This window comes from Silurus meridionalis, chromosome 18, assembly GCF_014805685.1.
Source record: "Silurus meridionalis isolate SWU-2019-XX chromosome 18, ASM1480568v1, whole genome shotgun sequence".
In the NCBI taxonomy this organism is placed as follows: domain Eukaryota; kingdom Metazoa; phylum Chordata; class Actinopteri; order Siluriformes; family Siluridae; genus Silurus; species Silurus meridionalis.
In genome coordinates, this window is record NC_060901.1 from 23,076,534 (window position 1) to 23,137,481 (window position 60,948).

At 40.7% G+C, this 60,948-nt stretch overlaps 3 protein-coding genes across 9 annotated transcripts; all 3 read left to right on the forward strand.

Annotated features, from left to right (window-relative positions):
- Nucleotides 1–7,804: 7,804 nt before the first annotated feature.
- nrl (neural retina leucine zipper) lies at nucleotides 7,805–17,533 on the forward strand. 2 transcript variants are annotated; one of them, XM_046873847.1, is made up of 5 exons: nucleotides 7,805–7,924; nucleotides 11,107–11,932; nucleotides 12,184–12,471; nucleotides 14,838–15,053; nucleotides 16,672–17,533. In XM_046873847.1, the coding sequence occupies exons 2-5, from the start codon at nucleotides 11,330–11,332 to the stop codon at nucleotides 16,816–16,818; spliced, it is 1,254 nt and encodes a 417-aa protein (XP_046729803.1). In that variant the 5' UTR covers nucleotides 7,805–7,924; nucleotides 11,107–11,329; the 3' UTR covers nucleotides 16,819–17,533. The 2 variants fall into 2 exon arrangements, with proteins under 2 accessions (XP_046729803.1, XP_046729804.1); XM_046873848.1 differs by lacking the exon at nucleotides 7,805–7,924 and adding an exon at nucleotides 9,167–9,230.
- A 5,452-nt stretch (nucleotides 17,534–22,985) lies between these two features.
- On the forward strand, nucleotides 22,986–33,561 carry LOC124400794 (GTP-binding protein REM 2-like). The gene is made up of 5 exons (XM_046872555.1): nucleotides 22,986–23,110; nucleotides 25,601–25,911; nucleotides 26,601–26,674; nucleotides 27,820–27,997; nucleotides 32,702–33,561. Exons 2-5 carry the CDS (start codon nucleotides 25,602–25,604, stop codon nucleotides 32,998–33,000), a joined length of 861 nt encoding a protein of 286 aa, XP_046728511.1. The 5' UTR covers nucleotides 22,986–23,110; nucleotide 25,601; the 3' UTR covers nucleotides 33,001–33,561.
- A 5,168-nt stretch (nucleotides 33,562–38,729) lies between these two features.
- On the forward strand, nucleotides 38,730–58,817 carry senp6a (SUMO specific peptidase 6a). 6 transcript variants are annotated; one of them, XM_046873579.1, is made up of 24 exons: nucleotides 38,730–38,884; nucleotides 43,455–43,548; nucleotides 44,335–44,398; nucleotides 45,284–45,393; nucleotides 46,205–46,354; nucleotides 46,477–46,497; nucleotides 46,935–46,999; nucleotides 49,386–49,462; nucleotides 49,534–49,900; nucleotides 49,988–50,238; nucleotides 50,389–50,532; nucleotides 50,837–50,870; nucleotides 51,757–51,945; nucleotides 52,763–52,953; nucleotides 53,082–53,326; nucleotides 53,427–53,543; nucleotides 54,444–54,566; nucleotides 54,659–54,751; nucleotides 55,587–55,894; nucleotides 56,057–56,127; nucleotides 56,884–56,972; nucleotides 57,293–57,361; nucleotides 57,471–57,621; nucleotides 58,326–58,817. In XM_046873579.1, exons 1-24 carry the CDS (start codon nucleotides 38,854–38,856, stop codon nucleotides 58,554–58,556), a joined length of 3,285 nt encoding a protein of 1,094 aa, XP_046729535.1. In that variant the 5' UTR covers nucleotides 38,730–38,853; the 3' UTR covers nucleotides 58,557–58,817. The 6 variants fall into 6 exon arrangements, with proteins under 6 accessions (XP_046729535.1, XP_046729536.1, XP_046729537.1 ...); XM_046873580.1 differs by having other exon boundaries at nucleotides 50,392–50,532; XM_046873581.1 differs by having other exon boundaries at nucleotides 38,731–38,884; nucleotides 50,000–50,238.
- The last annotated feature ends 2,131 nt before the right edge of the window (nucleotides 58,818–60,948 follow it).

Genomic DNA, 60,948 nt, shown 5'->3' on the forward strand with positions numbered 1-60,948 from the left:
TGTGTGTGTGTGTGTGTCTGTGTGTGTGTGTGTGTGTGTTTTGTGTGTGGGTATGTGTCCTTGTCACAGAAAGTGTGCATGATCATCCTCAGACAAAAGAAAGAAAAAACAAGAGTGGTGACCCATTTAGAGGAGGAAAAAAAACCATTCAGAAACCTTCATGCTAGTAATTATATAGCGGTTACTTAGCAACATGATTTGAAATTCTAAAGACGGACAGGAAAAAATGCGGGATGAACGCGAGTGGGTACGGTGATGGTGTGAGGGATGAAACGTGGACGTCGTGGACGACCGGTGTGTCTTCCTGAAGTTATGAAATGCTGTCGGTACAGACTATTCTGGAGGGAACGTTTTCCTGTTCCTGGGGATGTCTCCGGAAAACGTCAAAAAAAACAAAAAAATCTACACACAGGGGCACCTAGTGATTCATCTGACGAGCTAATAAGATACCCGGGCCTGTCGAAGCCATGAGTCGTGAGTCATACTCTGATGAGGCTGCGAAAAGGAGGAATCGGACATGAACACAGGAGCCCTGCTGCGTGTCAAAGCAATGTGAGACAATCTGTAGGTCCATATTTCCCCCGTAATCACGATGTATCCATAAGGACATGACGTACTAAAAAAGCTACAATAGACGCAATGCAAATCGACAGCAACGTGAGCGTGTTGGACGCACCATGATTTTACATGTCGTTTGAATATTTTCCAGCTTTTGGGAAATTGAGAAGTCATGTAAAGTCTTTTTTTTGTTGTTTCTATGAAAGGTACATTCAAATAATGGTTCTTTCTGCCTTTGTTTAAATTTAAATCAAATGAAACAACCTGAATAATGATAAAATGATCCTTTGGTCTTTCCATCATTACCACTTTCTAAATCAATACTCCAAACACTATATTAGATAAAATCTATAGTTTCCAAACACTATACAGACAAATTTCGTAATTCCCATTCCACATTTAGTCCCCATTGAGAAACAAATGATCTCGTAACCTGTTTACAAATGACTTTTATGTGGTTCTTCTCCAAAGTGTTACCACCAAGTTGTACAAGCGATTGTATAAGACGTCTTTGGATGCGGTAGCATGAAATTTTCCCATCACTGAAACCGGTTTAAGCATGACAACGCCCCTGTGCACAAATCCGGCTCCATAAAGATCTGCTTTACATGGGTTGGTTTGAAAGATCTCATGCTATAGAGCTCCTCCAATCAGGATGAAATGAAGCGCCAACCCCAGTCCTCCTCACCTCGACGACATCGGTACCCCATTTTACAAGCACCCTTGTGGCTGAATAAGTACAAACCTCCACATATCTAATGGAACACCTTCCCAGAATAATGGAGGTGATTATAACAGCAAATAAGGGGCTCAATGTGTTCAAAAAAGCTGAATCGTATGGTCACATGGCCCCAAACTTTTGTCCATATAGTGTATATTCAACCGTACCACATTATATATGAAGACCTTTATGCAGACCTTTTCTCCACAGCTGAGCAATCCGCTGCCTGAACTGAGACTGTCCAACCCCTAGGTTTAATGTTGCTGCCAGGGAGTAGACACAAAAGATTGTCCAGAGGACATTCCAGTCGCACTTGTATTTGTGATACGTACAATACAAATCAAGAAACATCCCCATCGAGCAAAGGAGATAGAGGAGTCCCTGGACAACGCCAGTGATCGTGACTCTGACCTGGTTTCGAAGGACCTGGGAGTGGATACTTGTACCGCTCGCAGTCATCTTTTTAATGTGCTGGTACAGGTAGCACACGGTAGTGCTGGTCACTCCAAGCATGGCGGTCAAGGCCATAAAAACCAGAGCCATCGTCACAGCGTCCAGAACGTCCAGAAATTGATTGAGTTGTATCCTTGAAGCACCGTCAATCCCCTCGCTGTACTCGGCAGTGCTGTTGACTCCGAACGTATCTAAAGTCAGACCATAAACCGAGATATATTCTAAAATAAAATAGACTAGGAAGTAGATTTTAGTAAAGATGACGAACAAATACACAACGATTCTTATGTTCCGTTTCAGCCACGTGAAGAACGTCATCCTACTCGGGACGATCTGTATACAGTAGCAGATGTTCAGCCAGAGAGTTGTAGGAATGCTAACACGGACCGCGTAGAACATGAACACTTGCGCCGCGTGTTTAAAATTCCAGCTGGCGACCGAGATACCCAGGCTGAGGTGGAGGATCAAGCTGACCTGGAACAAACTGGTGCAGAAGATCATGAGCACCAGCAGGGTTGATAGCGGCTGCTTGATGTTTATCGTCTGACCCAAAGGGAAAATCAAGCAGAATATATAAAACAGGTTTATCACCAGACCCAGTGCAGCGCAAGGGATGTTCACGGCAACACAAACAACAAACTCCATCGGGAGAACCGGGTGCGATGATGCCGAACCTTCTCTAAAGTTTAAAGTTTGTGGCTCACTTTTTTTCACATTGTGCAGGTGTTTATGGTAAAGTCCTGAAGTGCAATGGACTGTTACCGATTTACATACAATATATGAACTGTTTGCATTTTCCAAACCATTTCAGCCCTTTATTGTATATGACATTCATCACCATTGAATGTGGAATGGGAATCTTTTTGGCTGAGTGTCCACAAACGGCTCGCAGTTTGGAGCAGCAACTACCAGTGTAAACAAAAACAGTAGAGCACATATGATCCTAATTTGCTTTCAAACCTGGAACGCTACTGTAATTGTTCCAGACACTGGATTATAGTTACTATGGAAACCAGTAACAAGAACATCTAGCGAGGATTCACGATTACACACTTGTGTGAAGGTAGCTCTAGAGAACATATACTTCTCCCCCAAAGTCTTTGGCTCCAACATTTGGTACCTCATCATCTCTTAGACACACTGCCGTTCATCCATATACGAACCTCAGCATCTGTTTGCTTGGTTTCTTTTGCAAACTATGGTTGATATGCACATTTTTGTGGTTGTGTTTTGGAAATTCTCATCTCCAGGACTATTATATCAGAAGATAATGATGGATAAAGAGCCCAATAGATAGTTGGGCTTTTTGGAATTGATGCTGAGGGATGGAGGGGCTTGTTCCTCAGCTGTTTTTCATTCCCTATGCAATCCTTAGTATGTTTTTTGTAGATAATCTGATGATTGAACACAAATCAGCTGCGATTCTTCAGTTTAAATTCAAATTGTAGGGGGGAAAACAAAAAAGCATGAATGTGATTGAACCTTTATATTGTAACCTGAAATAATAATATTAATTACTACTATTATTATAAAAAAAATCATCTAAATAACTATTTTATTTGCACATTCTCTATTCTATACAACTGTTTGCCTTCAACTTTGTGGAAACAGTTTGTCTATATAATGTAATTCATTATGGAAAGTGCACAAGTATTCAAATTATATATTATATTCTAATTATACTAATGCATGTTACATGAAATTATATATCGAAGCAACTAGCTCACAGGGATCTAAAACCCTAGGCTTGAAATGTCTCTTCTTACCTCCACCACTTGCCACATGGTGGTCTATAATCCTCGTAGGGTCTCATTGTGGGAAAAATGAACAGATTTAGTGTCACCTTTCAGACTGGTGCCAAGCCAGAATATCCACTTTATCCACTTTAATCTACTCATCCCACTCCATACTTCATCCTCCTCCATCCTCCATCCTCCTCCTCCTCCTCCACAGCTTTTCTTTTTCATCAAACTCTTTTCTAGTCTGCAAGTTACACTGTCTGATCCCTTGCTGCTTCTTATCATGTATCTCAGTTTGGGTTTGGAATGTAGCTGAATAAACTCGGCGTTTTGCCCTGAGTCTGGGAGTATGGAGCTGTTTTTGAGAGTAGTGAGGATCATGCTGATCTTATTTGGTTATTTATTACAAACACACACACACACACACACACACACACACACACACACACACACACTACTACTGCTACTACAAATAAATACATACAAATAAATAAATGTTGACTGATAGGTAGATATACACAGACAGACAGACAGACAGACAGACAGACAGACAGACAGACAGACAGACAGACAGACAGACAGATAGATAGATAGATAGATAGATAGATAGATAGATAGATAGATAGATAGATAGATAGAAAGAACTCCCTGATGCAGTTTACCTTGACAGGAACCAGACTCAAAAGGAACCAGTTCTCATCTGGGTGACACCGAACAGTGCAATAAATAGTTCCCCCCTGTGTACAATATGGTCCAAAAGTGCAGTTGTGTAGCCAGGAACTTTATTGTACTTTTATCGGGGTCTTTTTTGTTGGAGGAATCTGCTGTTCACTTTGGAGACTTGAGTAGATTATTATCAACTGCAGTCCAAAAGCATGTTCATAGATTCTAAGTGGCACCATTTACGGTATTCTTAATAATAAATCTAAAAATGTGAGTGTGAGGTGAGTTCTGTTGCATGGTACAGAAAAAGACACAGTGATATTGTCCTGTTTGAAATATATATAAAATAATTATTGGGACATTTTCAGCCATATGTGGTTCTTCATCAAAATGTCACCACAAAGTTGGAGGCACACACTTGTATAGAACGTCTTTGGATACAGTTGCTTCAAAATTTTCCTTTCACTTCAATCATGAGAAATGGGAAGTGGTAACTCAGTGAATGAGATGTTGCATGTCTGATCAGTTTAAGTCCCAGCACCATCCAAGCTTCCGTTGCTGGGCCCTTGATCAAGGCGCTCATAAACGCTCAGCTGTATAACTGAGATAACTGTATGTAGCCTTGTATAGGGGGCGTTTGCCAAATTCAATAAATGTAAATAAATGAGACTCAAACCTGTTCCAGTTTACAAAGACACACCAAAATCTGGTGGAACATCTTCCCAGAAGAGTGAAGGTTTTTATCACAGCAAACGGGAGACTGTCAAATAGAATGGTTAGGTGTCCACAAACATTTGCGCATATACTAAAACATATAGATACCCGTTTATTATGAATTTAGTTAAGATTTAAGATCTCGCATTCTGTACTTATGGATGGGTCATGGGTCAAGACTGGTGTAATTATGTTTTTGGGGGAGGTGGAGGGATCCAATGTTTGGTTATTAGAAGTGAACAGCATCTGTCTACATTACAGACACTTTAATAAAGCACTGGGATCTGTTAATCTGACAAGAGATTAGAGAAGGAGAATCAGCCCCTAAATGCAATGACTAGCCTTCTAATCCAACTCGATCCTAGACCCATGCACATGTCCAATACGCTCAATACACACCAATAAATATTGGCATAACGTAATCCAGTAATGTGCAATATCGTATTATGTGCAATGTGTTCTTAGTTCTTAATTTGTCTCTGGAAAAATCTTATTTTTTTTTTTATCTTAAAAAAGAAACAGGAAACGTGTGCCTGTCTGTGCTAATGTAATAATCGGCATGTAAGAATCTATAGTACAAAAATAAAGCTGCAGCTATTATTTCCTTTTTGTTTAGTTTTTTGGCTCAGATGCTCTTTACAAGGCATCGAAAGTAAAAACACACCCCTTTTGTATGACCTGGCCAAACTTGTCCTAATCCATGTCCTCACCTGACCATATCCTCACTTGACCCGGGTGCAAATGGGGTTGGAGATCACTGACTATGTTTAACGCTGAATGTGAGGTCACATCTAGGACAAAGGGGACTTATAATATAAGACAATATAATGTTCTGTTGGAAATGAGAAAATGGATATGGAATGATCAGGATGAAAAAGGGCCCACAAATGACCAGAACAGCTTTATCGTTGCCAGTTATACTTGTAACTAATACACCTTCAGTAAAATCTGTTCATTTTGCCATTTCGATTTAAAGATTTGCATCTACAGCTTTTAAAAGACGCCCTTTTAGTGCTATTATAAGTCCTGCTGGAAGTGGTAGGTCTTTAGATGGCAGGTAGAACTTTGTTTCAGCACCTCGATCCCAGAAGAGAGAAGAGTCTTAAACCATGTCTTCATTGTACCCTGAGGAATTAACAGAACCAGTCAAGCAGTGGGAATGTGGGGCAGATTATGCATCAATACTGACAAATGTTTGTGGACACCTGACCATAATATTCACATTCAGTCTATTTGCTCTTATAATAACCTCCATTTTTCCAGGAAGATGCTCTAGATTTTGTGGAGAATGTGCTCAAGGGCATTAGTAAATTCAGATACTGATGTAGGTGATGTGAGAAGCCTGGGGCGCTCTATTGCAGAAGATCTTCCACTCCAACCACCATCCAAAGGCATCCTGAACAATTGTGTTTGGGAAAGAACCACATATAGAGGAAAAGTCCAGTGTCCCTATACCTTTGTCCATATAATAATTGTACATGTCTGTGTGTGAGTGTGTGTGTGTGTGTGTGTGTGTGTGTGTGTGTGTGTGTGTGTGTAAAGGGATTACCCTTGACTCTTTTTAACTGCATTTCTGTCCTAAGTCAGATTTAGTCACATTATATTAACACACTGATTCCTTAACAAGTCGTTATCAAGGGTTCTCGGATTAGCTGGCTTAGCCCTGGGCGGTCATTAAAAAGTGCTCGCTCTGCATTTTAGACAGCAGTAAAAAAAAATAGAAAAAAAAGAAAAGAAATAGCCATATTTACACAGCTATTCTATCTCTCTCTCTCTCTCTCTCTCTCTCTCTCTCTCTCTCTCTCTATATATATATATATATATATATATATATATATATATATATATATATATATATATAAATCATTCATTTAATCTTTTTGAGCTTCAAAGGCCTGTTTGTCTGAAACAAAGAAATAAAAGTGAATTATCTGTATGGCAATGCATCATATTTTTTTTATTGTATCATATTTCATTGAATCAGATTGTGTCTGAAATCGAGAGAGAGAGAGAGAGAGAGAGAGAGAGAGAGAGAAGTAGCTGCTATAGCATAAGTGATAACTTGTTTCACAGACACTCAATGACAATGACTCACTTTACAAATATAAATGCAATGGTTTTTTAATTTGAACACACACACACACACACACACACACACACACACACACACACACACACACACACACGCTCAACAGGTGTACAAAAGCCACGAGGTGGCAGCAGCCATACAATCTGTGATCTGTGCGCTTAACTCCTTCCTTCCCATGTGATTGTCTGTCATCTCACATATGAACATCTCAGGACCATAACCACTGCAGTCCAAGGTACATCTATTTCTGTCTGCTTACACACTGTTGCCATGACAACTTACCACGGAGGGAGGGTACTGACCAGGTTCTGAGAGTGTAGTAACGGAATGTGCATATGTACAAAAACACACACACATGCACAAAACGGATCGCGTACATTTACTGAGTTGAATGTGATGATTAGGACAGCTGAACAAAACGTATAACTGGAAAGGAAAAGATAGATAGATAGATAGATCGATAGATCGATAGATAGATAGATAGATAGATAGATAGATAGATAGATAGATAGATAGATAGATAGATAGATAGATAGATACATACATACATACATACATACATACATACATACATACATATAATCAAATATATAGAGAGAAGCAGAGGGAGGCAGTGAGAGAGAGAGAGAGAGAGAGAGAGAGAGAGAGAGAGAGAGAGAGAGAGAGATGGGCATGGACATGACAGAACAATTGAACAAACATGTGGCTTTGGGTGGAATAAAAGAAGTGTGGAGCATGACACAGAGAGAGAAAGAAAGAGAGGGGGGAGAGGGGGGGAATGGGGGAGAGGGATTTACATCTGAGGGGGAGGCAATGACACAGTGAGTTACAAAATGGCACACACACACACACACACACACACACACACACACACACACACACACACACAACAGGCATCAGTCAAAACCACTCGGGAGGCATCAGTTACTAATGAGGAATGAAACAAATGAAACGGATCCCTGTCTGCCTCTCTGTGTATGACCCACGGTAAGAAGAGAAGAAAAACAATCAATTGATTGATCCTGATTTGTGTGTTTCCTTCCTTTCTCCATGTCTCTGTGAACTCCTGAACTCTTAGGACCAACTTTAGTCTTGTCATTTTTGTCGATTGAGATTTATTTCCCTGAGCCTGTGGATCCTTCCTGTAGGCCTGGGCCAGGCTACCGGCTGTCCTGCTTCATTTCAGGCAGCAGCAGGCTGTTGATTTAATGAGCTCGATCTAGAATGATCTGGAATGATGATGATGTTGACTTCAGTGCTGTATATGAGAATGATGAAAATGTGTAGAGAAGGCTTTGAGAAGGTTGGAGAGATGCTGCTGGAATGACATGAAATGTGCTTGTGTGAGATTCGAGATAAAACATACATAGGAAAATTAATGACGTGAGAACAGAGAAAAGGTCACGTTCTTAGATTTTACAATCGTGTCTTATACACACACACACACACACACATATATATATATATATATATATATATATATATATATATATATATATATATATATATATATATATACATATGTATATGTGTGTGTGTGTGTGTGTGTGTGTGTTTGATATAAAAGTAAAATGACTGTATACAATTTTTATATATATATATATACATGAGTCTCTATCTATCTATCTATCTATCTATCTATCTATCTATCTATCTATCTATCTATCTATCTATCTATCTATCTATATATATATAACATGAATAACAAATGTTTATATAGAGCGAATCAGTAGATAGATAGATAGATAGATAGATAGATAGATAGATAGATAGATAGATAGATAGATAGATAGATAGATAGATAGATGATCACCAAAATTAAAGAAAAAATAATGTGTATACAATAGCCACAATTCTTTACTCATTAGGATTTGTTTAGCTATCACAGATATGAGACAGCTGAGACGATTACTCAGGCATCGTTTTCTGTATGTAAGAATGTTTCAGACTGCAGCTACAACTGAACATTTCACGTAAGACCCATAAACGTTCAGATCTGCACTGAAATTGAAGCACAAATGTATTATTTTTCATTCTAATTCATGCAAAGCCTTTATAATATCGCAATTCGCCTCATTACAGCAGGTTCGGCTCAAGTTGCTATTTATTTTTATAATGATTTAATTATTTTGTCTGTCTGGAGATTATAGCAGTGTCAGGGATTAGATTTAAATCTTTCTTCCGAGTAATCTGAAGGTTTATTCCTTCTGACACGGATGGGAAAAATTACTCATGTTCAGATTGGCTTCAGAGATGTTCGGATTGACACGTATCTCGGATGTTCTTTGTCACAGTAAGAGTTGAATGCGGTTTATTATACAATACAAGAGAGATAGACCAGAAATGTGCCACAATTTATTCAGTAATGAAAAAGATTTTGAGCATGCAATGCTAACAATTTGCATAACTTATAAGCATTTTATGGCTTGACATCTAGAAAAAGAAGGTGAAGGGCCATTTATTTAATGTACGCTGTGAGCATTTAGCCAAACCATAAATTCTATCTAATGATACAGGAAGCTAATATTGCGTTACAGTTCAACAAAATTATTAGCATATTCTAAATAAATAATACATTAAGGTCAGAGCTTTGTTAGCTTCTTTTATGCTTATGTCTCTGGCATAAATGAGGCAGTCATGAATAGAGACCTATGTACAGTGTTTCTATAGCAGATAGGTCATTGCTGTCATGCTGCCTTTGACCTCTTAACCCCCCCAGGCTTAGAGATGTTTTTTCTTTTACTTCAGTTCCTGCCATAACACGGCAAAAGCTTTTAGAGAAAATGCTGCCAGATTTGAGATGATAGCTAGAGGTTGTATTTTGTGTTGGTGAAAAAAAAGGCTAACTAACCTAGCTAAATTAGGTTAGGTTTTATTTCAGTGCAACATGTTCATTTGACTTTTGGATTTATGCTTCTTCAGACCCATTATATAATCGCCAGTGAAACAAAATGGATAGATTAATGTTCTCTCAGTGATTGCACAGGTTTTCTGTGGGTTTTACAGCTTTCTTTTACCATCCCAAAACACACAGATTGGAGAATTGGCTACATAAGGGTTGTCCAGTCTTAACTACGAATGGCCAATGTGGTGTTCATTACCACCAAGTAGGATGCAACCACAATTCCACTTTTTTAAATCAATGGATCTTCACTTCTAATGGACTATTATATTTGGCTAGTGCTTAGTTGTGAAATTAAAACCTGCATTCACAATGAGCTTTTGCATATATCATTTGATATCACCAGGTCTACACTAAATTGCCAGGTAACGGCAGGTATGAATGTACTGTACACCAATCAGGCAGACAGGTGAAGTAAATAGCACAGATTTTCTCTTAATCGTGGAAACTGTTACTGGGTGGGATCTTTTAGGCAGCTACTGAACATTTTGTGCTCAAAGTTGATGTGTTAGAAGCAGGAAAAATGGGCAAGTGTAAGGATTTGAGTGAGTTTGACAAATTGTGATGGCTAGATGACTGGGTCAGAGCGTCTCCAAAACTGCAGCTCTTGTGGGCTGTTTCCCAGTCTGCAGTGGTCAGTATCTATAAAAAATGGTCCAAAGAAGAAACAGTGGTAAATCGGTGACATGGTTGCAGCCAAGGCATGATGCATGTAAGGAGTGAAGGCTGACCCATGTGGTCCGATCCAACAGAGGAGTTTCTGTAGCTCAAATTGCTAAAGTGCTGTTAATGCTCGACGAATCAGGACTGTTTTGGCAGCGAAAGGGGGACAACATCGGTGGCTATAAAGTTATACCTGATCAGTGTATGTTTGCATGGTGTCCTACCATAGACCGGAGTCCCATTTTTTGGGGTATCCCACCTCAGTTTTCAAGAGAACTGAACAATGAATAAATGATGATACCAATGGTAGCTTGGTGGTTGAGGCTCAGGGTAACTGATTGTCAAGGTCAAGGATTCAAGCCCCAGTATTGCCAAGCTGCCACTCCTGAGGCAGTTGAGCAAGGCCCTTAACCTTCTGTGCTCCAGGGTCACTATAACATGTCTGACCCCAGCTTTCTAACATGGCTAAGAAATGTGAAGAAAGAATTACACTCTGTTGCAACAGAGCATGTGACAAGTATAAAGCAATAGAAAATTATCTAAAAAGTGAAGCAATTCTTCTAAATTATACATTGCTCACTGTTTTAATGTTTATTTCTGACAGGACCAGGAGGTGACACCAGAAGGTCCTGCCTACAAGTAACTACGCCCCAATGCGAGACTCACATCTGCACACTTTTTCTGGTTTCGGTTGAAAAAATAAGGAATTTAGATAAGAAGCATTGTGGTCGATCCCAAACAGGGCATTAAACCTCTCCTCATCTTGATCTGAAGAACCATCTTACGAAACATCAAACACTCTCCGGTTGTATTTTCAAGTGGCGACTATGTCATCGCCTTCCATCCCTCTTCCCCCGTTGCCCCCCAGCCCTCTGGCCATGGAATACTTAAACGACTTTGACCTGCTCAAGTTTGAATCAAAAGCTGACTCCCCTCCCCCTCCTCAAACATGCTCTTATCCAAAAGAAGTCCAGCAGCAACAGGACCCCTCTTCATCCCCCTATGTGGTTCAAGCCCCTCTGGATTCCAGCCTTAGCTCCAGCCCTTACACTTCTCTACCTCCTTCGCCAACCCTCAGCGATGCTCATCCGCTCCCATCTGCCTCTTCTGCCTCCTCCTCTTCGATATCCATCCCTCTCTCAATCTCTGCCAGCTATGTCTCAGGATTTAGTTCGACCTCGCAAGGGAGTCTGGACTGCAGCCCTGCACCAGGTGTCCCAGGCCAATGTCCAAACCCCACATCTTTGGAAGATTTGTTCTGGTTGGCAGCAATCCAGCAGCAGTTTGGAGGGGATCCTTCTCTAATAGAGGCCTTAGGAGGAACACCAGAGAGAGTTGACAGAGACAGGGGGGTCGTTGGGGGATTTCTGGGGTGTGAAGATGCAGTGGAGGTGCTGCTGAACTCTGCTGCCGCGGCTGTGAGCTCACAGGTGCAGTCTGTGTTTTTTGTGTTAGTAGGTTGTAGGTAGTAGATTTTGTGTGGGTGTATGGGCAATGGTTGCATGTTTTTTTTCTGAGAGTTGATAGTGAGAAAGAGTGTTTTTGAGAGGTTGTTGAGTGTGATATGAAATCAAGAGATATTCATTTGCATAAGTTGTCATTTCAAACTGGTTCCACATTAAAATCTCTACTGATATCCCTCATTCCTTCTTCTCCATAAACCTTTCTTTCCCTGTTTCAGTTCCCAGTTCTCTCTCAAAGCTCTGGGAGCAGTAATCTAGGAGACTCAAGCAGTGACAGTGGAGGTGATGTAAAAGCCCCCGAGCTGTGTCACCGTCCTCTCCTCTTTGTTTCCTCCGGTCTTCCATCGCTTCACAATGGCAATCCAACACAAGGCACGTACCATCAGCCTTCAAGCCCATCATCCCGCCTTCATCACCCACAGCATCACCATCATCATCACCATCACCCCCATCATCTCATTAACAGTCATCATGCTCACCATCATCATCAGCTCCAAACTGGCCAGGTAAAGATGAAGAATGTATAACTTATGCTAATGTGCTGATGTATGAACTGGTTTGTATCTAAATGGGAGACATAGTTTACTTCTTCCATGAATTCAGGTGTTCAAGTATAACACAGCTTTAGAAGTGGTGGTTCCTAAGTACAGTCTTGTTATTCCAACTGGTTTAGAGCACTGCAAAATTGCACAAGTTGAACTCACAAAATAATGTTAACCTTTAAACCAGAGCAGGTACCTTACCCAGAACCGAGTCCCCCATTCGATTGACGCTTTTTGAAACCGGGACTTTTTAGTTTGTAAAATAAAAGAGCAAATTTCAAGTTGGGGTGACTTTATTTTTTGACATACTCCCTGCTACATTTATACACTTATTAACTTACACCCTGAAAGATGCCTGAACCATCCTAGAATTCCCTGCTTCACTTCATCACCAGGGAACTACTCTGACCAGGGTCATCACTGCCATTTTTAAATAGTTTACACCATTCATATGTCTTTCTGCCGCTGAGCGTCTCATCACCGTACTGAGACACCACACACTGTTCCATGCACTGTTGTCTGCTATCTCTGAATAGCCTGCAAAATGTGCGTCGCCTTAATTTTTTAGACTATAGGACACACTAGACTTACTATTGCATGTAGTACCACCACGCTAGCATTCATTTTTGTACCTGATCAATAAAAAATTACACGGTTTGACTTGAACACCCCTCGTAGAAAGCAAGAGTAGAGGTAAAAACACTGTTTTTGACTTCTAAGGAGACCAGAACTAGTTATTTCTGTTTCATGCATGTCTTCTATATTACTTACGCTTGTAGTGCATGTATTTGTACACATTTAATGTTGTTTTAATGCTCTGGCTGGTAAAGATGTATCGAGTTGAATGTGGAACACGTCTAGGAGATTAGCATAATATCTGCTATTATTGCTTGGTAATCCTGATCACTGTCACTTGCACTCAGTCACGCAGATTATAGATTATAAACACCCAGATGCCGGTTTGCGTGCTTGTGACATGGCTCACGACATACTAAACATGCACGGACAACGTACACGTGCATGGCTTATTGTCAAATTCGGTATGTATCTTTGTATATGGACAATAGTATGTGGACTCCTGTTCATAAGGTTGGTTTGTGTTTTATGAATATCCAATGCCATATTTAGTCTCCATTTGCTGTTATGATAACCGACACTCTTCTGGGAAGATGTTTCACTAGATTTTGGAGTGCTTTTGGGGAGATTTGTGCTCATTCAGCCACAAGGGTGTTAGTAAAGCCAGGTAGTGATGGAGGTGAGTTGAGGAGGCCTGGGGGGTTGTTCTAATTCATCCCAAAGGTGTTCAAGAGGGTTCAGTCCAGACCTCTAAGGCAAATGTTCCACTCCAAGCCTTGTAAAGAATATCTTCAAGGAGTTTGCTTTGTGCACAGGGGCATCATCATGCTGGAACAGGTTTTGGGCATCTTAGTTCAAGTGAAGGGAAAATAGCTACCAAAGACGTGCAATGGTATGTCTTCAACTTTGTGGTAACAGTTTGGGGACGAATCATATATGGTTGAAAAAGTCACGTTTCTCAATACTTTGACCCATTTTGTGTATTTGACAAACATGATTATCCAGAGCAGTTAAGCAACTTGTTCAAGACCCCAGCAGCAGCTTGGTGTTGCCACTATTTGAACTCACTACTTTAGATCAGAAGGGAAACATCTTAACCACTGAACTAAACAAACACAATGAAAATGATAGGAAACCAACATAATCCCTTATTATACTATACTATATTATACTATCCCTTATTATACTAATATAACAAGCAAAGATAAAATAAAAACATTTTTTTTTTTTTTTTTTTAAAGATTAAATAGTCTAATTAATCTTATGAACTTTGATATCAGTTCCAGGATTTATATGAGTGTATGCGCTATTGTTTCTACAGTGACACCTCATTTACATGGAATTGCGATCGCATTCTTGGGTGGCTCTACATAACATGTTGCCATTCAACGAGAACAAACTTATGATATAGTGACCAAGAAGTTGAACATCGGTGGTTAAAGATCTTGGGTACTGATTAGAAGTTTGGGGGTTCAAGCCCCAGTATCTCTACTCCTGGGAGCTTGAGCAAGGCCCTAGGGTTAGGGTTAGGGCCAGGGGTGCTGTATCATGGTTGACCCTAGCTTCCTAACATTGCTGGGATATGCGAAGAAAGATTTCACTGTGCTGTATTGCACATGTTAGAAGTTAAAAAAAGCACTTTTACCCTTTATTTAACTTTTATTGGGACCCAGTGGACCTCGGTTTCCTGTCAGACCCCATCACGTAAAAGCCCTGTTGTTTTTTATCCTTATCCTCTTTCTTATTCAATGTAGTCTGGGTTGGACGATCGTTTTTCAGACGAGCAGCTCGTGAGCCTGTCCGTGCGCGAGCTGAACAGGCACCTGCGCGGCGTGAGCAAAGACGAGGTGGTGCGCCTGAAGCAAAAACGGCGCACCCTGAAGAACCGAGGGTACGCTCAGTCCTGCCGTTACAAGCGATTGCAGCACCGGCATGCACTCGAGTCTGAGAAACACATCCTCACTCAGCAGGTATGAACAAACACACACACACACACACAGACATATGAGGTGGTATCAAAAAGATTTGAGACTAGATTTGTAACACGCCAACAGATGGCAGCACAAGGCTGCACGCACAGTCACAGGGAGCACTAACCTTCATAAGTCAGTGTAATAAACGACATCATCCTGTGTACATCACAGAGCTCTCCTTAAACGTGAGTTTCTCGCCGGTAATAACACGATCTCACGTCCACACCCACCCTACTTACCAGATTTGGCTCCTCCGGATGTTGCCCTCTTTCCAAAGATTGCGGAGATCCAGTGCGAGTCGCAGAAGTTTCAGAAGGTGGCCGTGTGTAAACGTAGATTAATAAAGTACCGTCTTGTAAACAGATTTAGTCAAAAAACCTTCTGATACTACCACGTATGCACTAATATGAGTTATATGGACAATTGTTGTGGACACCCTGTGCTTTTTGCAAACCCCATTCCAAGTACTCTTTTGTTGGTGTTATCGTAGCCTCCACTCTTTTGGAAAGATGTTCCACTGGATTTTGTGGACATTTGTCATTCATCATTCAGACACAAGGGCTTTTGTAATTTCAGGTACTGATATAGGAGGCTTTGGGTGGTATTCTAATTCATCCTAAAAGTGAACAAAAGGGTTGAGTTCAGAGGTTCCAACCCATGTAGAGCTTATCTTCATGGAGCTGGCAACAAGTTTGGGTCTCCATGGTCAAGTGAAGGGAAAATGTCATGCATCCAAAGACGTCCTCTACAATTGGGTATGCAACAGTTTGTGGAAGAACCTCATAAAGCTGGAAAAGTTCCATGTCCCAATACCTTAGTCAAAAGCCGTCCAATCCCACAATGTTGCACGATGCATATTAAAAACGAGTGTGGTCATGACGACACACTCTCTTTACGTTTGTAACCTCTTCACTTTCCAGCTTGTGTTTGGAAATCTACATACAGAATATGTGCCTGTAACAGTGTGCAGCTGCCAGCTGAATGTATTCGTGAATGCCAAGAGTTTTCCTCTTACATAACTGTTTCTTAAATGAACTCTCTCCATCCCTCTTTTTCTCTCACCCCTCCTTCCTTTTTGTGTCTTGTGTCTTATCTCTTTTCTTTCTCCCTCCCCTCCATCTCTAAAATATTCTTCCCTCCCTGTATCTCGCTTCCTGCCTTCTCCTTTCCTTTCCTTTCCTTTCCTTCCTCTTTTCTCTCCCTCCCTATTCTTTTCTTTCAATATCTCTCCCATTCTCTCTCATTATATTCTTCTTCTTCTCCCATCTTCTCGTCTCACTTCTTTCCACCGTCCTCCTATCTGACCATATTTGCTTCTCCATGCCCTCTTCGAACCTCGACCCTTTTGATTCCTTACTTTGGCTGGTCTCGTTTTCTTTCGTTCCTTTCTCTCCTCTCTCCTTATGTCTTTCGATCCTTTTCTTCTCTCCGACTTTACCTCCTTCTCTCCATGTTTCACCTCATTGAACCTATCTCGCCCTCGTTCTTGGGCTTTTTACTGCATCGTACTCTTCATCAAATCCCTTCTTACATCATTTTTCCTGCTTTTTCTCCCTCTCCCTTGCTCTCTCTCTTTCTTTTTCTTTCTCTCTCTCCCACCATTACCCCTCTCTAGCTGGATCAGCTGCAGTGCGAGCTGTCTCGCGTGCTGAGAGAGCGCGACGCCTACAAGGCTCGTTACGAGAAGCTTGTTAACTCCAGCGAGGCCCCGCCCACTCAGACCAACAACCCACCTACTCCTCCCACGGACTATTTCCTCTGAAAAAGAAAAGCAGGACACCAAACCGACGAACGGGGAAAAAAGTAAACAGGCTTTCTTCAACAAAAGCTGTCAGAAAACGTTACCAGAGGCGGACGAGAAAAAAAAGCTTGACAGTGTTACAAACTATTTATCAGTTGAATTTGAGTATGAGTATAATTTGAAAATCAAGGTTTCGCAAATGGGGAAAAAAAACCTGACTTTGTATGAACTTAAGATTGCTGCAGCTTGACAACGTTTTTTGTTTTGGTTAGACCTCTGAGACGTTCTAAAGCGCAGAACGCAGCGTTTTTTTTTTTTCTTTTGTTCTCTTTCAAATTAAATCATGCTCAAAGCAGAAATCTAGGAAAGGCAAATAAGAACTTTGGATGGTAATTACAGTATAGACAACTGACATTCTCCTCAGATACCGAGCTGAGAGTCTGACTTAATGAGTTTTCTTGTGTGCCCGATCTCTGAACTGACTGAACAAGGTCAAATCGCTGCTATTTAACCAACCCTGGGTCGGAAATGTCTCCTTTACTCTGCCTAGACAAAAGACAAATAGCAGTAAACATATAATATGGAGCACCCTTCATTAATATTGGCACCTGTATTCAATAAGAGAAAAGAAAGTTGTCATCTATATATACAGTACCGTAATTTGCAGACTATTAAGCGCACCCAAATATATGCCGCACCCACTGAATTTTACAAAGATTTTTATTTTGAACATAAATAAGCCGCACCTGTCTATAAGCTGCAGGTGTCTACACTGAAACTAATGAACTTTACACAGGCTTTAACGAAAAGCAGTGTCTTTTACACGGCTTGTATCTAAACAATAGCCTACCAAGAAAGTCATTGTTCACTGTCTTCTTCCTTCCTTTCACAACAATTTCTCTCGAGAGTTTATCTTTTGGCATCTTCAAGCGTTTAAAAATCACCATCGGTGAAGCTTTTCTCCCGATGCCGTGCAGCTCAGAACACGGGTTAAGTGCGTTTTTTCATGCCCGGTTGTTTTCAGCGTGACGAATGATTTGCATTTCCTGTTGCCAGTCCGAGTGAGCGGCAGGTCAAACGTCAGAGGAACCTCATCCATATTTATGATGTGGTGCGGCCCGATTCAGTGGGAGCGCATCTGATTTAATATAAAGAGTTTCATTGGTTCACCTGAACCCGTTCGGCAATTTCATTGGTCTAATGTAATAGGGCTTAATTTTTTGTCTTGAAGATTGTGAAACCAGGAAAATACGGTATATATAATGGTACAAAATGTCTCGAGACTTTTGTAACACGCCAACAGATGGCAGCACAAGGCTGCACGCACAGTCACAGGGAGCACCAGCCTTCATAAGTCAGTGTGTCAAAAGACATCGTCCTGAGTACCTAAGGAGACCATCAATAGTGAGTTCTACTGGCAGGTTTTAAGGCGTCTGAGGGAAAAAATTTGATCCGTGAAGCGCAAATGCACTCTGTCACTGAGCTCTCCTCACACGTAAGGTTTCTCACCGGAAACCACACGATCTCACTTCCACACTCACCCTACTCACCAGATTTGGCTCTTGCGAACTTCGCCCCCTTTTCCCGGAGATAAAATTTTGACACTTTGAAAACGCACTACAGTTTTGCTCAGTTGCTTCAGAGCCTTTCTCAAATCATTCTTGAAATTGCAAAGTGCAAACAATTTTTTACAAACAACACAACACATTTCACAAAATCCAAAAATTTTTCTCATTGCCATTACAATAAAAATTCATTGAAATTTTGTCATTGTTCACAAACAATATTGTCAAAATCTTTAGTCGTTTTGTCAGTATGACGCTGCAAAGTTTCAGTATTTCCTGATATAAACTACGGGTCAGATTACAACGAGTGAAAACGCAAAAGGCTGAATTTCTTCTGTACGGCATCTGCGGATTTCAGCAGCACAAATTAATTTATTTGAGTGTATATTTGATTTATTTCGATCGCAAAAGACCGGACAGGATTCACACTTTTACTGTAAAAGTGTTCGTTTATTTTTTTGGTTGTTCATCGTTTTTCAGAAATTGTCATTCTGTATTTTGCTCTGTCTGTATTCACTCTCTAATTGAAGGTTCACAAGATTCACCTTTGACCTGTTTTAGAGAACCGGTTGATTATTGGTTGATCTGATGTCATTCACTCACCTTCCTTAGCGACATTCAAGATTCATCAACACAATTCATCCATTCAACACATTTACAAAAATAAAGTGTAATAGAAAATTTAGCTTCACAGATGATGACAACTGGTTTAACCGTTTTTTTCATTGTGCAATGAACTGATGCTGAGATGTTTTGGGGGTTTAAAACTGTTCAGGTGAAACCAATATAATATATTTTGATCAACATGACAAACAACTGATAATGTAGGAAACAGCGGGCAATTGTTCACAATCGATTAAAAGGATGTACAAAAGCACAAATGACTAAATTTGAACAAGTTGAACAAGTAGTTTTGAGAATTTCATTATTGATCTGAGAAACGCTCCAAAGCGACTGAGAAAAACTGAAAAACCTGACTCGTTTGATTCAACACAAAAGAAAAGACTTTACATCACTGTCAAGGTTGACACTCCAGTTCAGTATTAGCAAATCACCATCATTAGGTTATATTTTGAGAAAGTATATATATATATATATATGTATACTCTACTGGCAAAGATTTGTGAGTATAAGATTGGTGTGTGCTTTTTTTGACCATTCCATTCCACATTTAGTCCCTATTTGCTGTTATAACAATCCACTCTTTTGGGAAGATATTCTACATTTTATGGAGATTTGTGTTCATTCCTTCAGCCACAAGGGTGTAACTAAAGCCAGGTACTGATGTAGGTGATTGGAGGTGGCCTGAGTTCCAAATTATCCCAAATGGGTGAGTTCAGATATCTATATAGCAGGAGACCTGTGATGTAAAGCATTATCTTCATGGAGTTAGCTTTGTGCACAGGAGCATTGTCATGCTAGAACAGGTTTAAGTCTCCTAGGTCAGTGGTCCCCAACCTCCGGGCCTCGGACCGGCACCGGTCCGTGGGTCAATTGGTACCGGGCCGCACAGAAAGATTTTATTTATTATCTGATTCTGAACGGTTTTATTTTGGAAAATTACCGGATTCTCTCCACCACATCTGTCTATGACTCATTTTTTATGCATGTCATGATGCCTTGGTCACACGTCTTACCTCTATCCACTACCTTCTTAAAGGTGCTGCTCGGGCCGCTAACACATAATACATTACCGCTAAATTCAAACCCCCAAACGAGCAAAATGAACAAAAAACAACACAGTGGATTCACGATTATTATATTTAGAAAATACCAGTTTTTATGGTCGTATCATTTTATTTTGTTGTGTTTATCCGCCACACCTTAAAGGCCGGTCCGTGAAAATATTGTCTGACATTAAACCGGTCCGTGGTGGAAAAAAGGTTCCGCTGTTCTAGGTTCAACTAAAGGGAAAATTTCATCTCATACAATGGTGCGCCTCCAACTTCGTTGGAACAGTTCGGCGAAAATGCCAACACGGCTGGAAAAAAAAGAAGGTGTCCCAATACTTTTGGTGTCAACATAATCAAGAGGGAACTGCAGACTGCTTTTATTGTGTGACTTTGTCTGTTGGATGAAAAGAATGGAAAAAAAACGAGTGAAAAATACCAAATTGATCAAAAAAAAAAAAAAAAAAGGATACACAGAGCTGGACGCTGTGGGTTACTGATTTTTTTTTTATATATATATTTTTTTTTTTGCAGAGATATTTTAAAGCTTGATCTTTCAAGAGTCGTTTTCAAATTTTCTTTAGAAATCTGTACACGGATAATACTAATTTCTGTAAATTATTTATTACAATTATTATTATTATTATTAATAATAATTATGTGATATTTTTTTCCATTTGCTTTATTTGGATCCTCATTTTATTCTGTGTGGGTTTTATTTATTGAATAGGTCATGCACTTATGTACTACCATATGGTTTTCTGCTCTAGTGCTGATATAAAAGAGAATCATACACTTATATGACAATCAGTTCCGAGTGTGGACGGCATTTCTATTTTTTTTTTTTATCCAGATAAATTGAATGTGTCTTGAATAAATGGATTTTGAGTAAATTTCACTTTCTGTGTATTTATTCTGTGTCCACATTCGTGCTTGTGAAAAGTTTCAAACTTTCCATTACCAAAAAAATCTCACTCTCTTTCTGTATCTAATGAAGACCAGGGCAGGATGACCTCACTGTCAGTCCTCCCTCCTTTCTCTCTCTCTATCTATCTATCTTTATTCTCTATTTCTTTCTCTCTCTCTCTCTCTCTCTCTCTCTCTCTCTACATTGGTATGGGGATTAGGGGGATAATAGGACTCGGTCAGCTCATTGCTGGAGCGCTTTGGAAAAGGGGCCTTTGTGGTCAGGACATACGCAGTGTTACAACACACACACACACCACCACATGCACACATACACACAAGAGTTAGAAGCCAGTACAAATTCCGTATGTACAATTGGCATGCAGGCACAATGTAATGATAGAAATATTAGATATAATGGGTGAAAATGAGTGAAATGAATGGATAGACAGGAGCGAGGGAGGAAAAAGAAGGTGGAGGAGAGTCAGGAACAAATTGTCCAAAATGTAGAAAGTAGTAATGTGTCATTCTTGAACAAGTCTGGTGCTTCCTGACCTTTTTATTCCATCAAACTTGCAATAGGTGTGTGATTGTGTGTATGAGGCAAAATGGTTATGGTTTTATCAGAGTTCTGTTGTGAGGTTCATTGGATGAGCCAGTGATTTTAAATAAATAAATAAGTAAATAGATAGATAGATAGATAGATAGATAGATAGATAGATAGATAGATAGATAGATAGATAGATAGATAGATAGATAGATAGATAGATAGATAGATAGATAGAGGAGGATGGAGTAATGGAGGTGTATATATATATATATATATATATATATATATATATATATATATATATATATATGATTTTACGACATTCATTAGTTCCCCCAGCTCCAGTAGCTGATTAATCCTGGTCAGGATCATGGTGGATCTGTGGTGTGAGTCAGGAATGCACTCTGGATAGAGCTTTAATCCGACACATTCACACAGGGGCAGCCAGTACACCTGCATGTACACCTTTAAGCCAGTTCCAGCTGCAGTTAGACAAATGAAATGACTCACTGGTTACAGAAATGGCATAGCAATAAGCAGAAAGACCTGGTGAGCAGAGCCAAATGATCTGACTCACTAAAAACAGTCAGAACTGCCCTGACTAGTGTACAGTGCTCTGTGATGTGTACAGGGTGTTATTGGTAAATCAGAACATCCATTAACTATTTTAATTGACCATAGATAGACAGACAGACAGACAGACAGACAGACAGACAGACAGACAGACAGACAGACAGACAGATAGATAGATAGATAGATAGATAGATAGATAGATAGATAGATAGATAGATAGATAGATAGATAGATAGATAGATAGATAGACATCTGGTGCTACCCTTTTGAGACTGGTTCCTCTCAAGGTTTCTTCCCTATGCCATCTCAGTGGTTGTTCCTTTTATGGCTTACTGGTGCATCTCATTCTTTTTATTTATTTATTTATTTTTTGTCAATACTTGGTCTTGTTGCCTCACTCTAATGTGTGGCAGGGCGACCTGGTCCTCAAAAACGTCCTGGATCACGTCATTATCAAACTCGTGTCTAAAACGTGGGCTTGTATTCACACTGTATTCACGCTAGAAGTTGCTCTCTGCTGCCCTCTACTGATTCCTGTCTTTTACAACTAATCTCATTTAGAAGGGGTTTAAAAAAGTACGAATATTTTATTATACAAAAATATAGTATATATAAATATATATATATATATATATATATATATATATATATATATATATATATATATATATATATATATATATATAAAGTATATTACAGTATATATAAATAATATTTGTTATAATAACCTGCTGGGGATTCTATTGTTTCTATTTTTCCATTGCTTAATAATTGTAATAATAATAGTAATAATAATGTTTTATAAATACAATAAATATAAATAAATGCGAGAGAAAGAGAGCGAGAGCGAGAGAGAGAGAGAGGGTGCGGCGCAGAGTCGTGAGCGCGGATCAGGTGGATCTGGTGGGCGTGTGCGCGCCCACGGGAGCGCGCACGATAATGGGGCGGGGGGTGCGCGCTTGAGCGGCTCCAAACTGAAGCGCAAGACTGAGAGAGAGGGAGCTGAGCGAGAGCATCTCTGATGGGTGTTTTGAAGGTCCTGGGTCGAGGTAAGTGAGTTTTTAAAAAAATGCAGCTCCTTCATTTGTCCTCCAAAAAAATAAACAGAAGAAAGTGTAATTGGGTGTTTGGGTTTTTTTGGGGGAGGGGATAAATGATAGAAAGATGAAGTTACTCCTTGATAGTGAAGATTATTGAGATGGTGAAGTTTTGGAAAGGAGGGTGAGTGAAGGATGGATAGGTTACAACTAGTCCTCTCTTTTACCATAGGTAATAGATAAAAGCCTGGTGGTCTCCAATCATGTTCCTTTTAGATCTTCTGCAATCTTCATAGTCCTCTAGTTCGGAATTATTTTCCCTGCATTGTTTTATTGAGCGTAAAAATATTCTTTCACATCCAAAGCTCATCTCTCTTTCTCGCTCTTGGACACTATGACCAATAGGAGAGCAAGAGAGAGAAAGAGAAAAAAGAGAGAGATGGAGAGGTTACAACATCCCCTGTCCTCTCTCTCTCTCCCTTAGGTAAAAGCCTGGTTGTTTCCAGTCATGTTCCTCTGAGCTCTCCTGAGATCTTTATAGTCATGTAATGCATTTACCTGGACATTTTCAAGCCAATAAATATGGTTTCTCATCCAGAGCTCATGCTCTTTCTTTCTCTTTCTATCGGACACTATCACCAATGAGATCTTGCAGTTTTACAGAAATCCAGCCGTATCAATAAATCTCTAAATAATGACCCAAGTGGCAAGAAAAAAAATCCTGGAGAGGACGTGAAACCAAAAAAGAAGTCAAAACTCATTCGAAATGATCGTCTCGTTCTACATACAGCAGTATGTAGGAAGGACGGAAAGTCCTGGGATGAGTACGGGACGCTGTTTACGATTACAGCAGCATTTCCTAGCTGCAGTCCAGCAGGTGAGATTACGCAGCGATTCGAGATGTGTGAGACGGTACAATTTCTCCACCTACAGAAGGTGAGTCACCTCGACGCTAAAGCTCGACACGATGGAAGGATGAGAAGAATCGTGGCAGGATTGCATGACGGAGGACGGAAAACGACCGAGATCGCAATCGAGGAATTTTCTGGACGTGATCTGCCCTTGTGTGTCAATCTTCAGTATAAAACCTGACAATCTGCTGAGGAGAGCTGCAGAGTGCCACGTCTACTCAACAAATTATTAAAATTATCTATTTAATAATAATAAAGAGACTTCATTGTTATTGTAGTGATACAATAAAATTTGTTGGGTGGCTACAGCAGCAATAAGGAAATTCCCTGATTACAGGAAAGAATAAACAAAAGATAAATACATATACAAAATATAAAATAAAACATTATATACAGTTAAATCTTGAGGGCAAAACAGTAGCAGTGCATATAGGTATTATCAGAAGTGGGAAAGTATTGCACATTTTATAATAATAATAACTTTAAAATAATTATATAATAGTAATTATTTGGAAAACTGACTTCCAATGGGCTTGAATGTGTTTAATCCTGGAGGCGGGGCTTTGGGTGGGAATCTTTCAAAGTCCAACCCACCTAATCATTATCATTAGAATAACCCAGAATATCCCGATTTGAGTCGAGTCTTATGGGGTCCCTAGTTGTGTAATCTTTGTCATTGGGGAGTCCCTAATGCCTTATGTGGGGGTCCCGGATCCCCCCTCAATTCGAGCACTGAGAATAACGATGAACAGGGGTGGAAATATGTGTTAGGTACAATAAATCTCTTTTGGATCTCTTTTAAGATTTCAAGATCAGGTGGGTAGGGCATTCAAATGATTCCCGCCCCCTGTTCACAAATCTCCACCTCTACAGGATCGAACAGCACAGTCAAATGGTCAAGACGTTTGGGTGTCTATGAAACGAAGGGAGGCGTCCAAACAGGGTACCGTAAACAGTCCAAATTGCTTACCTGTGACATGGAGTTATACAAGATTTGTGCACGAAACTCATCGTCCAGATTCGTCCTTCTGAACCGATAATAAATTTGCTTCATATTGAAAATATTCTGGTTTGACTGTTTTTTCTTCTTGTCTTAATGAGGTTTTCTTGAAGCAAAGCACCGTAAAATGATCCAGTTGTTCCAAGCTCTTGTTGGCGTTTCTTTTCTTTTTTCCTGAAACAGCCCGAGATGGGGGTGGACTGAAGGAAAATTGTTGGCATGTCAATAAAAAGAGGCTCATACAAACACAATCAGGCTGTCACAACCCACAAAAAGGCACAGAATATGTTCATGATTAAGCCGAGAATATTATTGGAATGACTTGAATTGGCACCCTAGGCCTCCTCATCTGACCTGCTGAATAAGCGCAAACCTCAGCAAAATCTAATGTACCACCTTCCCAGAAGAGTGGAGGGTATTATAAGAGCAAATGCGGACTCATTGTCCCTCTGGTGTCCATATAATGTATATCATCCACCTTTCTTTGCTGGTATTGATCTGATACTGATGCGGTGTACATGATTAGTGCTTCCTGTCGGGCTTTACCGTTCCCCCTGCAACCTTATTTTCTACTTTTTAATTTTTGAATAGCATGACTCTGTCCAGCGCCCCACCACTTCGTAGAGGAAGCACCCCAGTTCCGTTTAAATACCAGCTCCGTCGGGAAGAAGCCGTTAACGATGACTGCGACTGGACGCCCGAAATCGGAGTAACCGAAGCGGCATCGCCTCCACCGGTCAGCTTCGTTCCAGTGGAGGATGAAGCAGCGGGAGATGATGTCGAAGACAGACGCGGTGGCCCGTTCAGGATCGCCCTGCTGGGCCAGAACGGAGTGGGAAAAACGTCGCTCGCTATCGCCCTCACTGGGGAAATGGACAGAACTGCATCCGTGGACTCGGACGGTATGTATATATCTATCAACCAATAATGCACTGCGATCGATTTTACGTAATGTTTAACGCTCTTAATGGTGCTAATTGTAGATTTTCTAGATTTTTCATAGGGTCATCTTTCCTTCTGGTTGATATGAAAAATGAAACAATTTAACAATACCGATAGCTGGCTTGGATCGTGTTTGCCGTTAAAGATTAATCAGTCGATAATTTTTTTCATTTATAAAATAATATCGGATTCCAAAAAAATATATATAGGTAGAGTTATATACATATATACACACAGATACATGTATCTATATAATGATGATGGTGGTGCCATATTTCAAAGGAAACAATTGACCTCAAGCTTGAAAGTGATCTCGTTCCTCAAACACCCATCAACATATATGAGACAAGGAAGCATTGTCTATCTGCAAACAAGTTTATTTTCAAACAGATGCCTTTCCTATGGCCTCCCCAACCGTTCAGTAAACAGCATCAAGCACAACCATGATTGTTAACACAGTGGAGAGCAGAACAGCCTAGAAAAGATGTTAGTTTTTGATGTTTGTTTTTCTGTGCTCGGTGGGGGTCTTATTGCAGTTACATAAGCGCCTGGAGAGAGAAGCGAAAGAGAAAAAAAAACACCAGTCTCTCAGGAGCCGTTTCTCTCGGGTCACGACTTTTGTTTGTGCCTGTTTGTGTTCGTCTCACAGGCGAGGGCTACGTTCGCATTGTTACTGTGGACAACGAGGAGAGCACCATATTCATCTTTGATAACTGGAGACAGGTGAGATGAAATTCGATGACTACTTCAGAAAAGGCGTACATATATTTGTGCTCCATGTTCAGGAGATATTGTTCGGCAGTATGCAAGATATATATTTATCATATTGTCACTCGTACATTTGTAAAATTAATGTAGAGATACTGTAGAAGTTGTAGATATGTCAGAGCTTGCATTGCTTGGATTGTGTCTTTCATAATGTTTATTTCCACAGATGTCTTGATCGATGGCATGATGTTTCGCTTTGAAGGCCTGTAATGCTATTTTTCTCAGCAAGAAGGTTCAAAGCATTGAAGAAACCCGCTATGATTGGGCATTAGATAAAGCTGGTTAGATGAACTACTGTATATAGACAAAAGTTTGTGGATTTGTTTGTGATTTTTGAAAATCCCATTCCACATTTAGCCTCCATCCATTCTTCTGGGAAGATGTTCCACTAGATGGAGTGTTATAAAGATTTATGAGATTTTATTCAGCCACAAGGGTGTTTAGTAAAGTTAGGTACTGATGTAGGTGAGGAACTGAGGAGGCCTGAGGTGCAGTCAGAGTTCCAATTTATTCCAAAGAGTTGAGTTCCGAGCTCTATAGCAGAAGATCTTACACTCTATGCACAGGTTTAGGTCTAGTAATTCGAGTGAAATACTTGAACACTCAAACACTTTTTTGTGTATGTCTACCAGGGGCTCAGCTATATTTATATACTATACACCGATCAGGCATAACATTATGATTACCTGTCTAATATTGTGTCGGCCCCCCTTTAGCTGCTAAAACAGTCATGACCCGTCAAAGCATCAACAGCATCAACTTCTTAAACAATTTAAGCTACAGGAGCTCGTCTGTTGGATCGGACCACACGGGCCAACCTTCCCTGTCCACTGTACCCTTGACCCTGTCGCCGGTTTACCACTGTTCCTTCCTTGGACCACTTTTGATAGATACTGACCACTGCAGACCGGAAACATCCCACAAGATCTGCAGTTTTGGAGACGCTCTGACCCAGTCGTCTAGCTGATCACAATTTGTCACACTTGCACAAATCCTTACGCTCACCTATTTTTCCTGCTTCTAACACATCAACTTTGAGGACAAAATGTTCATGAATCCTATTGGTTAAGTTTGAGTAAAACCTATTGCTTCTATTGCAGGATCTGTCCACGCTGGTGTGTGAAGTATGTTTGTTGGTGTTTTCGGTGACAGACCGGCGCAGCTTCCACCGCACGGCTCAGCTCCGCCTTCTCCTCAGGGAAAACCAACCTCAGACTCCGATCATCCTCGTGGGCAACAAAAGCGACTTGGTCCGTTCACGAGAAGTCAGCACGGAGGGTACGTCCTTCTGACTCACTCCTTAAAGAGTGTTGTCTTGTCTCATGCTCTATTTGGATGAGGATTCAGAGGTTTTACATGATAATATGACATAATCCAGTAACTCCCTGTGACTCAGAAAGTTATTTTGTGCATGTTCCTTTATAGAGAGACCCTCCAGAAGTGCTCCTTTGCTGAAAACACATCAAGTAATGGTTGACTTTATAAGGCTCGACAATGACAGTGCATTTCACAACCAGGCCTTTAGTGATGTCCTACCTGAATCAATCCACCTCTTAATTAATACCTTCATTATGAAGAAACGGCTATAGACACCATCAGTTTAACAGAGAAACGAAGTAGAACAAAGCGCTGCATCACAGGAATCTCATAAAACGAGAATGAATGGCATTACTAAAGCAAGAAATCCATTGAACACAATTTAGCATGTCTCCTTTCACTGTAGCCACAGCTACACTGCCCACAAACATCACCTTTAGCAAAAGCATCGATATTTACCTCATAAAAAGTCCCTGTTTTTTCCATGCATTTTTCCTGGGGATCTAAAATGAAGGCAAATTGTGTGTTTTATTGTGTTTGTTCAAATTCAACAGGAAATCAAATATGAAAATATAACTGTTTAACGAAAAAAACAACCGGTCGGAACTGTTTCAGCCGACTTTTCCTCAGGATGTCCAGTATTTCTTCAAAGTCCTTCTTGTAAATGTCCTTGTCAGCGACCGAATCTCCTCTGTCGGCCATTGTGGAATAAAACAAAACAGCTATTAAATCCACATGAATAGATTTAAGCTTGTGCAGTTTGTTACGAATGCGGTTTGCAAGCTCTGACTAGTGTGCTCTCTGACCATCCAATCAAAGGACATGAAACTGCTGATGTTATTGTACACCTGCTAGATGGCTTCAGAGTGAAATCTAACTGGTTAATGCAACAGCGTCAAGCATCATGTATTTGAAGCTACAGGTGCCCACACTGCTGATACTGAAGGCTCAAGGTAGATCCCTTTGACCCCGGCAATACATGATGTGACGGCAGAAATCTGATTGGATAGAAATTCAACTTAATCAGACACAGAGAAAAGCAATGAAATGAAAACAGTAGACTATTGGGAATAATTGAATATATATACTTGGACAAAAATCTTTTCAAACGTAAGGTTTTGCTGGCTGTGACGGCCCACCAATTGTCCTAAAAGGACCTTAAAACCCTTTAGAAGATAAACGTTTCAAACTATTTCTTATAAATATTGTTTTTATTGTTTTTTTATTTTAAACTCTAATACTTCACTCAGGTTTCAATTGATTCAAAAGTACCCTAACCTTCATACTCTGTGGAAAACCCTTTTTCTTTGTCCAATTCTTTTTTAAACACCAAAACCACACCTAAATGAATGGTTTGAGGTTACAATAGAAATAGTTCCAGAAGAACTGGTTTCAGGAGATCTGGTCCAGAAGAACTTGTTCGAGAAAAATTGGTTCCAGGAGAATTGGTTCCAAGAGAACTGGTTCTAGGAGAACTGGTCCAGGAGAAATAGATATGGAAGGTCCAGGAGAAATAGTTCCAGAAGAACTGGTTTCAGGAGATCTGGTCCATAGGAACTAATCCAGGAGAACTGGTTTTAGGAGAACTGGTTTCCAAAGAACTGGTTCTAGGGGAACTGGTCCAGAAGAAATAGTTCCAGAAAAATTGGTTCCAGAAGAACCAGTTTCAAGAGAATTGGTTTTAAAAGAAGGCTTTCATCAAGTCGAGCAGTGTTATTGTCGTTTCGGCCCTGTACACTAGAGCACGCCGGGAGCTGAATGAAGCGATAGAAATGAACGAAAAACTCACAAGAACAAACACAGGATTTTCTTCAAACCCGTGTCAACCGCTTGAACGATTTTAAAATAAAGAAAAGTCAGCCGGCTTGGACCCTCGTTCTCAAATAAAAGTCTCTCCCACTTGCAATGCTTGGATCTGGAGTTTGACTGTAGCTCGGCCCTTGCGCATGTTACTATTGCTTCCTGTTTATTCCGGATGCCTGGAGGTCTGTTCGATAGCCCTCTCATTCGATTTCCCGCCCGTCGTCCAATCGATTTGTTTTCCGCTTATGCTTCTTAAAGTCTTTAAAGCCGGATCTTAGTTTTTCTCTCAGCCCTCTGTCTTGTTTTTGGCTTGGGGTGTGCGTTTGCGTGTATGTATTGCTGAATTGCTTGTGCATGTTCAAAATAGTGTGTGTGTGTGTGTGTGTGTGTGTGTGTGTGTGTCCCATGTATCCAGCTAGATGTTATCAAATTTGAATGAAAGCAGAGATGTGGTTTTCGTTCTCTTCACCTGTGTTTTTGTACCTTTTTACCTGAAGGGGAAAACAGATGTGCACATCTGGGCCTGTTTTGCAATCTGTGCTTGCTCGTCGTATTTATATGCCTTCGGGTCCACATTGTCGTCTAATGCATCATAATGGGGTTTTGTGTGTGTGTGTGTTTGTGTGTCTGTGTGTGTGTGTGTGTGTGTGTGTGTTTTCCTTATGTGAATCATTAGGCAAGAGGGACAGAGTGTGACTAATTTCAATAACGACATCATCAGCGTTCTCAGTTGCATCACGTAACTCCGCCTCAAGTTCGTCACCTGGCATTCGGGGGTTAATTGCATTCGGAGGTGTTAGAGGAAACCGGAATGTTCTCACTTCAAGCACGAGCTGTCTAGACTTCTCAAACCCCCCAACACCCTACCCAGCTTTGTACAGCTACCATTCTCTTTGTTAATAGCCTCCTTATGACATGCTGTACAAATATCTTGTGTGTGTGTGTGTGTGTGTGTGTGTGTGTGTGTGTGTGTGTGTGTGTGTGTGTGTGTGTGTGTGTGTGTGTGTGTGTGTGGCCAGGTAGAGATGCAGTTTTATAATGAGTTTTTTTCACCTGGAAAGGCCATTATCCAGCTCTTAGTGTGCAGTGGTTCCAAGGCAAGACACAGATTACTCACAAAGATAGACAGAACATGGGATTTAGGAAAGTCATCACGCTCCGAAATGATACTATGCAGACCTTTATGGACACCTGCTTATAAGACTTATATGAGCTCTTCAAACATCCCGTTTCAAACACCCCATTTAGTCCTATTACAGTAAGCCCAACTCTTCTGGGAAGATGTTCCACTAGATTTGTGGAGATTTCTGGCCACAAAGTGTGTTAAGTCAGTAAAAGAAGCCAGGTATTGATGTAGGTGAGGTGAGGAGGTCTGGTGTGCTGTTTCAAATCATCCTGAAGATGTTATAGCGGGAGATTTTCCACTCCAACCCCATGTAAAGCAGATCACAGAGGCATTGTCATGCAGGAACAGGGTCCTAGTTCAAGTGAAGGAAAATTCAAAACCGCAACCTAAAGACATCATATACAATTGTGTGCCTCTAACTTTTTGTTAAAAGTTACACGAAGGACCACAAGTTCGGTGTCCCGGTACTGTCCATATGGTGAAGCTATAAATGCAGCCAAAACTGGATAAGGACACTGGATTTACTGGTTTCAAGAGAACTGGTTTAAAAAGAACGGGTTTCAGGAGAACTGGTTCCAAGAGAACTGGTTTCAAAAGAACTGGTTTCAGGAGAACTGGTTCCGGGAGAACTGGTCCAGGGGAACTAATCCAGAGAACTGTTTTCCAAAGAAGTGGTTATAGGAGAACTGGTCCAGAAGAACTTGTTTCAGGAGAACTGGTCCCAGGAGAGCTGGTCCAGGACACATAGTTCCAAAAAAACTGGTTTCAGGAGAATTGGTTCCATTAGAACTGGTCCAGGGGAACTAATCCAGGAGAACTGGTTTTCAGAGAACTGGTTTCAGGAGAACGGGTTCAGGGAAACTAATCCAGAACTGGTTTTAAGAGAACTGATTTTAAGAGAACCGGTTTCCAAATAACTGGTTCTAGGAGAACTGGTCCAGGAGAAATAGTTCCAGAAGAATTTATTTCAGGAGAACTGGTCCCAGGAGAACTGGTCCCAGGGGAACTAAATCAGGAGAACTGGTTTAGGAAAACAGGTTTCAAATGACAAAATTACAAAAGTCGATCACGAAAACTAAAGCGCAAGCATATTTTTTATTAGTAAATAAATAAAGAAATGTTCTGCCAGACGGACAAGGATAAATTTATCTTGGGGTAGGAGATCTTTTCAGAAGCAGTGGCTTTATTTTTGGCACACACACCAGTGCTGGCATTCTAAAAAGCTGTGCAGTAATTTATTTATTTATTTATTTTTAAAATGCCAGCATTTCAGGAATTTTAGTCCCAGTTTCAGGTCTTAATGATATAATGATACCACAAATGTTCATATTTGAGAATAGAGGCATCCTTGGACTAATTGTCTTGGTTTTAAATTTTTTTTATTTTCAAGATGATTCGCAATAAATGATCCACTTCATGCCAGATTATGAGCATGTGTACTGTGATGATAGTATCAGCAGGCAGATGGACGCCTGAGCAATTTGTTAATCGCGACAGTATGTTCCAGATGACACAGAAGAGACAAGGCTGAAAAGAAAAGACAGGAGGAATATAGGAATGACTGTTTAAACCCCTATTTGTGGCCCGTGTGGTCCGATCCAACAGACGAGGCAGGTGGTCATAATGTTCTACCTGATCGGTCGCCATAAAGTTATTCCAGTATACATGAAATGAAAGACAGACATATATCCGTAAAGCTTGCTGTATATTTCACAGTGCTCTTTTTTGTCTCACAGAGGCTCGATCCAACGCTGCGCTTTACGAGTCTCCATACGTGGAACTGTCCGCATCTCTGGACCACGGCACCACAGAGCTTCTGGAGTTGGCCGTCCGGGCAGCACGAGGAGAAAGCCTGGCGTCTTTGGCGGCCGTCGGGGCAGAGGGAGCGACAGGGGGTCGGCGTGAGAGCTTGAGCACACGGGCAAAACGCTTCCTGTCCAATCTTGTACCGCGCTACCCGAAGGAAAAAGAGCGCGATGGCGGAAAGTTCTTCAGACAGAAATCTCGCTCCTGTCATGATCTGGGGGCTTTGTGAGTCGTAGATAGAGCGAAAGAGGGTGAAAAACTAACACGAGGGAAGATGATGAGGTGGTGAATCCAAGTACTGGAGAGAAAATAAACAAATGGAGAGATCATGGAGAGAAATATTAGATTTAATGAAATGGTGTATGAGTAGGAAGTAAAGAAAGAGAAAATATATTAAAAACTATAAAACCCTTAATAATAGTTAGGGTATAGGTTCAGCATTCGACTGTAGACCGTTGACTGAACACATGTAGTTTGCATGTTCCACTATGAAAAAAAAAAAAATACAAATTTGTTTCAGTCAAATAGTATAGGCAGTCCAGTCGCCATGAGTATTTGTGGTATCCTGCTATATTTGTGTATCTTGAACTAAATTGTTAAAGTCGAAGAACAAAAAAATCTCCAGTACGCTGGGAAAATCAGCTTTGTTGAACAAATGAACTTTTTTTTTCCTCACAGATTCACGTTTACCGACTGTGCTGTTGAACGTTCACTTCGATAAATCCGGAAATCGCGACCGTTCCATATTCCATTACTGAGAAGCGCATTAAAGAGTATTGAAAAATCTCAAGATAGATTTCTGTGCCTTTATTTAAATGTCAGCATCACTGTGGTTGGAAGGTGATTGGATAGTGTGTTCGATTTTTGGATCAGAAGATCATGGAAGGTCAAATCCAAGCACCACCATTATGTCGCTGCTGGGCCCTTGAACAAGGCCCCTAACCCTCAACTGTTGGGTTGGGAAAATTGTAAGGCGCTTTGTATGGCGATTTTAAAATAGCCCATTTAATAACAATGGGTTTCATCATTCATTAAACAGAGGCTATGAGTGTGTGTGTGTGTGTGTGTGTGTGTGTGTGTGTGTGTGTGTTTTGTGTATGAACCATGAAAAAAAAAATAACTAAAACCTTTTCCAATGGATTTACAAATCCTGCTTTTCATCACAAACGTATCCTGATTGCAAAGCATATTTGCTCATTTGCATATAGTGACGCCCACAAAATTCCATATAAGGTCGCATGCACTGACAGCTGTGAGCACAAAATGAGTGATCAAGGTAAAAGCTAAATTTTTGCCTTTGGAAAAGCAGATTTTCGACTATTCAATACTATGATTATTAATAACAGAAGATCTATGAATCATGTAGCAGATTTGGGTTTTTGGAAGAGGTTTTTTTCTTGAAACTGGTTCGTGGTGTACAAACAATTGGAGACCCATGCTCTGCAACGATAGGTCGTTGATGAACGATTCTGAGTCTTTAATGTGACTCCGAAGAACTAATCGTCTTAAAGAGTGATTCGTTCATTTGGTACTGGCGCATGAGCAAAGCATCGCAAATGACGTGACTCCCATTGTTGTTACAATTATTACAATTATTATGGGAGTCACATGACAAAAGATGGGAGTCAAAGCTACTCATTCTGTTCATCATCATTTGTCTTTTGTCATATTGTCATATTTTCATTATTGGAGCTCTATTTAAAGTTGGTGTATGTAGACGTGTTAGGGGATCTGTTTATTGGAAATGTAGAAATGTGGAAAAGGAACAAAATGAACCGAATCACTCAAAAAAAAAAGATTCATTTATTTTAATGAAAGAGATTCAAAGAACCAAGTCATTAAAATGATCCGAACTTCCCATCACTAATGCTCTGGATAAACCATGCAGTAATGCATAGGATTTGATTACGCATAATTGATAAGGGAATAACATATGCACGCTTTATTTTTTTCTGAATTTAGAGCACCAAATGTAGACGCTCTTACGACTTTATTTATGAAGAATCTGTTCTTTTCCTGTGGACCAATCAGGTCCATTCTGACAGTTTCTGTCAACAGTTATAATCATGTCATTATTTCAGTACAGGTTTTTTTTATCGTTCTGATTTTACAACACAATTATTCCTATTAATTTAGCATTATAATACCTCAGCCTCTGGATTTACATTAGTCACATGTACATGGGGGCTTGAACCCCCAACCTTCTGATCAGTAACCCAGAGCCTCAGGACTCCAGTGAACCCTGTAAAACTGAATGAAACACCATGGAGTAAATATTTGCCTTTCTACAGTATATATATTTTAAAAGGTAATGTCGATATCGATTTAGGCCCACCAAGGCCATGCGAGCCTGAAGAGACCGAGAAACACAGAGAGAGTGTGTCTCGCTTTACGTTCTTTAAATCGAAGGAGGCGGTGCGCTGTGTGATCGTTGCTTGGCGACAGTAGTCATAGAAACTGGGACGTTGTGACATAAAAAAAAAAACCTTTTACATTTCCTCTTTTTTGAGAGGTTTGAAAAAAATTGAAAAATCTGAAGGATGTGCTGACTGTGGAGAGACCCTGATTTCGAGTTGCCAAATATTTGGAAAATCCCTCATATTTTAATACTACTACAATTTTTATTAGCTTAATGAACACAGCCTATATGGTGAAAGCATTTTTGTCCAAAATATATTTTCAAAAATATTTTAAATATATGTTGTATGCTGTGATGCTCAATAATAATTGTTTTTTTTAATCGAAAATATATTTCATTTAAACCAAAAAATATATTTATTATAAATTCATATATTTTAGGTTAATGTAAATACATTTCCCACTTTACAGTTAAATGAGGATGGAGATCAAAGTATTTATAAAAATATAAATATTTATTTTATATATATATATATATATATATATATATATATATATATATATATATATATATATATATATTTTTTTTTTTTTTATATTAAAATATATTTTAGCAAAAAGATTTTATAGCCATTTTTTTGTATATTTTGAAATTCATTTTAAAAGTATTGGGACACCTGAGTTTTGCAGCTACAATTTTGTTTCCCTTGAACTGGGAGACTGTTTATATGCTTTGTATTGGCTGGAGATGAAGATCTTGAGTGGCCTGCTCTAGAGCTCTGACCTCAACACTACTGAACACCTTTGGAATACATTTCAAACCTCACCGCCCTTGTGGCTCAATGAGCACAAATCTCCACAAGTACAATCCAGAATGAGGAAGTGCGAGTATATAAGAGCAAATGGGACGTAAATGTGGAATGTGATGTTCATACCTTGCTCAAATGTCCACAATACATGGACTTTTGTCCAGATAAAAACGATATTTATAGTAAACCTCTAGGTGGTGACATAACCTCAGAATTCAGGGAACTTCAGAGTCTTCAGAATTTACTCATGTGCCAAAGAAAAGTTGTAAAAGAGGACTCGGCTGCCCTCTTGTGGAATTAATAACAATTTTTTCAATCTGATTGGTGGTTATTGTTTGATGGACCATAAAGGCATGCAAGAAATGAATAAAAATTTAAAAAAAAATTATCAAAAGAAAAAAAAAAAGTTAAACTTTATAAGTAGATGTAGAGAAGTGGACCAGTGTCAATGCTGCTTTGTCAGTAGGTTTTCTGCCACAAGAAAGTCTTCGATTATAAAGTTCAGGATGTTGTGTCTTAGAAAAATCAATATGTTTGGGATGGATCTTTTTATATACCGGAATATGCAGTATTGCAATGATAAACGTGGCTTATGAATGTGTTTATAAGTTGAGGAGGAGGATTCAAAAATGATTTAGGTCATTATTTAGCTAGCTAGGCTGTATAGCCATTATGTCGAATGTGAACAATGCAAAAGCAGAGTGGAACCCGAAAAAAGAGTCAGTTCCCTTTATTGTCAGTGAACGTCTTGGGTTATAATAAAAACGCCCAAAAAAGATTTGATTGTTGAGAACATTGAGAAGAACTCAAGGGTCATGCAGTGAACCCTGATTTCAACCCTACTGAACATTGAGAAAATTGACAAGAAGAACTTGCCTGTCCTGCACTGAGTTGGGATTTTAACCCTACTGTATATTGAGAGCATTGGCATGAAGAACTCGAATGTCTTGCACCAAGCCCCAAAAGTGACGCTGATGAACGGAGGGAACATTGAGAAGAACTCGAGTGTCTGGCACAAAGCCCTAATTTCAACCCTACTGAACATTAAATATGAATGTGGTGGTCAGATATCGACCAAATTTAGACCATATGGTGTAGGTGAACTTCTTGGGTTACATTGAAAATACAAAAATACAACATCTGATCTGAATGTTGAAAACATTGAGAAGAACTCAAGCGTCCCACACCGGGCCCTGACTTCAACCCTACTGACCAGTGAACACACTGTTATTTGCACTACCATGCACTTAATGAACATTACTGATCTGTCATATTGTGTCCTATTATTGTGTCCACTTAATGGACAAAACTATTGGGTCACCTGACCTTTCCTATTATATATATATGGTTCTTCTCCAAACTGTTACCACAAAGCCGGAGGTACGCAATTCTACAGGACGTCTTCAGATGTGGTATAGTAAAATGTTGCGTTTACTTGAACTTGACAACCCAAAATCTGTTCCAGCATGGCATTGCCCCTGTGCACAGACCCAGCTCCAGGAAGATATGGTTTACATGGATTGGTGAGGAAGATCTTGAGTGGCCTGCTATAGAGCTCTGATTTCCACCCAACTGAACGCCTTTGGGATGAACGTGAACATTAACTGCACCTCAGGCCTCCTCACTTCACCTACATCAGCACTTGACTTTACTAACACTAACGAACTTTGTTGGCTGATGAACACAAAGGTCCACAAGCACACTCCAAAATCTGGTGAACCATCTTCACAGAAGAGTTGAGGGAATTATAAGAGCATTTTGGGAGTAAATGTGGAGTGCGATAGAAGAGTATCTGTGAGAGTGAAAGGGAAAGTTTATAGGACTGTGGTGAGACCTGAGATGTTGTACGGTTTAGAGACAGTGGCGTTGAGTAAAAGACAGGAGGTGGAGCAGGAGGTAGCAGAGCTGAAGATGTTGAGATGTTCGATGGGAGTGATGACGATGGACAGGATTAGAAATGAGTTTATTAGAGGGACAGTGCATGTAGGACGTTTTTGGAGACGATGTGGGGGAGGTGTGAGTGAGATGGTTTGGACATGTGCAGAGGAGGGACATGGGGTATATCGGTGGGAGAATGCTGAGGATGGAGACACCAGGAAGAAGCAAAATAGGAAGACCAAGGAGGAGGTTTATGGATGTGGTGAGGGAAGACATGCAGGTAGTTGGTGTGGACGAGGCAGATGTAGAGGACAGGGGGTATAAAGAAGCCGCAAGAAGAAGAAGAAGAGGTGTGTGTCAACAAATTGGCCAATAAACCTGATTCTGAGATGCTGAGAACATTAAGAAGAACTTGAGTGTCTTCCACCAAGCCCTGATTCAACCCTAACCCTATCATTGAATACCTTCACATCTGACAAAAATAACTCTGAAAATCTAGTGTAAAACCTTCCCAAAAGAATGGAGCTCATTATATATAATATCTATAGTCTTGAATATGAATGTGATGGTCAGGTATCAAGCAACTTTAGACCATATTGTGTAAATGAAGTTCTTGGATTGCATTAAAATACAAAAAAAAACAAATGAGAATGTTGAGATCTTGAATGTGATCGCGTGTCGACCAACTTTCGAATAAATATGATCAAACTTCTTGGGTTATATACAAGAAAATAATAAAATAAATAGTATTTCCAGTATCAATATTATATAATAAATATGTATTAGGCAAGTTGTATGAATAGTCAATTGCACTTGAACATGGCAGTTAAAAAAAAAAAAAGTATATAACAGTAATTTAGAGAATTTATTAAAGGAAAATATTGTTGAATTGTTTTATTTGTATTATTTTTATTTTTTGGGGGGGTTGAAATGTGACTTATTGACGTTGTGTCGCCGCTTCAGCTCCCAGTCAGTAAATCTCACTGTGGCTCCGAGACACAAACAGCGTCCATCAGCACCAAGATGGAATAAACAACATGGCCCACAAGAAGAGCGGTTTTATCGAAGGTCAGTCAACCGAATATCACCTGAAAAACGGACCCGGTATCGTTTACATTTCGGAAGAGAAAATAAATAGTAAAAGAAGTACGCATTTTTTTCCACAGGTCTATGCGTGGACGTTAGCATTAGCATGCTAAGCTAAGCGGCGATGCTAGCGCGGCTAGTCAGCGGGGGTGGCCATTGATTGTCTTTACCTCAGTTTTTCTTCCTCGATACACTTTTACCCACCTCAAAAATACATTTCTGACTCTATATCTCCTAATTGAATAGCATTTTCCATTTTATAGCATTTTATTGTTATTTATATACAAATAAAAGGTCCAGTTATCCGGCGGCTAGCTCCAAAACTAGCCGCCTGAGGAGATTCTCCGTTCTCCTCGCTAAATATAAACACGAATGCATGCGATATAAAATGAAATTAAATACATTTTTGGTCACTTAAACAAATAATAAAAATGACAAAAGAAAAACAAGCAGATTTATCGATATGCTAAGGAAGCTAAAGCTAAGTCAATCAAATCAGCTGTAATGAAGGCCTAGTGGCTGGAGGTAACGCGTGTAAAGTAAAACAATAAATGTATTTAAAATAATATTTGTTGTAAATGTATTTATTAATATATATTTTTATGTATACTGTATAATAAATGGTTCTGGAACTGGTTTGGCTTTGTGACTAGCTGCAGGTTTCTTGTATCCCCTGTATGTGTATAAAATACATACAGTATATGATTATATTATTATTGTTATTATTTATACATTTCTTTAAACATGTATGATCTATACGTTTTGAGTATGATAGAAAAGACCTCTTCTGGTCTTTTATTTCAATTCCCGTATGTATATGTTAAATCCCCTCATTGCTGTGCTTCTTAAACAGGAGTCTCCGTTGATCTCCATCATACCAGAGGTCTTCAGGTTTTTCATTTGTTTAGTTTTTTTATTATCTTTGTGAGAATTTTTTTTGTCTGCACATTGAAGCAGGTGAAAAGGAGACGTTCTGTGGAGGAAAAAATACGGGGTTAAAAGTGTATTTGAGTGATGTCATGCATCAGGCCTGGAGACTTGTAGTTAGAATGAGGCGGATAATAACTATGAGAAGATTTTACATTTCCTGAGGAAAGGCTCGTTGCTGATTCGGTGAAACTTGACCCGATGCGATCCTGCACGGCCAGACGAGCGTTTTGATGTGTCGCACGCCTATGTCTGGGGTCAGGGGCGTCATGGGATGTCACTAATATTACCCAGCAGTCAGCTCTTTGCACTGTGCCACGTGATTTTAATATATCGCATGCGGGAAGGCGAGCGTTTTGATACGTCACATGACTATGTTTTAGTTATTTTCTCTAGGGGGGGACATTGCTATATCACTCAGCAGACCATACTTCGAATTATGCCGAGTGTTTTGATATGTCACATGCGATCAGACGAATGTTGTCAATGTTCCCGGTTGTGTTCTACAAGGTCAGTGATAATGGCGTCATGTGACGTCACTACATGACCCAGCAATCGAGTCTTTACTCCGTGTCGAATAGTTTGATATGTCACTTGCCACATGTCTATAGGTGTAGTTATTTCCTACATGACCAGGGGTCACATGGTGTCACGTGGTGATATTTTACTCAGCAGTCGACTCTTCACGATGTCCCGAGTGGTTTGATATGCCATATGTCCATGTTGACGCAAATTTGCCGGTTCATGCGCACGTGACGTCAGGTGGCATCAATATAGAACCCGGAAACCAACTCTTACTAGACGCACGTTTTTCTTTTTACGTAACAAATCTAACAAAGGTCACCTTTTTTCCTTGGACGGAAAAAAAACAACATAATTCCAGATTATTCCGGGAATAACCCGGTTGTTGAATGGGTCACGTGACTTAAAAGACGTCACTGTTTTATTAAATAGCGCCGTTTCCACAATCTCCGTTCTAAAGCCTCGGTCGTGGGACGCTTCACGTCCCGTTGACTCCCGAATCCTCGCTTCCGAAAGCTCGAGTGAATTCATGATCAACGTGAAGACCGATAGAAGTTCGAAGCGTTTTGTGACGCTTGGCACTCCAGCACTTCGTGTATGAAACGGCTTATTAGGAGTCCGTCCAGAAGAAACGCTGTGAACGAGTACAAGAATGCTGAGCAACATTCGGATTCCAAGGAATCAACCCGTATGTAGGTCAATCCGCGGATATGGTAATTGAATGAGTATCACTTAAAGGTGCACTGGGTGTCTAATTGGACGTAGGCTTGTAGATCGTAGAGGTGGTGCCTTTGGAACTGGGTGGGACTTTTTCCTCCCACCGTCCCTTTAGAGCTAGAAAATGAAGGGATTAAAACGTGTCACGTATAAAGTAAGAAAATCAGGGGGTATACTGTTGTAGGAAAATGAACACCTGGATGATGTAATGGGTAACGGTTTACATTACGAATAGTTACATTAAATGGTGAAAAGTTTCACTTGCGTGCTCTTTCTTTCTCTCTCTCTCTCTCTCTCTCTCTCTCTCTCTCTCTCTCTCTCTGGTTTCTGTTCCGTGTGTGAGCAGTAGTAGCTCTAGTAAACTGGTGAACTCTGTTTCTTCGTATGTGCCAGTAAAACGTAATACATTGTTCATTGATTCTGTGTAAGTCGAGAAACAGACTCAGGGGTTTGTTTTGAAAGTTCGCGGGGAATCGCGTCCTTCTTGTCTCCCTTCTATCCAGTCGTCACGACCGAGGAGGCTCGCGGTAGCTGAACAGGTCGGCTACGATAACATCGCAATCGCGTCCCGAATGAACGAAGCCTCTGTGGGTTTTTATTTATTTATTTTGTTGAAAGAAGAAAAACTAGTCTATGTGCTTACAGGAAACGGAGTCTTTATTAATGACTCGCATGTTCAGGTCTCTCCGCTATCTGAACCCTCGTAATCTCAGGATTCTCCATCACAGTCACTGGAGATATCCTCGCTGTATGCGAGTTTAGGGAGGATGAAGTGTTTTGAATGTGTGGACGTCGGCCACAAGCTTCACACCTGCCCACATAAAGAACCAAATGATTGTGCAGAGGCTTCTATTGAACAAGTACATGAAGCTGATACACGAGTCTTCCTCAGCGAGTCCTTTTCCCAGGGAGAACAAATACAGAGCATGAGCACTGCGAGTAATAAAGCTAATGGAGAGGGTGAACAACAGGATGGTCAGGTGGAGCAGTCAGCAGTGTTCGATGAGGATGTGACTCTCTCAAAGGAAGTGGAAAATAAAAAGAATACAACTGAGATAAATAAAGAAACGGGGGATAGCGAGCTAACTAAAGAGAGTGATGTGGGCACGTGTTGAGTGATAAAAAGCAAACTCCCCAAATGGAATATAGGGAAATGAGGAACTATGCAATGGACTTTTACTCTAAGCTGTATGACTATGAACAATGCAATGAGCAACGTGTAAGGGAACTCCTGGTGAACCCTCCTTGGCTAAGCAGAACTAAGAAAACTGAGCTGGACTTAGAACTAAGCCTAGAGGAACTCACTACAGCTGATATTCAGCTTGCCTCAGGACGTGCTCCTGGTATAGATGGACTCTTAAACATTTTTGAGCGGACCATTGGACCCGATCTGAATGAGGTTTTAGTAAGCACCTTCGAAGGAAAATCTTCTCCCGATCTCTTGTAGAAGGGCCTTGCTCTTTTATGTCTAATAGGTTGATGCCGTATTTAGGTGTACTGGTCCACATGGATCAGAAATGGACAATCTATTTATAATGAGATGTTTTAGATGTATGTAAATTGTTACAATTCCAACATTTTGATTGATCTTTTCTCTTTGAAGAGCCAATCTTTGACATTGACAATCAGCGTTAAGAGATGCAGGATGCACAAAACTAGGACATCTACTAAATGCCATGCAAACATCTGCAACCGAGTTAAGGCAAATTTGATGAACATCATAGTGCAAGAGATCTAGGAGTCAATACCACAACCACTGAGAGAGACTGCTGAACACACTGCCATGGTGAATCAATGGGTTGATTATACCGAGTACACTTTTTCATCGCTCAGCATCTCTCTAACTGTAGGAGAATCGACTGGGTTCCTCGCCTCTTTCTTTATGCACCAGGAAACGTTTGAGGATGTGGGCAAAAAAGAGAGGCGTATGTAGTTTGTGTAGAAGTGCGTCATAGAAGATTCCTGGAAGGGAATCGGACTGATTTTTATTTATTTTTTACGTCCAGATCAGTCAACAAAAGGACGCTGGAGGTTTATACATAAGCACAAAGCTTATGTTCTCTGTGTGGTTGAGGATGATGATGAGCTGATCTAACTTTTGTAGCGATGTGAGATGTGTGTGAATGTAATGTTGATGTCAACATTTTTTTTTTTTTTATGGTTTTTAACAAATCTGATTTGAGAATTCAGCTCCATTCACCAATTGCTGGTCTGAAGGAGAACAGGGTTCAGAGTTCAGGAGAAATGATCCTCGGGAGTGATTTGTATTTATAAAATCAGTCATTCGTTTGTGAATGTCTATATATCAATATTTCATATATATAACGATTTGAACCGGGACACGATTTGTGTTCATTATCTCCATCTGTTCTGTATCTTTCTGTAGCTCTCGATAGATCAGAAGCCAGCAGAGATGGAGGGTTCAAGCACAGCTGGAGTTTTTCCCTCTGCGCAGAGCGGGAAGAGGAGAGGAGGAACGAGTAAGAACTTCAATATCGCTTGTTTTCAGTGTTCAGGGCTACCGTTCATTAACCGCTCCGTCAAATTCTCACTGATGGAGATTCGAGTGCCAAACTGTTCCTATCGGTTTCTAAGCTCGGCTAAACCTCTATCTGCATGTATGCTACCTGCAATCGGAAGCAATTCAAACAGACACAAGTCGCTTACTCGTCAGGCCAATGCTCATCCAAGCTGTTTACTGTAATCTATACCGTAATTATATTTACCGTAAATTACTCAGCCCGTGTTGGTCAGTGGTCAGTAACTTTAATAACAATAAAAAAAATAAATATAAATATATATTTAAATTCTTCACCAATCAAATAGCAGAATACAACTTGAAGTAAAATGAAAACTGAGACGGCGTTTCAAATTTATGAGAATTAGGTCGCATCGATACGAGAAAATGGTCAGAATTACGAGAATAAGATTTATATACATTTTTACGTGCCACTAAAACGAACGTAGAAATCGGTTTGAAAATGTTTTCTAATCGAGCGAAATCCAGATAAATGTACACAATACGGACCTTCCAACAAGTTCAGGAGGTCTCGTTTAATTGTAATAGAAAAAGCACCCAATAACGACCAAGAAACTCGATTCGAAGCACAATGTTTGTATGTTCAGTTTGGGGTTACATGGTTCTCATGTCCAAGTAAATTAACAGCAAGTGCAAGTCTGTCTTAACCCCCACTCAACACCCCCATCGCTAACCTTCAGCAGACTTGACTTTATTTCACTCATCCCTGCCTCTGTTTGCTCCGCAGTCCTTCCCTGGTGACCATGGATCACGTGAGCGGGAGGCAGGAACACTCTTCTGACGGGGTGAAGGTATTCGCATGCTCGTTTCCCATTCCAAATTTAGTCCCCAATCGAGCTGATTCGTCCACAAGGGTTTTCTTAAAGCCAGGTACCGATGTTGGTGAGGAGGGATGGAGCGCTATAGCAGGAGATCTTCCACTCCAACTCGTCTAAAGCATATCTCCATGGAACTGGCATTGTGCACTGGGGCATCATCATGCTGAAACACTTTTGGGTTCTCCTAGTTCAAGCGAAGAGAAGATTTCAAGAGTCAGGTGTCCCTATACACCAATATTTATTAAGTAGTGTTCCTGGAGGGAGCTGCACTCATTTGTCCCTGCATCTATCAGAGAGTCTCCTTCTTCCTCCCTGAAGTCAATTTCAATGTTCTTCGTTGCCTACAAATGATGAACATGTATAGAGAGCATGTTAGAGAGCAAACAGACGGCTGGAGTGTCATTTAACATGAAATCTCCTGCCCAGTCACTGCACCCAAAATCCTATTGAGCTGCTCTGGAATAAATCTGGATCGCATGAGGTCCAACTAGTGAAGAATGTCTTTGGCAAAGATGAACGGCGAAGTGTTTCAGCTGAACGAGCCAAGAGATGCCAAGGGAGGGTTTTGAATGAAATCTAATGTGTCTCAAAAGACCCCCCTCCAAATCTGGTCATTATGAAATGGAGAGATGCTGTGGAGGAGAAAAAAAAGTGTTGCTCTAAGCAAAAAAAAAAAAGGGAGAAATCAACCCCAGACGGAGAGGAATGCATTTAAATCAGTGTTTTGTAAAACTCAGCGATAAGGTAGAGGCGAGACCATGACAACCTTGCTGTCAGCTATGTAGCGCATTCCTCCCTCTCGGCGTACGCAGGCTGACGTTCGTCCTTTCTTCCTTTCTCTCCCTCTCTTTCACTCAGCAGGCACCCCCTCTGAGGCACTTCGACCTCATGGAGCCGATGAAGACGTACGAACGGCGGGCGAACAACCATTTCAAGTCGATGAACCGAATGGGAACAGGGAAGCCCAGGTATCATTTCCGTTTCGCCACCACGGGAATGTCCGGAAGCGTTCGTCTAGGCTTACATCGTTAATCGCGTTACGCCGTATTATTTAATATGCTCGGGCTTAATCATGAATAATGGGTTTTGCCTGGCGATGTAATGTGCATAGTGTTATCCCATAGCTGCAATCCAATCGATATACAATAAACTATATGTTCATGGAGCTGGTTTTTGTATACAAAAGCATCGTCATCGTCAGGTTTGGGGCTCCAAGTTCACGTGAAGATTTTTGGTAACAGTTTGGCGAAGAACCACCTAAAATTGGTTATCGTTATTTATTTATTTTTATTTTTTATTTTTAATTAACACAGTTTATAATTAACATTTGTGGACATCAACAGTTCACATTTTGATCAAAAAAGTAAACAAAATAAAAAAGCTTGGTTTAATATATATAAAATAATTTTATACTTAAAAAAAAAAATTGAATAAATCAAACAATTAAATTGAGCAAATCGATTAAACTGGCAGAAATGAAATTGATTGGATAAAATGAAATAAATTAAACCTTTTACATTTGTTAGTGTGTACGCAAGTGTGCGTTTTTAAGCAAAAAAAATAAAAAAATGATAATTAACACGGTGGGAAAAAAGAGGCGGAGACTAAACAAACTTGCCACTCAATACGTTCACGAGGGAACTCGGCTCGTAACTCACACGCTAAACAAAACGAATACGTGTACCGTTACACCCCTAGTGGTAGTCCGTATAACAGAATGTACAGGTATAAAATTGCCCCGCCCTAACGCTCTACGTGTCTCGCTCCTGTCGTTCGCAGTGAAACCCCGCACGCGATGGCCATTTCCCCACTACCCAACAGAACCAATTATTTAATCATGAGTCCAGCGCCACCTCAAGGAGTGGTAGTTCAAGGAAGGCTGTTTCAACACACTCATCTCTCCCCTCCTGTTAAAAAGCCAGTCCAAAGGTACCGCACAGTAGTTACATATTCAGCAAAAAAATAAATAATAATCCACTTAGTTAATGCACCGCTTTGTAATTTTTGTTTTTGTTACACGTGTTGTTGTTTTTTTTTTCTTTGATTTAAAGCAACCTTGATTTGAAAGAAAGGTAAGGCTCATGCTAAGTTTCTAAACCCGCCCACATGTTTTTGAATTTTTTTATTATTATTATTATTTTTTTTTTTTATTTTGTTCTCCCCTTTTTCTTTTCTTTTTTTTTTTTTTCCCCCGCAAGTAATAAAGCAGAATCGGCTGCTTTGGACATCATTCCAGGATCCCTCGTATTCGTCTCTCTCTCCCGCATGCATGCCTTTTAATGATTTGTGTATGGAAACGCACACAGTAACAGTTTGCATGCTTTTTCCATGCAATTTTTTATTTATTTTTTTGCCGTGTGCGCGCATGCACCGTGCACGTCCACGAATTCGGCGAGCGCGCTCCCCGCGCCGATCTCATCCGGTCCGCTGTATTCATCAGCGTATTTATTTTTATAAATGTGTGTGTATATGTGGTTCATTTCATTTTATTCGTATTTTTTTTTTGCAGATCTGATTTCACCACCCAAAGATCAGAGCTCGACAAAATCATTCTCACCTGCCCAGAGATCTCGGGTAAGCTATTGTATACACACGCATACACAAACAGTCGGGTGAAAATGAAAGAAAGGCAGCCCTTCCAAGAATGAGCATACTTCATGGACTTTCACACTTAACATGCTAATTGAGGGTCACAGATGATGTGTGTGGTGTTGTTGTTTTTTTTTTTTCCTTTTCCTCTCGGTCTAAGTTTGGAGTGAATTTGCTGGGGCGTCTAACTTGTGGGAAGAACTGCTTAGAATGTTTTACACTAGTAAATAATGTTCCTCGCTGTAGAATGACAGACTTTACATTGTTTGGAAATGGCCTTATAACCCCTAACGGATTGATGGGTAGCAAGTTACTTCTCTAAGATTATTGCTGATGTAGTTTCTCCTTGGCATTGTGTTAACACACGCATGAATGCACTGGATAAACTTGGAATTTTATAGAGATGGCTGCTACTTAGCCTCCTGAAGCCTATGGAAGAAGTATCCACATATGTACACTATATCGCCAAAAGTATTGGGTCACCATTTAGTCCCAGTTCACTTTTATAATTCCCTCCACTCTTCTGGGAAGATGTTCTACTAGATTTTGGAGTGTGCTTATGGATATTTGTGTTCATCAGACACAAGGGTGTTATGAAAGGCAGGTTCTGATGTAGATGAGGAGACCTGGGGTGCAGTCAGCGTTCACATTCATCCCAAAGGTGTTCAGTAGGGATGAGATCAGAGCTCTATAGCAGCAAGATCTTCCTCTCCAAAGCATGTAAACCAGATCTTCAAGAAACTCGCTTTGTGCACAGGGGCATCACCATGCTGGAACAGGTTCGGGCTTAAAGGTTTAAGTGAACGCGAAATTTTATCATCATCTAAAGACGTCCTGTACAATCGAGCGCCTTCAGTTTTGCGGTTTGGAAAAGAACCACATGTAGCAGGGAGGATCAGGTGTCCCAATACTTTTGGCAATATAGTATATATAAAGTAAACAATACTTCAGTAAATATGCATTAATATGCATATTTTATGCCCTGAAGGACATTAAATATTGATTATATAAATGTATTGGTTTCAACTCATATATATATATATAATTTTTTTTTTATCTGTATCATTTTACAGATTTTTCGAAAATTTATTAAAACAAAAATAATTTTATTTAGCGTTGTCTCTCGTCTGAAACGAGGCTGAAGAAACAGACGGGCCGGTGATCGGCTGCACGACTCGGGAAGTACACGCGCGAAACCATTCATCGGTTGCCAAGTCATATCAGTTTTGCATATAAACCAGGACACCAAATGATATTGAATCGAGTTAAGCGCTTTATATTACGCGCTTTATTTACCCTCTCCAGATGGTCCTATCAATGGTACCAGTCTGCTCGAGATAAAATCCTGCAGTGCATCCTGCCTCGTCTCTGGCTATTTGATTCGGCTTTTTTTCTTTCTTTCTTTCCCCTGATGGGAGGTGTGTCTCCATTTCAGCTCTATTTTCTGGGGAATAATGTTTCCTGGCATCGAAAGCTACTCTCTCGATCAGTGCCTCAAGGACGACGTGGTGTTTGAGTCAGACGGTGCTGCTTTCATGTCCTCCACAGCGGAGACGCTCAGTAGTCCTTTATCAGTGTGTATATAAAGGTTTTTGTTCTGATTATGGAAAAATATTAACCTTAACTGTAGTTTGCAGAAAAACACGGTTTAACGATGCATCACTTCTCCCTTTTGTTAAAATATTTTTTTTTATTTGTCCTTTTTCACTGGAGTTTTGTTCTGGTCGTCTCCATTTGCTGAGAACGCCATGCGCCGGTGCGTGACTGAAAGAACAGAGGAAAGGGAAAAGAGCGTTTCTTGGCCGTGTGCTGTTTTAAACAGCGCAGCCTGTGGGGATGTGTGTGTGTGTGTGTGTGTGTGTGTGTGTGTGTGTGTGTGTGTGTGTGTGTGTGTGTGTGCGCCAAATGAAGCGGCGCTCTATGGCGATGTGTGTCAGCGTACACCACAGTGGATTTCTGGCCTATGATTAATCTCCTGTGAGGGAAAGAATTGAGAGAAGGGAAGCTAGAAAAAGAAAAAAAGGAGATGGACGGCGTCTCAGCGGGTTTATAAAGACACGGGCCGTTCCTTTGCCGGCGTCTGAATAGAAGTTGGATAACCTTTCTCGAAGCAGTAAATCACGGCGGAAGGTTCCAGATCGCTCAGCTCATTTTCGCAAACTACGCTGTCGCTTTAAAAAAAATCCGAACGCAGAAAATCGGTCTAATTGTCCCCCCGCCCCATTTTAATAAGAATATATATAAATATATTCTGATTAGCCACCCCGTAAAGTAGAAGGGTAGGTGTACCTAATAAACTCTGTATGACATGTTTGCTATTTATAGAAACAGGCTCACAGCGTCATGTCTTTTCGTGTGCTCTGTCCTCCAGACTCGGAGACTGCGGAAGTAAAGCGATGCGTCCAGCCGAAGAGGCGGCCGATGTTCGAAAGCATCGGCACGGCCGAGGTGAGAATCGTTTAAACGAGAAACCGGGTCCGTTGGACCGAATGAATAAATGATTTTTTTTTTTTCTTTAGTCTCTGCAGCCGGACGAGTACTTCACTGTGTGCGGAAAGTGCGGCCAGCGGAGCGAAGACCACACCAGTTGTGAAAGCTGCGGGAACGTACTGCCTGCTGAAGTGCCCCTTCTGCCTGCCGTCCCCTCCTCACCTGCCCCTCGAGTGCCTGTACGCTCCCTTCCCTCTCACGGCTCTTCCAGTGTCACCCAGTTCAGCAAAAGCTTCTACGGCGTGATGTCCGGGGCGCGCTGCACCCAAGCCGAACCGGTCATGAACCCCCCGGCGCGCATCACCCGCGGCGGTCTGCTGCTCCCACACAACGGCGCCAAACTGACCGTGGGGAAGAGGCAGCCTCCGGCCAAGCAGCACGAACTCAATGACCCCAGTGAGTGCAGTGTAACTGAGGAAGTGTCCATTAAAGCAGGTATTGATCGGTATATGATAGATTGATTTATAGATTTAATAAAACCAGGCTTTTGTGCAGTTGTACTGTCCAGCGACGAAGACGACGAGGCTGACAGCTCCAGCACGGGCAGCGTGAACCGGTTAGACAGCGTCTCTCCGAGACCGGCCGACTCCGCCCACTCCTCCCCGGCGCCGTCCAGCGGCAAAGTGGAAGCGGCCGTCAAAGAAGTCGCAGAACACGAAGAGCAACCGTGTGAATTTTTCACTGACATGGACCACAGGAACTTGGTACCCAGAAGGAACCGCGTGAAAGATCCGGTAAGTTTTTCTTTTCTTTTCTTTCGAACCTATCCGCTAATTAACTGTGAGGAAATACCCAACGTTGAAAAAATCTCAAATTATCCTAAATAGAAAAATATACGTCTTCGAATATGGATACAGTTTTCACAGTTTTGTTGACCCACCCAGCAGTTTCGGAACGCCCTGTGTGACGACCCGTCGCCATCCAAGAAGCGGAAAATGGGACCGATGGAGAAGATGGAAAGCATTATCCTGGAGTGCAGGAGCGTCCGGATAGGAACTCTGCGCCGGATGGTCACCAAACCAGTCATTGTAAGATCAAGCGCTGGAAAACCTCATCAAATTAAACCTTAATGTTTATTATTACTATGGATTTCTATTATTTAAAAAAAAATAATGGATTTTCCTATAAACGCTTATTGCTCAGAAAAAAAAAAACAGAGGGCCGTGCGAACGTGATTTGTCAATACAATGCGTCCAGCACCAGTGTGAATATCTGAAATCTGAATCTTGTTTTCGTCCCATTGTGTATTCTCTCTCTCTCTCTCTCTCTCTCTCTCTCTCTCTCTCTCTCTCTCTCTGTCTCTCTCTCTTTCTCTCTTTTTCCTTTTCTCAGTTCACAGTCGAGTACATACAGCTCGAGACAGAAGGTACGGGAAGGCTTCATTTCTTTTGCAAACATTTATAGTCGATTCTTTTTTTTCATCATTTAATTACAAGACGATCGCGGATGTTTGAGAATTCAGCTTTAGTGGCGAGAAAAACTACCCGAGATGGTATAAGGAAAAAGAAACTTTGAGAGGAACCCGACTTGCACTATATTGCCAAAAGTTTGCGGACACCTGACCTTTCCTGCTATATGTGGTTCTTCTTCAAACTGTGACCACAAATCTGGAGGCACATAATTGCATACAATGTCTTTTCGGATTCGGTATAATGAACTTTTGCGTTCACATGAACTTGGAAACCCAAATCCGTTCAAGATGAAATTGACATGGTTGGGAGAGGAAGATCTCTAGTGTAGGAGTAAATTGGGACTGAACGTGAAATGTGATGCCCAAAAAAGCACATACCCAGGTGTCTGTAAACTTTTGGCAATATAGTGTATCTCAGGGGCACCAAATGTCTGTTCATTACAGTTCCATCATTGTTCAGGTGTACTATTTAGTGATGAGTGCTTAAAAGCAGAACTGAGTCCTCTTGAGTTGCTCAGGAATTTCATGTGAAACCATCCTAAGCTACGTGGAGCGGTCTCCAACTGTAGATAACTCCATCCATAACTAAATCCGAAGAGAAGAAAGGAGAAGAAAAGGAGTATGATTAACTCTGAGAGAATGACAAGGAGAGAGAAATGAAGGATTAGTAGGTTTTCTTTATTGTTGCATAAAATGTAAAGACACTGTACAATGAGCTAAGGGACTCGGACACAACTAGCCGTGTCAGCAAAACTTAAACGGAGAACTACTAGGGGTTTAATCGCGCCCGGGACGATGCGCTTGCACTCGTTGTGGGTAACGTGGAGCTGTTTGTGTACAGGTCAGGAGGTCGACGTGCTGGAGAAGGTGCGCCTCAGGTCGTCGGAGCTGACGAGTTGCGAATGGTGCAGCGTTCGAAAGCTGCCCGTCCTCTTTTTCCAGACCAGCGACGACGAGTGTCTGCGCCTGCGCACCCAGCTCCAAATGTCCCAGGAGAGCGGAGGCCTGTGGTACGACTGCAGCGGTGAAAGTGAGTGTTTCAGTTTTACCAAACGCTTCCTGGGTTCCACATACAGCTTCAGAATCTGGAAGCAATTTGCTGATTCTGTCCTCAAAGTTGATGGGTTAGAAGCAGGAAAAATAGCCAAGCGTAAGTATTTGAGGGCGTTTGAAAAGGGCAAATTGTGACGCCCAGACGACTGGGTCAGAGCATCTCCAAAACTGTAGCTCTTGTGGGATGTTCCTGGTCTGCGTGGTCAGAATCAGAAGTGCTCCAAGGAACAGTGGTGAACCGGTGACAGGGTCATGGGCGGCTGAGGCTCATTGATCCACATAGGGAGTGAAGGTTGGTCTGTGTGGTCCGATCCAACAGCTCCTGTAGCTCATATTGATGAAGAAGTAAAAGCTGTTAATGCTCCACAGATCAGGACTGTTTTAGCAGCAAAAGGGGGACCAACACGATATTAGGAAGGAAGAGATCACATTTAATATTACTGAACATTACTGGACATAAACGAGATCCAGTAGTAGCTTTGTTTTTTCTTTCACTCATGTTTAATGCAATTTACAAGAATACCATAAACAATAAAAAAAGAAAAGAAACCGTAACACAGGTGGACTTTGGCGGTGCCAATTCCTAGAAAAGAAAGACTTCCCTGTCTATGTACAGGAGCCTATTAAAAATAAATAAATAAATCCAGTGGGTGGAAATCACCTCTAATCCTAGTGTGTGTATATACTGAGGGAATACTGAGGGACGGTAGCGTCTAGACAGCGCGTGTGAGAATGGTATGGACTCTATGATCCACCAATGAATGTAAACATTTGTATTATTTTTCTTCCCTCAGACTTGGATGAGAAATACATAGTGTTGATTTTCGAGAACGGTCTCTCGATGCACGAGCAGGTGATTTTAGAAGACATCCTGGTCGAAATAGGACGGAACAACAAGCTCACCGGGTTTCCAGCTCGACTGACCTTCGACGAAGCCAACGTCCGACTGGTCCAGTATAACAAAGCATCAAAAGAGAAAGAAAAGGTGTCGTCAAATCTGAACGTTAAAGCGTATTTTATTTTATACATCTTTTTTCATTATTTAAAATCTATTAAAATGATATTTAATTATATTTCTCCCCACTAAAAACCCCCTCTGTATATTGTCTCAAGGCCAAAGCACAGAAATCCAAACCGGTCTCATCCTCTACAACGTCTGCTACGACTGCGACGGCAGCCCCGGTCACCACAGCAACAGGGACGGCAGCAGCGGCAAGCACGGGAACAGCGCCCCCCGCTGCGTCGGCTGAGACGACAGTCCAGACCCGATTTGCCGCTCATCACCACGGGATCTACGAAGAAGACGACGACGAGGACATGGCCGACCTGCAGCCTACCTTCACCGGCCCCATCATCAAGTCAGATCAGATGTTACGCTTCACCGCATTCGGTCACAACAGGGTCAAGAATCTTCACATTCCTCTAATACTTTTGTTGTATCTTTTTTTTTTTCCCCAGGTTGATCGTGTATCCCCCTCCTCCGGGTAAAGGCGGGATTTCTGTGACGAATGAAGACCTCCACTGTCTCAACGATGGCGAGTTTCTGAACGACGTCATCATAGACTTTTATTTAAAGTGAGCCGGGTTTTAGTTTTCATAAACGGCGCTTTTATCTAATGCTAATAAACCATCAATCAACATTTTAATGGTTTCGAGACTGAACAAGATTTCTTTAATGGACTAGATGCTGAAACGAACAGATTTAGTGCAGAAATTAAGACCATGTGACATCATTATCCATGAAATCATGGATAATGAGATTTACATTTTGTTTATTTGCATAGACCTCAATGCTAAGTAGAGGTCATACTGATTCAGATAGCTAGGTTGAAATGTTAATTTTTTTAAAATAGATACTGGATAAAAACAAACATGAAACCTTATGCAAAAATTGTACTGCACTATATTACAAAAAAGCTATGCTTTGGATTTATGTGAAATGGTAACGCTTTAAAGTCAAATTCCATTTGTAACATTGACCGAAGTTAATAAACCCTAATAAATTCTTTAGAAGTTAATTTTATCCATCAACTTTAATTAATGCAATATGAACTGAATTGAATGAGGTGCAGCACGTGGTGCCATTGATTTGCCTCTAGAGGCCGCTCTCGGCCCCTTCAGCGCAGACGCAACCCGGAAAAATTATCATTATAGATTTTTGCCGAAGGTTTCAGCTATCCAGCAAATATCGGTGCCAAAATCGATGAATCGGTCGAGTTCTGTTACTAAGGGTCTGTTTCTTTAGTGTGTAAACAAAAGTATCTGGACACCTGACTTTTCCAGCCATAAGAGCAAATGTGGACTAAATGTGGATGTTGAAAATGCACATGAATTGTTTAATCAAGTGTCAACAAACGTTTGTCCATATAGTGTATAATCTGAAAAAAAATACATTTTTGCTGTATTTTTGTGATGGTGGATGGGACAGGGGTCTCATGTTTTTATTTTTTTTATTTATTTATTTATTTTCTTCAGATATCTCTTTATGGAGAAGTTAAAAAAGGAGGATGCAGGAAGAAGTCACGTTTTCAGCTCCTTCTTTTACAAAAGACTGAACCAGAGAGAAAGGAGAAGTGCACCGGACACAACGAACTTACCGTAGGTTCTTCTCAGTCGCTCTGCCTCAAACTGACCTTTCCAAAAGAGTCAACACTAATCGGATCCTCATCGTCTTCCGTAACTTTTTTTAGAATACAGAAGAGGAAGCACAATCGGGTGAAAACGTGGACGCGACACGTGGACCTCTTTCAGAAGGACTTCATCTTCGTTCCCATCAACGAGTCGTAAGCCGCGAAATCTCCCGGAACAGCAGAGAAACGTTTCTTATACCTGTTCTCACTTAGTGTTCATAATTAGGGTTGCAGAGGGGTGGGGAAATTTACAGGACACTTTCAATGGGAACTTGACCTGTGGAATTTTGGAAATATTCCAAGATGGAAATGTACCAGGAATTCATTGGAATTTATAGGAGGAAATTTAGAAATGCACATATACTGTTTCATATATAGTACATAGGGTTTTTTTTTCTTTCAACTACATTTACATTCCCTGTTACAGGATAACCTGCAGTTTTGTAAATTCCCAGTTTATTCCCATTGATTTCCATGGAAAGTTTCCAGTATTTAAAATTCCTAAAATTTTTGCAACCCTATTTATTATTATTATTATTATTATTATTATTATTATTATTATTATTATTAACTTTCTTCTTATAATAGGGTCACAAAATTCTAGGAATTTTCCAAGACTGGAAACTTTGGGAATTAACGGGAATAAACTGGGAATAAGAAATCACAATGTTTCCTGGGTTGTTCTTGAGTGGAAAACTGACACCTTATATATCTTAGATTTCACCCCATACTGGTGATTATATCGACTCCAGAAACTAGACCATGTTGAAGCGATTGGAATCCCTGTGTAGTAGCTGTTGCTATAGTAACAAAGGCCATTAAAACCAATCTATGAATCAACACCACAGTCAGGATTTAGAGCACATCAGCACTGTGGTGTAAATAATCGTATTCCTATACAAATATCAATATAATATTGATTAAGATTTACAAAAATATACAGCTTTCACAAAAACATCTCCTCTTTCCTCCATGTTTCTCTGAACAGAGCGCACTGGTACCTTGCAGTGATCTGCTTCCCGGGCCTGGAGGGACCCTGCATGGAGCCCAATCCCCAGTACCAGCCCCAGGCTTCGTCCCCGTCTGAGTTAGGGAGCTCGGTGTTGAGCGAAGGAGGCATCGAGGAGCCGTCGCCTCACACAGAGCCCCTCTGCTTTAGTTCAGAGGAGGTCAGTACGGATGCCGAGGGACCGGACGCGAGTAACTCCAGTGTGCCTTCCTGTCCGCTTCGACCCCCAGAGCACAGCTGCACTCTCAGCCAACGGGTCAACGGACAGGTCCAGTCACATTTCACTGGTGAGAGGTGGAAGAGAATCAGGGGCATGTGATCAGGCAAATGGGGGCACTGGGTTAGATGATAATAATAATAATGATGATTGTAAGAATTACTTTTAAAAATGTAAAACATATGTTAATAATGGTTTTATCTTTTCCTTTTTTTATTCATTTCTTTTAAAGATGCTTTGCAGAGAATCAGTATGTGTTACAGCAGTGAGGGCACCTTCTCTGATGACCAGAGCTCCTCCCACGCAAGTGTTTTCTTTCTTTCATCCATCCATCCATCCATCCATCCATCCATTGTTTTATTTCTTTCATTCTTTTTCTTTTTCTCCACCCACATCCTTTCTTCCTTCATTTCATCCAGCCATCCTTCTTTCTTTCTTTTTCTTTCTTTTCCTTCTATTTCTTCTTTACTTTCATCCACCTTTCTTTCTTTCTTTCTATTCCTTCTTTCTTTCTTTCTATTCCTTCTTAACTTTCATCCACCTTCCCTTCTTTCTTTTTTCTTTTCTTGCTTTCTTTCTCTTCTTCATTTCATCCACCTTGCTTTTTTTTCTTTTTCTATTCCTTCTTCACTTTCATTCACCCTCCCTTCCATCTTTTTTCTTTCTTTTTTTCTTAAAAAATGGAAAAAAATAATCGGTCAAACTCTAATATAAATCTAAATGATTAAACCCTGAAGTGATGCTACTGCATGGACAAAAGTTTGTGGGCACCTGACCATAAGATTTTTAGGTTCTTTTTAAGTTCTACAATCAGTCCCTGTTTGCCGTTTTAATGTCCTCCACTCTCCTGTGGAGATGTTCCAGTAGATTTCCGGGTCATTCACCCACAGTGTTGAGGTCAGAGCTCTATTGCAGATCTTTGGGTTTCCTAGTTCAAATAAAGAGAATATGTGATAACATGTGGCTTAGGTGTCCCAATACTTTTGTCCATATGGGTATTTTAATCTTATTATACAGATCATTCACATCTCACTGTTTGCATCGTGATTGTCTTTTCAGGATGAGTGCAGTGAAGATGGAGCGCTGGCTGAGGACACTGTAGCATCAGAGAGCATGGAGTTGGCATCCAAACCTACCATCTGCAAACAGTGAGTCCACAAATATCACAGCACAGGAGCTACGTTGACATCTAGGGCCAGGTGTCCACAACATTTTGATCCTATTGTAAGATTAAGGTCAATTTCTATAAAAGTGGCTATGTAAAAAAAAAAAATTGTGACCACTAGGGAGCAGCATAGCCACATTTGGTGCTCTTCTCATAGCTCTGAAAGACATTTTTATTGAAATAAGAATAGTGGTCTCTCGTTTTTGAAATTAATTGAAAACATTTCAAAACCTAGTAGCGGAGGTCCCACAGTCCATGACCATCCCAGAACTGTTAATCATTACGATTTCGCTTTCCTCGCAGACCTTGTATCCTCATCATGGACTCGTTGCGAGGTCCTACCAGGTCCACAGTGGTGAAGACACTAAGAGAGTACGTTATTCCTGCTGTGTTTTATTGTCCTAAACACTAAAACATCTTGTTAGTAGGATATCTTCCGGTTCAATCTCACGTGTGTGTGTGTGTGTGTGTGTTGGGCTAGATATCTGGAGGTCGAGTGGGAAGTGAAGAAGGGCACCCGAAGGAGTTTCGGGAAGGACTTGATGAAGGGCTCGAGCCCGCGAGTGCCCCAGCAGGACAACTTCAGCGATTGCGGCGTCTACGTGCTGCAATACGTCGAGAGCTTCTTCGAGGTTCGGCTAGAAAGTCACCTGGGACAATAATCAGCATTATATTCTGTAGATAGTTATATGAACGAGCGTAATTTTTGATAACGGTTGCAGGTTGGTGATTTCATTTGCATGCTTATGACACACAAAATGTAGACGAAGGGGAGAAAAAACAAATGAACCTAATGCTCCATGTGAAATACCATTGAACTTTTATTGCAAAAAAAAAGTCATGAAAATGTGCTAAATGTAACAAATATAAAAATTGAGGAAAATGATGCGTTGAAACTGAAACAAAAAGTAACGCTCCAAATAAATAAAAACGGTTGCATCCAAAATGAATAAGAGAAAAAAAAAAAAAGGAAGATACTTCAGTGATTCACCTCTAGAGGCCGCTTTTGTACTGTATAACACAACCCGGAAAAACTATCTGTATGGATTGTTGACAATAGTGCCAGCAAACTATCGGTACCGATTAATTGGCAAAACTGATGAATCGGTCGACCTTGATATAGAAATATATAGTCGAAGAGATATAAAAATGGGACATTTCTTAAGATTATTGTGATTATTTGTAAATATTGTCGTTAGGTGGTACAGAGCACTGTTTGATGTAAATGAATGCCAATTCTGATGTTACTGATGTGTATTTAGACAAGGCAGAAAAACATTCTTTTTCTCTCTCTCTCTCTCTCTCTCTCTCTCCCTCTCTCTCTCTCTCCCCAAAGAACCCAGTGCCAAGCTTCCATCTCCCAATGAACTTAAAGGACTGGTTCCCCCAGCAGCGTATGAAGACCAAACGTGAGGAGATCAAGGAGCTCATTCTGAAAATCCAGTCGCAACAACAGCTGGACCGGGAGAACTCTGGGCAGGACCTGGACGTCGGTGAGGTCTACGAGGACCTGGACATCGGAGACGCCTTAGAGTCGTCTGACCTCATCCCACCAATCAGTTCATGAACTCCAGCCCCATGCTGCTATGGCTTTTAACAAAAAAAAAAAAAAGGGTCCTGTTGGCTCCACCTTCGCTCAACTCATGGCCCTGACGGCTAGTCGGGGGCCACTTCGCGATCGCACGCTGCTGGACGACTTCGCCATTACAACAACTGTTTCCGTTTTTTTGTTTTTTTCCGTTTGTTTGTTTTTGTTTCCCCCTTCCTTTGTTAACTAAAGAGCAAGAAGACTTCATTTGTATTAAAGAAATCCTGTATATATGCTGAACAGTTTATTTTTATTTTCTTTCGTTTGTTCGTTCGTTCGTTTGTTTCGTTTTCCTCCGACTTGTGACTCTCACGATCTCGTCTCTCACTCTTGCACTGAGTTAAGTATTCGTTCGTCAGGAACAGCCCCGACCGGTATCTGTTACGTCCCTTTCGCCTTCTGTCTGTTATCCAACTCGTGTTTTTCACCTCGGAATATTTCTCCTCTGTAGGCTGAATATCCACAAAAACAAACAAATCGCTTCTTTCATGGCGTAACACGGTCGTTAATCAGCGCCTGTCAGAGCTTTATACGGCGTTACCACGTGTAAGTGGACCTCATTTTCACTATTAAAACTATTCGAGATGCAAGAGTCCACATCTGCCTTAGTTCGTAAACATATTATATTCGTTTGAACCCCCAGGATCATGAGTGCTCTTTTTTTTTTTTTTCTCTCTTTTTTTTTCTATTTTTTCCAGGTCTGCAATAAAACTAATATAATTCCATAATAAAGTGAGCAAAAGCGATGGTAATTGACGCCCGGGGCGCATATGTTCATTTTATTTCCCTGTAAATGCTTCACACTGGATCCTGATTCCTCGTACATCTGTATTCGCGTCAATACTTGTGTCCATATGTGGATTATTATTATTATTATTATTATTATTATTATTATTATTATTATTAAATGACTTGGTATTCAATTAACTACTTGCTGTGGGCCCAGTAACCAAATCGTTCTGCGTTCATTTTACAGCTGCCCTGCAGGGGGCGCTATTATTTTAAGAGAAACGTCTCGGCGAAAACAATCTACCATTCTTTGTCCGAATGAGCGCCTTCCTCCATAATGAAACGGATAGGAATTTTATGTTCCAGGTTGACTCCGCCCCTTCTAAATTTATGTCAAATTATATGCAGTTTCTCACTGAGATCTTCAGGTAACACTTCCACTGGTAGAAGACCAACAGAGGGTATATCGTTTGGAAGAAAAAGTGTCCACTTCCCTTGACTTGCAAGTTGTCCAGTGTGCAGATTACACGGGGGAAACTAATGCAGATCTGCTTGACGTAGGTTGGAGTGGAAGATCTCTAGCTATAGACTGACCCTCAGCCCTATTGCACACGTTTGAGATGAACGACACCATTTTTGGCATTCGGCTGGCGACCTGGCCCGTCAGTGGCAGCTTGGTGGTGGTGGGATTTGAACTTGTGATCTTCTGATCTAAAGTCCAATGTAAAGACTTTTCTAACACCCCTTTGTTGTCTGAATGAGCACAAATCTCCACAAAATCTAGTGGAGCATCTTCCCAGAAGAAGGTTATTTAACAGCAAGTGTGGAATAAGATGTTCAGAAAGCACACAATGTTATGCTCATGCTTGGCCATTTAGTATACGAGGTGGTATCAAATAATATCGAGACTAGCTCTTTTTAAAAGTAAGTACATTATCTATGTTTACACTCCATCACCTTCAAAACAGCACAGCAAAACAGCGCTCCTAGCGTTCCTGCCACCTCTGGAGCGTGTCCCGCACCTTCAAGCACCTTCATCTTTGGGAAGAGGGCGAAGTCTGCAGGAGCCAAATCTGGTGAGTAGGGTAGGTGCGGAAGTGAGATCATGTGGATTGTTCTCCGACGATCGTTATGCACGAGTTGCTGAATAGTTTCGAGATTGTCAGGGGTTGAGGTTGTCGAAGGTCTTCCTGATCTCCAGTGAGGTTCACGACTCGTTGCAGAGTTGCCGCATGTGGTGTCAAAAGTCTCTGTGACAGATTTGGCCAGTTTTATGCAGAATTTCACATTTTAACTTTTGTCCCTGATGAAATTGCAGACGTGGTAACCGCCGACTCGTAAATGGACTTAAGTGAAGTACGGATACACTGGGTGGCGTTGCCATTGACTTCTTCAGACAATCTTAAATTGTGCCTTTATAAAACTATCTAAAGATGAGATTATTCTAAAACCAATATTGAGGCGGAAATGTTCGAAGTGTCGCATGTAACGTAGATTTAAAAAAATCAGGCCACCGGACTTTTCTCTCAGGATGAAAAAGGATGCTTGTGATGTGCGCCGCTTACAAGCTGAATAATGGACCGTGTGTACAGTGTAAACATTTTAAAAGCTTTAACCGGATCGATGGGATCCATAAACCCGC

Bases quoted from the DNA above. Each gene is read 5' to 3' on its own strand.
- LOC124400794 (XM_046872555.1), top strand. From the start codon at position 25,602: ATGACTCTGTCCAGCGCCCCACCACTTCGTAGAGGAAGCACCCCAGTT. The intron at 25,912-26,600 runs GTATGTATATAT...TTCGTCTCACAG, and splicing joins TGCATCCGTGGACTCGGACG to GCGAGGGCTACGTTCGCATT. The intron at 26,675-27,819 runs GTGAGATGAAAT...CTTCTATTGCAG, and splicing joins TCTTTGATAACTGGAGACAG to GATCTGTCCACGCTGGTGTG.
- nrl (XM_046873847.1), top strand. From the start codon at position 11,330: ATGTCATCGCCTTCCATCCCTCTTCCCCCGTTGCCCCCCAGCCCTCTG. The intron at 12,472-14,837 runs GTAAAGATGAAG...TATTCAATGTAG, and splicing joins ATCAGCTCCAAACTGGCCAG to TCTGGGTTGGACGATCGTTT. The intron at 15,054-16,671 runs GTATGAACAAAC...ACCCCTCTCTAG, and splicing joins AACACATCCTCACTCAGCAG to CTGGATCAGCTGCAGTGCGA.
- senp6a (XM_046873579.1), top strand. From the start codon at position 38,854: ATGGCCCACAAGAAGAGCGGTTTTATCGAAG. The intron at 44,399-45,283 runs GTATTCGCATGC...TCTTTCACTCAG, and splicing joins ACTCTTCTGACGGGGTGAAG to CAGGCACCCCCTCTGAGGCA. The intron at 55,895-56,056 runs GTGAGAGGTGGA...TTTCTTTTAAAG, and splicing joins GGTCCAGTCACATTTCACTG to ATGCTTTGCAGAGAATCAGT.